Here is a 60948-nt window from a genome sequence, read left to right as displayed (position 1 = left end):
TAACTTAAGCCTTTACCACTGAGCTATATTCTCAGTCCTTTTTATTTTTATTTTTTATTTTTTTGTTTTGAGATAGGGTCTTGCTAAGTTGCTTAGTAACTCGCTAAATTGCTGAGGCTGGCCTTGAACTTTCGATCCTCCTGCCTCAGCCTCCCAAGTTACTGGAATTACAGAGATGTGCCACCACATCTGGCTCAAATAAAAATTTAATTTGATTCATTGTGTCTTTTAATTAAGGGAGTTGATTGCTTTCTTTTTAATATTTCTATTTCTTTATTGAAATAGTCTTTCATCTCTTGTATTTGTTCCCTTAATCCATTCCTTAGAACTTTAGTTCATAGAACATTTTAAAAATCAGTTTTTTATAATCTTTCTCTGGAAATTTTTTGCCTTCCATATCTGTAGGATCCTTTGTTAGGGGATTGTAAATTTTGAGGGGAATTTATTCGCCTATTTCCTCATGTTTTTAGAGGACTTGCGCATCAATTGAGATGGATTCCCCTTTCTCTTTTATTTGCATGTCCTTTTGCATATAATAATTAATTTTTTGTTCTGAGATTTCTTTCTTATTTGTTTTTTATTTTTATTTTTTATTTTTGTATTGGGGTACTCAACTACTCAACCCGGCCTATTTTGTTTATTTATTTATTTATTTTAAATTTGAGACAAGATCTCAATAAATTGCTCAGGGCCTCACTAAGTTGCTGAGGCTTGCTTTGGACTTGTGATCCTCCTGCCTCAGCCTCCTGAGCTGCTGGGATTATAGGCATGCACCAGCTTCTGTTTTTGATATATGAGTAGATGTTAAGGAATGGGATCTGAGGTCCCTTTCTGGTTGTTCCTCCTTGGGGCCTAGTTGTTGGTTTGTGTTTTTTTGTCTCTCCAATTCTATGAGTTAAAGTAATATTAAGATTCAGTTAAAGTAATATTAAGGGATTAGATTATATGTGGGGTAAGATTTACTGCTGCTTTACTGAGTTGTGACTATTTCCTTTCTTTTAAATATTTTTTTTATAGTTGTAATTGGACACAATATCTTTATTTAATTTTATGTGGTGCTGAGGATTGAACCCAGTGCCTCACACGTGCAAGGCAGGCACTCTACCAATGAGCTACAGCCCCAGACACAGTTGTGACTATTTCTTACAGCAGGATTCTACTATCTGACCTTGAAGTGTCCCAATCACTTTCCAGCCCCTCTTAGAGGAAGGGGGAGCCAGGGATAACAATAATGTCAACAACATATGCATAACCTTAAGAGAAATGTCTGGTGCCCATTTTGACATTTAAAAATGCTAATTTCAACCTATAGAAATGGCAGGGGTAGCATTTAGCATCAGTACCAACAATAAAAAACTGAACTAGATCAGGCCTTCGACAGCAGGTATTTATTATGTCACACCCTACGTTAATAATAACAACATGAAGGGGATAGGAATTACATAAACTACATAGTTCTTTTATTTAGTGGGGTTACTGTTTTTTTAATCTGTATGGGATTACTGTTTTTTAAATAAGAGAAAATAGAGTATGAAGGCAAAAGAAAGTTTGAAATAATTAAAAAGTGATCAGAGAAGAGGCAGGAGATAGGTAGCAGATGTTGACTATAAGTAAGGAATAAAAAATTAACTGAGGGCTGGGGATATGGCTCAAGCGGTAGCGCGCTCGCCTGGCATGTGTGCGGTCCAGGTTCGGTCCTCAGCACCACATACAAACAAAGATGTTGTGTCCGCCAAAAACTAAAAAATAAATATTAAAAAATATTCTCTCTCTCTCTTTAAAAAAATTAACAGAAAGTAATGAATAAAAGAAAGAGGATGAAGGAAGAAAGAAAGAGGATGAAGGAAAACAGGAAAATTTGGCTGTTAGTGGGGGAAGGGAATGAAGAAGGGGAGATAGGAGGGATAGGAGCCAACATATGAAAAAACCTGCACATGTAAGATAAAAACAGCTCAAACTCTCATATCATTATACTCCACCTAAACCAAATCAAGACTAGATTATAACCTGGGAATGGTGGCACATGCCTGTAATCCCAGCAACTCGGGAGGCTGAGGCAGGAGGATTAAGAGTTTGAGACTAGCCTTAGCCTCAGAAAAGTAGTGAGGTCCTAAGCCACTTAGTGAAATACGGTCTCAAAATAAAAAATAAAAAGGACTTGGAATGTGGCTCAGTAGTTTAGATGCCCTTGGGTTCAGTCCCTTGTTTAAAAAAAAACAGAAGGAGAAGAGGGGGAGGAGAAGGAGGAGGGGGGAGGAGGAGGAGGAGGAGGGGAGGAGGAGTGGGGGAGGAGGAGTGGGGGAGGAGGAGGGGAGAAGGGAAGGGGGAGGGGGAGAGGAGGAGGGGGAGGGGAGGGGGAGGGAAGGAGGGGGAGGGGAGGGGGAGGAGGGGGAGGGGAGGGGGAGGAGGGGGAGGGGAGGGGGAGGAGGGGAGGGGTGGAGGGGGAGGGGGAGGAGGGGGAGGGGGAGGAGGGGAGGGGGGAGGAGGGGGATGAGGGGGGAGGGGGAGGAGGGGGGAGGGGGGAGGAGGAGAAGGAGGAGGGGGAGGGGGAGGAGGAGGAGGAGGAGGAGACATTTTTACAATGGGAATAAGGAGGAGAGAAAAAATAAGAACAAATTTTAAAAGAGGGAAAAAAACTTGATGAGAAATAAAGACTTGTTTCTACTGTGGTGGTCAAAACTTGGCAGGAACGGATTTTCATTCTTTATATTTATTTTTGGCTCTGTAATCCTTGGGTCAAGGGCTGAGGGTTGTTAAGTCTGATGTCTTTTTGTTCCTACCTAGCTGTCACCTAGGTGTAGTAGATCTCAATTTCCAGTCTTCCAGGACAGGATGGGATACACTGAGTTGTGTAATCTTGTAGTGGGGGTGATGCAGAGTTATAGATGTGAGGTTCCAGTATTTGGGGTTTAGTCTTGGGTGACTTTTGGAACTCTGATGGTGAGTATTTGTGATTTGACCCATTCCTCCTATTTCTGGGGAGCTGCTATCTCTGCTGGACATCTGGATCTCTGGGGCCTCCAGTAAAATTCACTTCTAAGGCATAGGGACTGAGTCTCCACAGGTTTTACCTTCTCTGCTATGAATGTGAATTATCACATTTATAATGCTGAAGCTCTTGGGTGGCTGTTGTAAGTGTCTTCTCAATAGCTCTTATGGGGCACCAGGAACAAAGGGATTTTTCTTCCCTTGGTATTAGGGTCTCTGAGTCAAGTATAATTTTCTTTTCTTTTTTTTTTTTTAAAGAGAGAGTGGGGGAGAGAGAGAGAGAGAGAGAGAGAGAGAGAGAGAGAGAGAGAATTTTTAAATATTTATTTATTAATTTTTTTAGTTCTCGGCGGACACAACATCTTTGTTGGTATGTGGTGCTGAGGATCGAACCGGGCCTCACGCATGCCAGGCTATTGCGCTACCGCTTGAGCCACATCCCCAGCCCTGTATTATTTCTTATATTCTTTCTGCACTTCTGTGTTTTTATAGTTTCTTTTACAGCCCAGGATTAAGTTTCAGCGAATTCCCTTTGTTATCCACTTTGCTGAGGAATTATTCCTGCTTTGTAAGTCTGGTGTTGAGGAACTGCTGTGAAAGTGTGTGTTCTTTCTCTATTCTACCACCTTCTCTCCTCCAAAGTCTATTTTAATATAACTTATAATGTTTTCTCAAAAGTAAGCAAAAACTGGGAGGTTATATAGGGAGGGTTCTTACACATGAGTGCCTGATAACTATCACAAAAGACTCTGCTAGAGTTAAAAGTTTGTTCTAAGTCAATTCAAGACCTACCTATACATCTTCCTAACCTCTTACATAAGTAAACTCAATCTCTTTTTCACTGGTATGATTATTTATCCCCAATATTTATCCCTCTAAAAGATGTAAGGTGACATGGAAGCCTTAACCAACTTGTCTTTAACACAGCTAAAGAGGATCCCCCTTCCAAGCAAGTAACACTAATAAAAAAGCTATAGCTCAAGAGGATACCTAAGACATTATAGAAAGTAAATATTATGTATATGTTTCTAATAACTCTGCTAATGTTTCCAAAGTCTTAAATGACCTTATAAATCAATAGCATGTTAGACTCCCACCTCACAAGGTCTAATGAGTCACTGTTTTCATGGACTGATAATACTGATTGCTTTTGTGCACTGTTTACAGAAAATAATGCTTTGTACTCTTGTTTAATGTTGTCTTAACACAATCCCTGCCTTTTACATGCCTCATTCAGTCACCTGCCAACTGCCACCATGACTTGACTGCCCTGATGTACAAGATGCCCCACTTCTACTGGGGCTCCTTAAAGAGGCCTCTGTGGAAGGATCTTGACTGCCATCCCTTTTCAATTCCCCTTTTCAGCCTTAAATAGCCTGAGCTGTCATTGCTCCTTTCCCCCAAGTGAAGTTAAGGACACTTTTTCAGAGCCGGGGTGGGGTGGGTGTGGGGGGCGGGGAGACAGGATAGGTAATGGGACTCCAATTAAAGTTTTTTGGTTTTTTGTCTTAATGTAAAGGCCATTCCATGAGGTTAATCTCCAGAAATATTCCAAACATTCCAGCCAAAACTTTGTTCTGGAACATTGGTAAAAACAGAAGTGAAGGTGAATCTGCATGAAGGCTACAAGTTCAAACTCAAGGGGTGAAGAGTACAGCTAATTGGAAGGTCATGGCCAAACCAATAGCATTCCCAATACCTGTTTAGTATAGATTTTCACCAATTGAGTGGGTACTTTTTCAAGAACTGATTAGCATATATTTTGACCAATAGCATTGGTACTTTCCTATCCCTGAGTAGCATAGATATTGGTCAGTGTCCCTACCCAGTAGCTATATAACCTCTGAGAGTAGTACACTTAAGTGGCAACCTGTGATCAGTTACCTTGTGAGAGTTCTCTTTTCATCTTTTAACATGATCCTACTCCTTTCTCTCTTGCCTTCTGTTGCCCATTGTTTCATTTTTCAAATTTCTGAGACAAAAACTCAAAAAGAAATTGGCAGAACACCAATGGCCAATCATTAAGAAATGCAACACGCTACTTGTTAGTAGTGGAGAAAAATCCAGCTTGGCTGGCTGCAATCCTTGGAACTGTCACTGGCAGGTATCCCCTGCTGTTTAGCTGCTAACACTACAATGGGCTTTCTTGGCTGCAGAGGATGCAGCTTACACAGACCCCACGTGTCAACAGGAGCAGACAACTGAGTTTCATCTTAAACTTTGGTTTTACTGTTATAACCTGATAAGATGATAGTCCCTAGGTTTCCACTCTGCACGCCTATATGGCCAACACTCCCTAGGGACCTCAGGAACCTAAGCTGGGGTGGGATTCTCTAGTTGGCAGACTTTGCATGTGTTTTCTTATATTAGTACTGAGGGAATTAAGCACATCTACCTGTAACTCCACTGGGTGGAGATACCTGGAAATTTATGCTTGATTTCCTCAGTACTTTGACTCATAGGCCTTTTTCCTATATTGATTTTTTTTTCTTGTGTTGGAGAAGGAACCCAGGCAAGTGCTCTCTACCACTGAGCTACATTCCCAGCCCACTGTTTTTGCAGTACTGGGGGTTGAACCCAGACATACTTCACCACTGAACGCTACCATTGAGTATCCCCAGCTTCAGGACTTCTTTCTTTTTAAATTTTTAGAAATTAATTTATTTATTTTGTATGGTTCTGGGGACTGAAGCCAGAGTCACTATACCACTGAGCTAGGGAAGGGCTTCTATTACCCAGGATTGTACAATAGCCCCATGTGAGTCAGCCATGGAGCCAATGGCCCCCTTGGGCCCTACAGAGGGGCTTCTCCTCTAACTCAAGCGAAATTTTGCAAGAAGAGATCCTGCAGGGCAGCTTCCACAGCCTGAATGCCTGGCCCACCCAGCACTTCACTACACCGAAGGCAAGCTTCTACCTACATCTATCCCCATGTACTATCTTCCTCAGACACATTGGGCATCTGCCTGGGTGCTCCTAATTTTCCACTGGGGACTAAATGCCTAGGCATGATGTTGACATGTCAGGACCTGGCTACAGTGATATGGGGCTGTGTAGAGAATGCTGTAGGGATGTTAGAATAAGTAGTTAGACATGAGCAGGGGGTTGAGGTGCTGTGCCCCTCCCCTGACTCAGACAATGGCAAGGCCCTACTGAGGTGGATGGACACCGAGGTGGATGGCGCAAGGCGTCCATCCTCTGGAGGAGCGCAGTATGTTTCTGGGAATGGGCTGGTTTGTTTTTGTATTCCTTTAATAAGTATAGTTGTGACTTCTCATATGACCATTAAGTATGAAGGAAAAAACATGACTTTCCCAATTAATGCAACTACTTCTAAAGAATAAATCTGTTTGCTCTAAATGCAATGATTCACCTGTGGAACGCAAATTGTTAATGTTTAATGAGAAACCTCTTGTAGGAAAAATAGTCAAGGAAGTTTTTGAGAAATTAAATTAAAATCTAGAGAAAAAAATTAATATTAAGAAGACAGACTAGTGCTTAGTACTGGGCAACTTGTTCTTGTTCCTGTGCACAGTGGTTTGTGCTCTTACTCTTGTTTGATTAAAATTAGTAGCCTCTCTTTTCAAGTTAACCACTTTCCAAAACCACAGCACCAGTTCTAGTCAGTCAGTCAAGAAAGAATAGTCAAGGTATAGGCCAATAGTCTGGGACATTTCTAACTATTATTAAAAGCTAACTAAGCAGAAACAGCTCAAAGCAAAACGCAAACTGAAAGTAAAAATGCTTGCTTATGCATAAGCCAAGATACATTCTTCTTATCTAATTGTAGCTATGTAATATTTTGTTTCTTTGAATAATCAATATTCCCGTTTTGTAACGACAAAGTACTATGAAAAGTATATATGATTAACTTCACAAGTAAAGATTGGGATTCAGTATCTTCACTTTTGTGTCTGTGTTGTTTCTCCACCTGCTTTCGAGACTCCTCACCATCCTGAGACCCCCTGCGGGAGCTGGACTCTGACATTGGGGGAAGGAAAATAGGGCTTATTCATTTTGAGTGACAAAAAAACTACTCCACCTAGGTGACAAAAAACCCTACCTATAAACCACCTCCTCAGATATTGTCTTCTTAAAACTAAAGAGAAATGGGTGAAACCAACCTAAGGGACTTTCCAACTTTGGAGCAGCACAGAGTACCGAGGCGTTAAGCTATGGGATAGAGAAACCAGGATAACCACCCCAAGTATACAACACATGGGGGAGGTTTCCAGACCAAATATAAAATAATAACCAGGTGGAAAACTCCACACCATTCTTCTCTTGGGATACCCCAGGAATGTTAGCATACTTTCATTTCCCTAAATAAACCCTTTATGCTTTTTCTATGTCTCCTGACTGAAATCTTTGTTTTGAAAAGAACTGAGAAATACATCACCTATTAAATGGACACTGAGCTGTCCCTAACAGATAACTCCACAGTACAGCTACTCACATAAATCCAGAAAATTTGCCTTTTTCCAAATCCCTACCATCCAAGGTTATTTTCCCTTCCTAAAACACAATAATGTTCACATGGAAGTAATAGTGTTTGTAATTCTTCTGTTTTATTATGATTAGTATGAATATAACAGGATACAGAGGAAATTCCTGATGGAAATTATGTCAGGAGCCAATCCAAGGACTCCAAGTTGACATGTCTTCTTATTGGCAGGAAAGATCTCCCTTGTGAATGACCTCCAGACCTATCAAGGAAAACAGGATGATGGCACATCCTTGAATGGCCCCATGTTTCTTCTTGGAAAGTGTATCCCTTCCTGGCTTATGAATCTGCTCGGGGGTGATGGGTAAGGTTTTTATATCTGGAGGAACAAATAATCTGGCTCTAGGAGCCCTGAAGAAGTGACAGTACCTTCCTTGTTAGGTAACTCAGGAAGTGGCTTCTGTGACCAAGAGCACCTCACCTTAATCACCATGTTTGCTCCCTAGGGGAAAATTCCTGCCGGGTGGAGGCTGCACCACACATAACAGTTTTGCCACATCCAGTGCATTTATTTGGTCCACATCACCCACCCCAGTGTCCTCTGCACCCAGAAGACTGCCGGGCACATAGTAGGTGCTCAGCAAATGTCTGTTGAATTGAATGGCAAAGGGCTTCTCATCATCATGCAGTCTCTGGTGTTCTAGGAGGTGTGAGCTCCAGTTAAACATTTCACCACATTCATTACATTTAAAGGATTTCTCTCCAGAATGAACCTTCTGATGTTTAATAAGACAATGGTTCTGGCTGAATGCTTTGCCACACTCATGACATTTATAGGGCTTCTCTCCAGTGTGGATCCTCTGGTGCACGATGAGGGATGAGTGGCAGCTGAAGGCTTTCCAGCACTTGCTGCAATCAAAGGGTTTCTCTCCAGTGTGTATCCTCTGGTGTACAATGAGGTAAGAGTGGGAGCTGAAGGCTTTCCCACACTCATTGCATTTGAAGGGCTTCTCCCCACTGTGGATCCTCTGGTGCACAATAAGGTATGAATGGCAGCTGAAGCCTTTCCCACAATCAGTGCACTTGAATGGCTTCTCTCCTGTGTGGATTCTTTGATGGAGAGTGAGGCGTGAACGGTTATTAAAGGCCTTCTCACATTCATTGCATTTGAACGGTTTATCCCCATTGTGGATTTTCTCATGCACAGTGAGGGACGAGTGGCAAGTGAAGGCTTTGCCACACACATTACATTTGTAGGGCTTCTCGCCAGTGTGGATGCGGTGGTGCCGGGTCAGGTGTGTCCGCTGGTTGAAGGCCTTGCCACACTCACCACACTTGTAGGGCTTCTCCCCAGTGTGCACTCTCAGGTGCATGTTGAGCAGTGAGCTGCAGCTAAAGGCCTTCTCACAGGTGCTGCACTTATAAGGCCTCTCTCCTGTGTGGATGCGGTGGTGTACATTGAGGGACGAGTGGCAGCTGAAGGCTTTCCCACACTCACTGCAGAAGAAGGGTTTCTCACCTGTGTGGATCCGCTGGTGCTCGATGAGGTTGGTGCTCCACGTGAAGGCCTTGCCACACTCATTGCATTTGTAAGCCTTCTCACGGCTGTGCCAGCGCTGGTGTAGCGTGAGAGATGTACTCTGTGGGAAGGTTTTCCCACACTCGTTGCACATGAAAAGACCAGCCCGAGCCCCCTCTGGTCTCTTTGCTGGTGGGTTTTTCCCACACTCACTTGACCTGAAAGACTTTTTCCCTGTGCATGTCCTCGGATGGTCTTTAGCTATACCTTCAGCAGAATGAATGTCCTTGGTGCACCTGGCAGGAGAGTGTTCTTCTGTAGGGGCATTTTGCTGGGTGAAGCGGGTGCACCCAAGGGGAAAACCCTCCTTGGATTCATTATGCCCCCAGTTGCTCTCCTCCGTGGAGATGTCCCCATGATTGGTAGGCACTCCCTTCCACAGGGCAGCCTCATTTCTACAAAGAGTATCTTCCTGGGCTACCCAGGCCCGTGCCCCACTTGGACAGATGCTGTGAAGGCTGGTCCTCTTCAACTGCTCCACGATGGGCTTCAGGGATGGGTTTTTTTGGAAAAAGTTCTGCTGTTGAGAAGATTCCTCCTTCATCTCTGGCATAGGCTCCCACTCTGTCAGAGATTGAAAATGGAATTTTCTGTGAGTAGACTGAAGAGCTGACCTGGAGATGCAGAAAAGCCCAGGAAAGGAAGTAGAAACCAAAAGAATCAAAGAGCTTGAGGGACAAAAGAGAGCCTCCAGAATGAATTACTTGAACAAGACACAAAAAAAGGGAAGAGGAGGAGGAAATGGGAAGAAGCTGCTAGAGAGCATGAAGAACCGGCCAAGTGAGAAGCCAAGGGAGTTCCAAAAAGGGTAGCTTCAAATGAGTACCGGGGGCTGAGAAAGAGGCAAAGCTCAGGGAGTCTAAGAATCAGGATATGATTCAATCATTGAAAAGTCCACTAATTGACTATTATGTGTCAGGTCAGGAGGTGGGTGTACTTAGGAGTCTGAAAATAATTAAAATTTCCCTGATGCCAAAAGGGAAAAAGGATTCCCTCTTCCCCACCTCTCTTTAGCATTTCCTTTAGAAACTTGGGAATATAAATACTTTGTCTAATTCTAAGATGCATGTATATCTTTTTAGAAGTACAGTAAGTCTCTTGCCAGCTCTATATCCTGGAATACATCTTTCTTGGAGTCACTGTGAAATCTGAACATGGAGGAAGAGGGTGGCATCCTGTCTCCCTGTCTCTGTGGGAGGTAATTTCCTGCTTGTCAACAAGATATAAAAAGTCAACAGTTTTCCTAAGACAAAGACAACTGATATGTGTGAGAGGCACTGCATTGGATTAAACACTCATTCAATAATGAAGTTTTTTCCCCCTTCTATATCTATAGAGAAGTGTTCTGGACTGGCACAAGATTTTATTTCTATCTTCCCCAATAGCTTCAAGTAGAACAGTGTAGCACAGTGGGTACAGCTGCATTGTAGTGCAGTGTGGGGCCCCAAAACTGTTCAGAGGAGCTGGGCAGGCAGAACTGGCTCAGCAAGGATGGACAGTAGGCAGCCAGGTAAAGGAAAAGGAGAAGAACCTATCATCAAGGTAACAGTGCATCTAAGAGGAAAAAGAATAAAACAGGAGGAGGAGGGAAGGCCAAGAGGTGGCTCTGGCAACAAGGACAGGTGCTAGATGATGAGACACCTGACACATAGGGTTCTGGGCAAGGAAGACTTTCTACACAGAGGACAATATGATCTACCCAGTGTATCTTCTTATTTTTGGTTCTGGGATTGAACCCAGGAATGCTTTACCACTGAGATACATTCAAGCCATTTTTATTTTTTATTTTGAGACAGGGTCCGTTATGGTTTGGAAATGAGGTGTCCTCCAAAAGCTTACATGTGAGATAATGCAAGAAGGTTCAGAGGAGAAATGATTGGGTTGTAAGAGTCCTAATCCAATCAGTGATTTAATCCCCTTATAGGGATTAACTGAGTGGTAACTGAAGTGGTAGGGGGGAATTGGGGCACAGCTCTGGATATATATTTGTAACTGGCGTGTGGAGTCTCTCTCTGCTTCCTGATCACCATGTAAGCTGCTTCCCTCTGCCTTGATGTTCTGCCTCACCTTAAGCCCAGAGGATTGGAGTTGGCTGTTCATGGACTTAGACTTCTGAAACCATGAACGCCCAAATACACGTTTTCCTCCTCTGCAGTTGTGCTGGTTGGGTCTTTTAGTTGCAGCAGTGATAAAGCTGACTAAAACAGAGTCTCACTAAATTACTGGGGCATCACTAATTTGCTGAGGCTAGCCTCAAACTTGGATCCTCCTGCCTCGGCCTCTTGAGTCACAAGGACTACAGGTGCATGCCACCATGCCTAGCATAAAGATGCATTGTGATGATGGACCTGGTGCTGTGTAAAGAGGTTGGAGCAGAAGTTGGTCAGCAGGAAATCATGTGATTAACAGAAGGAATAATGGCAATTTCAGACTAGCATTGTGGCTCTGAGGATGAACAGGAAGCAGAAATATATTTTAGAAGCTAAAATTAAGGTTCTCTTTGCTACTGATTGGAAGTAGAGGAGGGGACATGGAGGAAAGGGCAAAACCTCAGCAGACACCCATGCCTAGGTGACCAATGGAAGCCTTTACAAAGACAGAGCTAAGAGGAGTTTCCTGGCACACAGTCAGTGCCAATGCTTGTGGAAGAAAAAAATGGAGGGAGGAAGATGGTGGGAGGTTCTAGAAAAGGCATGGGGAAGGACCAACTCTCTTCTACCTTTGTTATCTGCTCACCTGAACAAGTCCTTCCAGTGACTTTGCTGTGCACTTGCCATGGCTCCTCACCTCGTTCCAGATGGGAAATGACATCTGGCTTGCAAACCGGAGGCCCTGCTTATAGAGAAGAAATTGTCAGGGCTAGATGTACTATGGCTCTCAAACTGAGCCAACCTCACAAAAACGATTCATGAATCAGGACAAGAGACTGCAAAGGGTATAACATCTCCAAGAAACATTAAGTTCTCTAGGCCCTAAAGTGGTGGGGGGCCTCAGGGGACCCAAGTGGCAGTGCATGACTCTGAAGACCCCACATTACATCCTCCATTCTCACCTGAGGAATGCTCCAGGGCTGATGGGCTAAAAGTCCTATCCTTTCTCCCCTAAGTAGTTCTTCATCTCCTCCATGCTCCTTGCCATTGGCTACCATACCACACTCTGGGGACTTCTGGAGTGGCTTAACCTGTGACCAGGTGACCTGAGACAGAGGCCAGTTTTCCAAGTCATGCCATGTCCAGTACCAGCACTGGTGCTAAAGAGATTCTTGGTAATATCTACCACATGGAAGAAGATCAAGAGCATATGCCCAGGGAGCCATCTTACCAAGGGCAAGAAGGTTCTGGTAGTTCTCCAGCATCACATCCCTGTATAGGGCCCTCTGAGGGGAGTCCAACTGACCCCATTCCTCCTGAGTAAAGTCCACAGCCACATCCTTGAAAGTCACTGATTCCTGAAATGACATATTTTCTCATTCATCCAGGAAGAAAGATTCTGTGTTCATGATTCCAAGAAAACCACAGATTGACTAATGACCTCATAATTATAATGTTAACCTCAGCTGACCTCCTGCTAATCATGGAAAGTTATGTTACAGATACTGACCATGGATACTGGGGTATGTGGGGAGCTCAGAATTGGCATGTACCTCCTACTCTGCATTCTGAACTAGGTTAGGTTGAATAGGCACTGTGGTGCTTTAATAACACAACATACCCTAAAATCTGCACATGGCTGCTCTACTATGTCCTGAGTGAGAGCTATGCTTTCCATGATTAAGAATCTCAAACTTTGGCCTTGAATTTGTGATCCTCCTGCTTCAACCTCCTGAGAAGCTGTTATTACAGGCATGTGCTACCATATCTGGATAGCAGTGGTTTTATTGTGTGTGTGCTTACAGTGCTAGGTATTGAGCCTAGGGCCTTAGGCTTGTGCTTTGATCCTTGAAAGAATCAAACTGATGCCTGGTGTTTTCACTGCCTCCCATGATGAATCATAGAAATATTTAAGAAATCTAAGAAAACCAATATTATAATAATACTAAAATAGTATTGGTTTACCTCCAAAGAAGGGGAAAAAATAGAGAAGCAAAACAGATACAATATATAAAAAGTAAATAGTATAATGACGCTTAGAAATCCAACCATACTAATTATTATATTAAATGTAAATGGTCTAAAAATTACTTACAGTAAGAGATGGAGATTGTCAAATTGGATAAAAAACATGACACCTGGCTTAGAGAGGTAGTTCAATGGTAAAGCATTTGCCTAGCATGTTCAATCCCTGGACTGAGGGAAGGGAAAGAGTAAGACTCAACTACATGCCAGCTAGAGAAACCCATTTTAAATACAAAGACAAAAATAGGTTGAAAATGAAAGGGTAGATAAAAACCTGCAAATGCTAATTCAAAGAAAACTAAGGAAGTTATATTAACATTAAAGTAGATTTCAGAGCAAAGATCATTTCTAAGATACAGTCCATTTTCAAATGTCCTTTTTTCAAACTTTTATCAATTTTTTAAAAAAATCTATGCCCAATCAAGGATCATGCACTGCACTTGACTGTCATGTCTCTTGAGTATCTCATAGAAGTAATAGCATTCTAACACTTCCCAGACTCTAGACTTGTCTCACAATATTTATTTATTTTGCAGTACTGGGGATTGAACCTAGGGGCCCTCTACAATTGGGCTACATCTCAGTCCTTTTATTTTTTAAAATTATTTATTTATTTTTTAGTTGCAGTTGGGCACAATATCTTTATTTTATTTATTTATTTTTATGTGGTGCTGAGGATCGAACCCAGGGCCTCACACATGCAGGCAAGTGCTCTAACACTAAGCCACAACCTCAGCCCCTCAGTCCTTTTTTGAGACAGGGTCTTCCTAAGTTGCCAAAGTTGGCCTCAAACTTGCAATCCTCTTGCTTTAGTCTCCTAAGTCGTTGGGGTTATAGGCATGTGCTACCACGCCTGGCCCAGCTTGTTTTATAGCTTTCTGTAAAATCAGTGTTCTATCTTTTTATCATCAGATCTTAACTCTTTTAAAGTGGAAGATTAACAGAATCACAAAATTCTAAAAAGATATCAAAGGACCATCAATCCTGCAGACTTTTCACTGTCCCATGCACCCCTTTAAATTCCATCACAGGGATAGGAGTGGTTTTGGTGGCAGAACAAAATGAGGTGAAAAGTCCAAAAGCTGTAAAAGGAAGGATCTGGGCCCTACTTGGCTAAAGAAGTAGCCTCAAGACCAATTCGTAATTGAGCCCATGGATTCTCTAAACCTCCAGATTTTTCCCTCAAAGCCTTATGCCAGGGGCCTGGTGCACAGAAAAGCACACAGGGATGAGCCTGCTATCACCACTCTTACCCCAGTGCTTCCACCTGTCCATGTCTGATTCCTTCACAGCAAACTCCCCAACCATTCCCCAGACTTGCAAAAAGCCCTAACTCATATGTGAAGAGATCAAAGTGATTTCATGTGGGCTGTCATCTATTTGTTCAGGGCTTCATTAAAACCACTACTCAGAGCTCCCAGAACAGTACCTGGGCATTCCCACTCATTGGACTGAATTAAGCTGGAAGGAACATTCATGTGACTTCATCTTGTGTACACCTGGGGAGTCATCTGGAGTTTCTTCAAATGGACCTGTTCTTACTATCTAGAGTTTCCTGAAGACTGGACAGTAGATCCCTTGTGGGGAGTAGGGGAGGTCCATGGCTGACTGAAGATGCAGGGAAAGAAAAATAATGGGCCAACCTTTTCATAAATAAGAAAGAAAAGACACTACTCACCTCAGATCTGGCTGCTAGGAGACTCCAATCTGATTTATCCTCTGGATTTTCTTTGGGGGAAAGAGCAGGGTCCTGAGTGGAAAGAGCTGGGGTTGAAGAAATGAGTCAAAGGGGGCTATTCTGTCCAGCCACCAGCCTCATGGCTGAGCTAAAGTTCACACAGCCCTGGCACAGGCAGGAATCAGAGAGAAGGCAGGAACCACCCAGCTAGGTCCTGTGGGGAGCAAGCCCCAATATCTGGCACAATTTAATTAATACAGCTTCTGGGTTAATTCTTCCTTTCAGCATCCCAGATACTTTAATTAAGGAGGAAAATACTGGCATTCTTTTCCTTCCATCAGCATGCTGGAGAGTGAGAACAAATGGTAGCCCACGATGAAGAAGCAGGGGGACTGATTTGCTGGGATTTGTTGGAAAATAGCCTGACCTCTCTGAGTGTCAGTTTCCTCAAGTGAAAAATCCATAAACCCACAATCTAAAAGAGCAAAGCTGTACCTGTCTCCTGTGGTTTCAGGGCCAGAGTCTCCATTGCGACCCTCCGCAGCATTCCCCGGGGGAGTGGTGGGCAGTTCTGTAGCCTCCCGGATCCCAGGTTAGGTCCAGAGTGGAGGGTCCCAGGGCTCAGGGACAGCGGCCCTGCAGGGAAGCCTCGCTGGGGCGCAAACGTGCTCACAGCGGCAACATTCCGTACCTGGGCTGAACAAGCTCAGCAAACACACTGCACCCCACGCTGGGCTCGCGCTCCAGCACACCAGCCCACAGACACACCCACATCTAAGCTGGGCTCACACTCAGGCTCCATCACACGCACGCCCTGTCACCCCGTCACTCACTCCTCCGGGAGAATTCGCGTTCGGGACTCGCTCGGGGACCAGACCCAGGCCTTGGGCTCGGCCGCCAAGAGCCAGGGTCACGGAACACGGTCGACAGATGGACCTGGAGACGGACGGAGAGACCGATGAACTGTCGCATGGACGGGCGAAAGAGCAGACCGGCCTCCTACAAAAGGACAGAGACAGCCACAAAGAGAAGCCCAGCGACCACCGCAGGAAATTGCGCCTGCGCAGAACGGATGCGAACTACATCTCCCAAGAGCCTTTGCGGCTCACAGGCGGTGACTCCATTTCCCAGAGGGCTCCGGGTATCCGAACTGCCTAGGAGACCCAGCCCGGACGGGCGTTGTAGCACAGCTTTATGGGAAATGAATTTATGGGGCGACCCCCGAGCGTTCCGTACTTGTGGAGCGCTGGCAGTGGAAGGCGCTGTACAGCTCTAACGGGGGCCGTAGAGCGCGGATGCGTAAATATCTAATTGCGGGAGTAGATAGTGGTTAGTGCCCGAGAAGACTGGAATTGTGATTTCTTCCACGTCTCCAGGTGGAACAGATTGGACTACTGCCCACATCCATCTGTAAGAAAGGCCCAGGTCTCTGACCCTACGGATACTGAAGGTGGTGGGTCAGCTCTCGATTTCTCAGGGCCCTGTCCCCGGTGTTCCTCTTGCAACCAGACCCCTGAGGCCTGCCCTCAGATTTGGGAGAATCTCAGACCCTGATATTAGGCCAGATGGCTCTAAGCACAGTCTACCCTCTGGTGCAGTTGAAGGAGAATCTGGGTGGGGACCCAAGGATAAAGTTAATAATAGTAACAGCCATAAGGAAGACAATTTCTGAAGCAGACCAACCCCCACTCCCACCCCGGCCTTTGAAATTAAATTCAAAGCTCCAAATTGTTTTAACTTCCAAATGGAGGCTGAGAGGCTGCCCCCTGGACAGGATGGGCACTGGGAAACTTGAGACTGGAACATGTTTCTGATTAACACAGCCAAGCTAAATCTACATATGTATATTTCCTGCCTTTTGTCCCACTGTGCCTCTCCTACACAAAAGCTTTTTGTCTCCTAAGTTTCTAAAGAAAGAGATCTGAGGAAAAATGTCTCCTTTCTCTTCTTCAGAGCCAGCATTGAATTAAACTTACTTTTCTTCCTCAGCCTGACTTCTGAGTTGTTGGGGTTTTTGTTATTCTTTGATTTTTCTTTTTGGTAACGGGGATTGAACCCAGGGGCACTTAATTGCTGAGCCACATCCCCAGCCCTTTTTAATTTTTTTAAGACAAGGTCTCACTAAATTGCTTAGGGCCTGGCTAATTTGCTGAGGCTGGCTTTGAACTTGCAATCCTCTTGCCTCAGCCTCTGGAGTTGCTGGGATTAGAGGCATGCACCATGGACCCTGGTTCTCTCCTGAGTTTTTTTTTTTTTAGTTGTTGATAGACATTTATTTTATTGATTTATTTTTATGTGGTGCTGATGATCGAACCCAGTGCCTCACACATACTAGGCAAGTGCTCTACCACTGAGCCACAATCCCAGCCCTCTCTCCTGAGTTTTAATGGTGCTCCACAAGCAGTAGAGTCTTTCCTTCCTGTTACACTTCCAAGAACTGGCAGAATTCTCAATAAGTTTGTTAGCTGTTATTACCCACTTTAAGAGAGAAGAAACTGTTGAAGAGGTAGGTGGGGTAACTTGTCCTGAGCCACACAGCCAGGGAGAGGCTGAATAACTCCAGATTATTACCAGATTTCTAGTGAGAATCCATCTGGGTTGGGGTTGAGGAGGTACAGACTCAAAACCCATCAAACTCCCACCTTGACCCCAACTTAAGCACTCTGTCCACTGCCCATTTTGGCATAACTATATCCAGACCTCTCCTGTTGAGTGCATAACAGTGTCCAATAGCACTGTGTTCAACCCCAGGACAGGAGAGTAAAACTGCGCATTTGTTCATCACAAGTCTGATTGTGACTCTGTGTGTTGGCTGGTACTGTAGGGTTTTTGATATATGTGAACCTACATGTGTATGGGATTGAGTCTCACAAGTCTGATTTGTGTGTGTGTTGGCATGACTGTTGGCCATATAATGTGAAATTGTATGTTTGTGTCTCTGGATCTTACAGGTCAATGTGTTTATATATTTATGTATAACCATTAAGTTCATTTATGACTCTATATGGCTTTTAACTCACATTTTTTTTACTGTCTCACCATCTAAGTGTGCTTCTGAGAAATAGTATACACATGTGCTTATGCATAGGTGAGTCTGTGAGGCTGCCTGTGGCTTGTTTCACAACTCTGGCATGTGTGTGGCATCCTCTGCACATGGGAGGGTAATGTGTGCACCTGTGTGCTTGCTTATGAGTCTAATATGTTGATTTAATGGTTTAGCCAGAGTCTTCACACATATGTGTTTCCCGAGACTAGCACAGACAATCTAGTAGGTTCCAGCAAGAGGCAAAAGAGGATAAGAAAAATGAAGATTCAAAGATGCAGATTTTGAAGATAACAGCTGAGGTCAGATGGAGTGCTGCTCTCTGATGGAGAAGCAGGTCTAAAGAATTACACCAGCAATCTTTATATATGTCTCATTATCAGATTAAAGACTATGTAAACATTATTCTTTGTATTCATGAAAGTTAGAGTTAGCAACATTATGCAGCTTATTCCGCAGTTATATTCCACAGTTGCAATGTGCAGTATTAGGATATTTGTGTAGCTCTCAAAAAAGACCATTGATTAAAGTTACTGTTAGGTTGGAAGTTTCAGGAGTAATGGAACTGGTGAAACATTGTGGTTGTCTAGCAAGAAAGTTCCTCTATTCCCAGGAGCTGTGTGCCTGAGATTAAGGTTGAGGCTGATAAGACTTTAGCACAGAGCCTCCTCATGGAGGGCATTATCACATCATGTGCCTTTGCACAGAAACTTTCCCAGGCATTGAACATGCCACAGCCATGAGGTAATCAGAGACCCCAATTTCAGACACTGCTCTCCCGTTTTCTGTCACTGCAAATGCCTCTCCATATGTTCATCTATATGTGATTGTGAATGGCTCATAGTGTCTTCTATGACTGATTGCCTGCGTTTATTCTGTGTGACAACATTTATGTCCAATATAGGTGAGGATGTACAGTGCTGGGCAAGGCACTTAAATCAATATTTGATATTTAAGTTCAGCCTAAAATTCTCAGAGAGATAAAGAGAAATCCCAAGTCACATTCTGACTCAAGAGTTCCCCATCCATGTAAAAGTTAGAGGGCTGACTAGCAGAGCTATGTGAAGCTCCACAGAAATATGGGCCTTATGCCATTCTAAACTTAAAACATTTTTCTAGATTTAAGATTTTATTTATTTATGTACTTATTTTATTTTATTTTTTGGTGCTAGGGATTGAACCCACAAGTGCTCTACCACTGAACTATAGCCTGGTTCCTTTCTACTTTTTATTTTGAGACAGGGTCTCACTAAGTCTGGCCTCAAACTTGTGCTGGGATTACAGGCATATGCCTGATCTGTAAATGGAAGATTTTAAAGACCAAAATATAATAATGATTTTAGCCCATGACCAGCACAAACTTTATATGTGGGATATCCTAAGGGAGTTAAATTAAAGAGACAGACTCTAATTACCTTTAAACCAGTTCCAGGACGGCTTCTGGCTTCTCATACCTCCAGCCTCTAGCTACCCATTAAAGTATCGAGGTTTACTGAAGAGGAGAGAGAGAGAGAGAGAGAGAGAGAGAGAGAGAGAGAGAGAGAGAGAGAGAGAGAGAAAATGCCAGGGAGTGGACTTTTATTGGGGAACAAAAAAAAATTCTGGGGAAAATCCCATTCAATAAAGATTAAGGAGGCAGTGTCCTAAGGTCAGGTGAGATGATTGGGTCTTCAGGGGCTGTGGTCAGGCACGCCTCCATATAGACAAGCCCTTGACCCGAGAAGGGTGGGGGAAGCTCTTAACACAAAGATCATCTTTCGTCCAGCCTGGGAGGTAATTCAATCACGTGCAAGCATGTCCTCCCAAAATGATGTCTTATTACATTAAATATATGGATTCTCAACCTATAAAAATCTTCTCAATACTTCTTTCAATAATTGCAAATTAACTTGTGTCAGCAAGTAAATTAATTTTTGCCAGTAAGAATTCCAGGCTTGAGCTGGTCATGGTTTGAGGGCAGTCTTAGCAACTTATGTAGACCAACTTATGTAGGCTTAGAGAGACCCTGTCTCAAAACAATAAAAAGGACTGGGTGTAGCTCAGTAATAAAGCCCCCCACTTGGGTTCAATCCTCAGTGAAAAAGAAGGAGGAAGGGGTTGGAAAGGAAGAAGGGGAGGGGGCAGAGGATGAGAAAGAATTATTACAAATTTGCACAAGGAATAGATCTCAAGCAAAAAGCAATAATCTGAATAGGTTGAAGATACAGAGAACAGTTTAGAGCTTCCAGAGTTGTTCTAAATTGAGAGGGAAAATCCAGAAGCTACTAAAATCCTGTGTGGCTCCTAATTGTACAAGACTCCAAGGAACCCAAGGGAAAGCATTGATTGGACCTTAAAAAAAGAAGAGTAGAGATTTAAATAGAACTTGACATTCAAATCTCACCAATGGACTTGTTAAATACACTTTCCATTGGAACCACCAATGTTCATTCCTAAGGGGTAAAGATTATAGCCCAAGACAGAGGGCCATACCTCAGGACTAAAGGAAAAACTAAAATAGACTTATTTTTAAAAGCCTATAATGATGCTTCCACAGGATTAAGGTGAGCAATTTAACCGTCTACGTGAATATTGCTCAAGACTCTTTAGAGGAAGATAACAGAGTTCAGAATCTTTTCAAAGCATCATCATTTACAGTGACCAATAGAACATGCAAAAGGCAGAGAAATATGACTCATACAAGATTAAAAAACTGAGCAAATTCACAGATTAGTCAAATGATGAAATTAACAAAGTGTTTGACACTACTATTATGAATAAGAAAAGATAAACAGGAGAGTGCAAGGGGAATCTCAGAAGAGAAATTGATACATATAAAGAACCAACTTGAAAAAAAATTGTTGATATAAATGGGTCAGTAGAAGTGAGAATAAAAATGAAAGATTTAAAAATTGCAGATTAGTGGGACAATATCACATAGTTTAACACAGCAGGTAAGAACAGGGTTGGTTTCTTTCAAGGGTGATGAGGAAGAATCTGTTCCATGACCCTCTCATAGATGTGGCGATTAGGCAATCTTTCCTGGTTCTTGGCTTTAGAAGCATCATTGTCAATTTCTGCCTACATTTTCACACCACTTTCTAAATGTGCGTGTGTGTCTTTCTCCAAATTTTTCCTTTTTATAAGGATATCAGTCATATTGAATTAGAGTCTACCCTAATAACATTATTTTGACCTACTAAGACCTCTAGCGTCTTTTGTAAAGATTCTATCACCAAGTAAGATTACACACTAACAGGCTGATGTTAGGAATTCAACATATTATATTTGAGGGGGGAGCCTACAACCCGTAACATGGAGATATATTATTTATATATATATATATATCACCTTGACACAAAATCCTTAGTGAGAAATGCTATTTTTCAAGTTTTCAAAATCTCTTTAATGTAATAGAGGATAGTTGGATTCTCATATTGGTCTTATCATTCACTCTTTACTAACTACATATATTATGTAGATATTGGAAAACTCCATCAGACACTTACAAGAGTATTCTTATAAAAAAATCCTATAGATATTCTAAAGGTGTCTTTAAAAATCCTGAAGTTCCCAAAAGAATATTTTGAGCATCACTGGTCTACCATATATGTCATTGAAGTTCTAGAAACAAAAGAATGGAACAGGAGGATCATTTGAAGAGAGATTGGCCACATCTTGTTTTCGAAATTGAAGAAACACATCAACTCTGAGATCCAAGAAACTCAGTGGACTCCAGAAAGGATTAAAAAAAAAAAAAAAAAAGAAGGTCATTCTTATTTGAAAACAAAATATAAAAAGCATCAACAACCAAAACACATTTCATTCATGGTAACAATAGAAAAAATCTTGGCTAACCTCTCATCAGAAACAATGGCAACAAGAAGATAACAGAATATAATCTAAAAGTGTGAAGAAAAAAATGTCAACTGAGAATTTTATATCCAATGAAATTATTTATACATAAAAGGCAAGCACACACACATTTTCAGAAAATAAAAAACAATTTATTTGAAGGAGTATGGGGAGTTCTTTAGGCTAAAGTAAATGATCTCAATTAACAATATAGATGATGATTGATAAATAAATTTGTGTGCACATAAAATACTACTTTTATAAACTTCTTTTAAAGATTTATAAACTGCTTAGGGCAAAAATATATTCTTGGGGTTGGGGTTGTAGCTTAGTGGTTGAGCACTTGCCTTGCATTCGTGAGGCACTGGATTTGATCCTCAGCACCATATAAAAATAAAGGCATTGTGTTGTGTCCATCTACACCTAATATATATATATATATTTTTTTCTTTTTTTCTGTACTGGGCACTGAACCCAGAGTTTTGTACATGCTTAGCAAGTAGTTCTATCACTGAGCCACACCCCTAGCCCCTAGGGCAAAAATATAGAGTTCATTATAGGTGAAATTAAAATAAATGGAATTATACTGTAATGTAACTTCTCTTTATGTAAAATAATGTATTACTAATTTAAGTTTTACTGTGATAAATTAAAAATGCATATTATAGTGCAATCAAATCAAAATCTCAATGGCATTCCTTATAGAAATAGAAAAAGCAATCATGAAATTCATCTGGAAAAATAAGAGACTCAAAATAGTCAAAGCAATCTTTAGCAAAAAGAGTGAAGCTGGTGGTATGGCTATTCCAGATCTAAAACTATACTACAGAGCAATAGTAACAAAAACAGCATGGTATCGGCAGCAAAATAGAATGTAGACAAATGGTACAGAATAGGGGACCTAGAATCTAACCCATATAAGTTCAGTTATCTTATATTAGGGCACCAAAAATGTACATTGGAGAAAAGATAGCCTCTTCAAATGGTACTGGGAAAACTGGAAATCCACATGTAACAAAATGAAATTAAATCTATCTCTCACCATGCACAAAACTCAACTCAAAGTGGATCAAGAACCTAGGAATTAAACCAGAGACCTTGCACCTAATGGAAGAAAAAGTAAGCCCAATCATGTTGGATTAGGCCCCAACTTTCTTAATAAAATTCCTGTAGTGAAGAATCAATAAGTGGGATAGTTTCAAACTAAAAAGCTTCTTCTCAGTGAAGTGAATAGAGAGCCTACAGAATGGGAGCAAATCTTTACCACAATCACATCAGATAGAGCACTAATCTCTAGGATATATAAAGCATTCAAAAATCTTAACACCAAAAAAAAAAAAAATCTAATCAATAAATGGGCCAAGGAACTGAACAGACACTTGGGATATAATCAACAAACATATGAAAAAATGTTTAGCTTCTCTAGCAATTAGAGAAATGCAAATTAAAACTAAGATTTCATCTCACTACAGTCAGAATGGCAGCTATCAAGAATACAAACAACAATAAGTGTTGGCAAGGATGTAGGGAAAAAGGCACACTCATACATTGCCGGTGGGACTGCAAATTGGTGCAGCCATTCTGGAAATCAGTTCAAATATTCCTTGGAAAACTTGGAATGGAACCATTATTTGACCTAGCTCTCCCACTCCTTGGTTTATATCCAAAAGACATAAAAACAGCATACTACAGGGACACAGCCTATGTGCTTTGGACATATCAATGTTTGTAGCAGCACAATTCACAATAGGCAAATTATGGAGCCAAATTAGATGCCCTTCAGTAGATGAATGGACAGGGAAACTTTGATATATATACACACAATGGAAAATAACTGAGCATTAAAAGGGAATAAAATCATGGCATTTGCAGATAAATGGATGAAGTCGGAGAATTTAATGGTAAGTGAAGTAAGCCAATCCCCCCAAAACAAAAGCTGAATGTTTTCTTTGATATGAGGAACTTGACTCATAATGGCGATTGGCTGGGGAGCGTGGGAGGAATGGAGAAACTTTAGATAGGGCAAAAGGGAGGGAGGGGAAAGGAGAGGAAAAATGGACAGGAATGATGGTGGAATGAGTTTGACAAAATACTTTGTGTACAATCAGTGTCTTGAAAAATTATACTCTCTATATATAATATGAAATAAATTTCATTCTGCCATCATGTATAACAAATTAGAATTAAAAAAACCAGCAAATGTGGGGAAAAAGTGAATACTAAAGACCACTGATTTATCCCAAATATAGAACAAAAGGTGAAGCAAAATGATAAAAGAAACAAACAAAAAGATATGGACAGAGAAAAAAGAGATAAAAGTAAAAATAATGTAGACTTGGAGCCAATAATTTCAATAATTACATTAAAGTGAATGGACTAGACAAACTATGTAAAAAACAGAGATTGTTTTATAAGTTAATTAAATTTAAAAATAAAAGATGAGGGAACACTGCCTAGCTCATTTCCTGAGGCTTGACTAACTCTGATGCCAATACAGCAAAGGACATTTCAAAGAAAGAAAATTATAGAACACATATCTAAGAACATAAATATTAGGTCGTTGGTGGCGACTTGGTGGTGACTTAGAACAAAGCAGCCCGAGCTGAAAGGAACATCAATCAGGTACTGGCAGAAATGCCTGTCAATTGTTGATTAATTGTATATCCTCCTCTGAGAAGTGTCTGTTCAGGTCCCTGGCCCATTAGTTAATTGGGTTATTTGTTTTTTTGTTGTTTAACTTTTTGAGTTCCTTGTATACTCTGGAGATTAGAGCTCTATCTGATGTGTGAGGGGTAAAAATTTGTTCCCAGGATGTAGGAACAAATTTTTACCTCACTTATTATTTCTCTTGCTGAGAAAAAACTTTTTAGTTTGAATACGTCCCATTTGTTGATTCTTGATTTTAACTCTTGTGCTATAGGTGTCCTATTAAGGAATTTGGAGCCCAGCCCCACAAGATGGAGATTAGGGACAACTTTTTCTTCTATTAGACACAGAGTCTCTGGTCTGATTCCTAGCTCCTTGATCCATTTTGAGTTAACTTTTGTGCATGGTGAGAGAAAGGGATTCAATTTCATTTTGTTGCATATGGATTTCCAGTTCTCCCAGCACAATTTGTTGAAGATGCTATCCTTTCTCCATTGCATGCTTTTACCACCTTTATCAAATATAAGATAGTTGTAATTTTGTGGATTGGTCTCTGTGTCCTCTATTCTGTACCATTGGTCCACCCGCCTGTTTTAGTACCAGTACCATGCCATTTTTGTTACTATTGCTCTGTAGTATAGTTTAAAATCTGGTATTATTGTACCACCTGTTTCACTCTTCCTGCTTAGAATTGCTTTAGCTGTTCTGGGTCTTTTATTTCTCCAGATGAATTTCATGATTGCTTTTTCTATTTCTATGAGGAATGCCATTAGGATTTTGATTGGCATTACATTAAACCTATAGAGTACTTTTGGTAACATGGTCATTTTAATGATATTAATTCCACCTATCCATGAACAAGATATAACTTTCCATCTTCTAAGGTCTTCTTCTATTTCTCTCTTTAGGGTTCTGTAGTTTTTGTTGTAAAGGTCTTTCACCTCTTTTGTTAGGTTGATTCCCAAGTATTTTATTTTATTTTTTTGAGGATATTGTGAATGAGGTAGTTGTCCTCATTTCCATTTCAGAGGGTTTGTCACTGATATACAGGAATGCCTTTGATTTATGTTGATTTTACATCCTGCCACTTTGCTGAATTCATTTACTAGTTCTAGAAGTTTCTTGGTAGAACATTTTGGTCTTCTAGGTATAGGATCATGTCATCTGAAAATAGTGCTAATTTAAGTTCTTGTTTTCCTATTTTTATGCCTTTAATTTCTATCATCTGCCTAATTGCTCTGGCCAGTGTTTTGAGAACTATGTTGAATAGAAGTGGTGAGAGAGGGCATCCCTGTCTTATTCCAGATTTTAGAGGGACTGCCTTTGATTTAAAAATGCTCACCATCTCTAGCAATCATAGAAATGCAAATTAAAACCACTCTAAGATACCATCTCACTCCAGTAAGAATGACAGCCATTATGAAGTCAAACAATAACAAGTGCTGGTGAGGATATGGGGGAAAAGGTACACTTGTACATTGCTCGTGGGACTGCAAATTGGTGCAGCCAATTTGAAGGGCACTATGGAGATTTCTTGGAAAGCTGGGAATGGAACTACCATTTGACCCAGCTATTCCCCTTCTTGGACTATACCCAAAAGACCTAAAAAGAGCATACTACAGGGACACAGCTTCATCAATGTTCATAGCAGCAAAATTCATAATAGCTAGACTGTGGAACCAACCTAGATGCCCTTCAATAGATGAATGGATTAAAAAATGTGGCATTTATACACAATGAAATATTATGCAGCACTAAAAAAATAACAAGATCATGGCATTTGCAGGGAAATGGATGGCATTAGAGCAGATTATGCTAAGCAAAGTTAGCCAATCCCTAAAAAACAAATGCTGAATATCTTCTCTGATTTAAGGGAGATGACTCAAAACAGAGTAGGGAGGAAGAGCATGAGAAGAAGATTACCACTAAACAAGGAAGAGAGATGGGAGGGAATGGGAGGGAGAAGGGGAATTGCACGGAAGATGGAAGGAGACCCTTATTGTTACATAAAATACATATTCGATGATGTGAGAGGATAGGGAAACAAGAGAGAGAGAAAAGTGTTACAGTAGATTGGGTAGAGAGAGGTGATGGGAGGGGAGGGGAGGGGGGATAGGGAGAGCAGCAGTATTGACACTAGTATTGCTGTATGTATACACATGGATGTATAACCAATGTGATCCTGCAATCTGTACATGTGGAAAAATGAGAATTCATACCCTATTTGAATCAAATGTATGATATGTCAAGATCAAAAAAAGAAAAGAAAGAAACTGATGTGATAAAGTAGATAAAAATTTCTCCATGAGTGGGGAGAGGACTGGTAGGACAGGATAGTTATATTTTCAAAACAATTGTAGGATATTTATAGAATTAAAAAATTAACAAGTATGAATAACTGTAAGTTTTCATTAATATTCTTTTAAAGTCGCTATATTTTTTATGCTGCTTAGTTTGCGTGGCTTTTCACATTAAGTCCCTTATAAGAAAAAGTTATAGGACAATATCTCTCTCTGCTGGTTCTTCTCTTCCTTTCTGATGAGAGGAAGTATCCAAAAAACATTTTTAAGTATTTTATCAAAAATGTTTTTTCATTGTCTTTCTTGGCTTGCTATTATGTGTTCATTGACGGCAGATCATTATTTTCCCTCATACACAGTATTCAAGTTAAAGTATTTATTGACTAAATTAAGAAACTTACATGGGTGTATTAAGATCTTTATTTAAAATTACAAATTCATAAAAGTTATCTTTGGAAGCAAATGTGATTTAAAGCTCACATAATTTCCCCACAATTATCTTTTAGACACAATTTAGCTCTAGTAGTGTACATTAATTTAATAAAAAGGATAAGAACTTTGAAGTTGCAAAATATGTATGCCCCTGGTATTTAAATTTAATGTTTTTAATTCTAACGTATCTATGTGGTTAGTGTAAATAAATATACTATTTAAATTAAAAAAAAAAAAAAGAAAGAAATGCCTGTCAATCAGCGAGATCTCCTGAACCATGCCTCTCAATCAGCAGGACCCCCTGGCCAATCCTGGAGTTCAGCCAACTCCCCTGACCAACTCCAAGGGGACAAGGGACCCTCAAAACACCTTTTCCTGTCCCAAGCCCTTCCCTTCCTGCTGTAAGCCCCATAAAAGTTCAGTCCAGTTGAGCTTCCACGCAGTTTCTCTTCAGACCCTTCCCCTGTCCACTCTGTGGGTCTGATCAAGTTTCTCCTGGGAGTGATATCTCAATAAAACCTCATTTGGTGGCCCTTTTAAATCTGCCTTCTTTGGTGGCTGCTCACCCTGCCTGATCTGACATCTTGGTGCCGAAACCTACTGTGCCATTGCCCCCTGATCTAGTTGATCCCCAGGTCTGGGACATCTCTACGCCAGTCATATCCTTCCACCACAAGCCAGTTCGTATCCAGCTGAAACACTAAACTAAATTTCCTTCACATCCTCAAGACTCCCCCCACAACACTCCCATATTGCTGGTACGCAAACCCTCAGGAGCCTATCATTTAGTCTAGGACCTCTGCCTAATTTATGAGGCAGTTATTCCCATCTACCCGGTGGTTCCCAACCCTCACACTCTTGTTTCTCATATTCCCCCTTTGACCACTCACTTTACTGTCCTGGATCTTAAAGCTGCCTTCTTTACAGTGCCTCTGCATCTTGGCTCTTATTACCTCTTTGCCTTCACATGGGAAGACCCTACCTCCTTTAGGTCTCAACAGCTGACATGGAGAGTCCTACCCCAAGGCTTCAGGCGCAGTCCCTACCTCTTTGGTCAGGCCTTGATACAGGATTTAACTTCTTGTGACTTGGGGATAGCACTCTCTTACAGTTGGATAGAAGCCTTCCCTACCTCCAGGGAAACTGCTGACACTGTCGCCTCCATCTTCATTGAGCAGATCATTCCCAAGTTCGGACTTCCTGCCTTTATCCAGTCAGACAACGGTCCAGCCTGCATTTCTCAGGTTATTCAGCTAGTCTCCAAAGGCCTCAACATCACCTGGAGGCTCCACAACCCCCACCAACCCCAATCCTCGGGTAGGATTGACAGGACTAATGGCATTCTCAAGAACCATCTCACCAAACTTGCTATTGAACTCAGACTGTCCTGGCCCAATCTTTTGCCATTGGCCCTCACCTGAATTCAGGCAACCCCTAGAGCCCCCCCCCCTTTGAGCTACTCCATGGGTGCCCTTTCTTAATCAACCAAAGCTTTCCAATCACTCCTCCTCCCCTTGTGTCCTACCTGCCTAATCTCACACTTCTATACAAACTCCTAAGGGAACATGCAGACCAGTGTCTTCCTAAGCCATCTGTTATCTCTGTCCCAACACAACCAGGAACTAAATTGGACTCTCTTCAACCGAGTGACACAGTCTTACTTTGACAGCTGCATCCTCAGTCGTTGGAACCTCGCTGGACAGGGACCCCAGACAGTCATACTTCCACCATGCTGGGGCCCACCAAACTCAAAGTTTCTCGCCAACCCTCTCCTGTTACTAATCATTAATCTCTCTCAAGCTTCTATCCCAACCCACAGATGGCGCTTCTACATCCAAGCGACATGGCAACAAGATGGCACTACCCGCTCTCAGTTTATGGGTCAAGGTGATTGCCCTTTCACTGGCTGTAATCGGGCGGTCACCCTTGTTACTGGATTCAACTGAGCTACCTCATCCCACTTATGTTTAGCAATGCTACATTTCATATCAGACCAAACTGAGGAATCTTGTAAGCGCTGGCCTGACACCTATGGCAGGTGCCCTTATAATTCATGCAAAAAATGCTTTCTAGATAAGCTTTGCTATGAGAATCGAGCATACACCAAATTAACTATTTGGGACCCATGAAACCCGAAATGGGCTTCTAGTGTTGATGGTAAATTTTATTCATGGGGTTTTGCCAGGCATCGCTCAGCCTCTATCAGAATATGAAGAACTTTTGTATAAAAGGGTTCCCTCAAAATCACATAACCATCCAGGAGCAAGGGAAGAAACTCCAACACCAGCTGGATGCAGTTGCCCATCCTAAAGTTGACCCTTTCTCATGGATGGCCTTCAGCTTCTCAATTTGTCCAAAGTGAATAACATTTCAGATTGTTTTTCTGCGCAGGTTTGGATCGTACTCCATTAACTGTGATTCCCATTGATTTTCTGCTCAATACCTCGTCTAGACCCCAAGGACCTCCCTCTCCAGCCTTTGAGGAAGTACCTCTTTTTCGTAACTCATCAGGGAATTTCACTTGCTGCTACACTTCCTCAGGTTCAGCACCCTGTGACCAGATTGTTCGAATTTCTTCCTTAACCTTTGCTCCACCTGGGTTCTTTTTCTGGTGCAATCGTACCCTAACAAAATATCTAAGCCTCAACATGCCGTTTGCTTTTTGTGTTTCTTCCATCTTGGTCCCCCAATTAACTTGTACAGTGAGGCTGAATGAACATGGCTTGTTACTACCTCCCTTTCCAGGACAAGAAGGGCCATCTTTCTACCAGTAGTAGTTGGACTCTTCCTGGCCTCCTCCCTTGCTGCCTCTGAACTTGGGGCAGGAGGACTTGATTATGCAGTAACCACTACTCAGAAGCTTGAACAACAACTTCGGGAAGTAGTAGAAGCATCAGCCGCTTCTCTCGCTTCCCTACAAAGACAAATAACATCTCTTGCCCAAGTCTCATTGCAGAACTGTCGAGCTCTAGATCTTCTGATGACAAAGGAGGAACCTGTCTGTTCCTGAAAGAAGAATGCTGCTACTATATCAATGAAACTGGATTGGTCGAAGAGAATGTTGACACCCTCAGTCGTTTGGGTGAAAGGCTTAAACAGCAACCATCGAAAAACCCTTGGCCAGGCTGGCTAAATTCAACCCTCATTGCATGACTGACTCCCATTCTCACTCCTATATTAGTAATAGGACTTCTTTTAATGATTGCTCCCTGCCTCCTCAGGTTCGCTTGAAAGCACGTGAGTGAAATTGCCAGAGTGACCTACAACCAGATGCTCCTACACCTCTACAGTCGCCTCCCCACGGAACCTACACCCAAGCCACTCCCTCCCCGTGACACCCCTAAACAAGCAGGAAGTAGCTAGACGAAATTTGCTGCCCTGTATCACCAAAAAGGCTGGAATGTTAGGTTGGTGGTGGCAACTTAATGGCAACTTAGAAAAGCAGCCCACGAGGGAAAGGAACATCAATCAGGTGCTGACAGAAATGCCTGTCAATCAGCGAGATCTTCTGAACCATGCCTCTCAATCAGCAGGACCCCCTGGCCAATCCTGGAGTTCAGCCAACTCCCCTGACCAACTCCAAGGGGACAAGGGACCCTCAAAACACCTTTTCCTGTCCCAAGCCCTTCCCTTCCTGTTGTAAGCCCCATAAAAGTCCAGTCAGTTGAGCTTCCACGAGGTTTCTCCTCAGACCCTTCCCCTGTCCACTCTGTGGATCTGATCAAGTTCTGCTCAGGAGTGATATCTCAATAAAGTCTCGTTTGGCGGCCCTTTTAAATCTGCCTCCTTTGGTGGCTGCCTGCCTCACCTGATCTGACAATAAATGCAGGGCTGGGCTGTAGCTCAGTGGTAAATGCTTGCCTCACATGTGTGAGGCACTGGGTTCAATCCTCAGCACCACATAAAAACAAAGATACTGTTGTGTTCATCTACAACTAAAATATATACATATAATGTATATAAAAAGAACATAAATGCATTTATTAGCAAGTAAAATTCATTACTAAAAAGTGAATTTAACATCCTATGGCTTGAGTGTGTCCCCCAAGTTTTCATGTGTTGGAGGCTTAGTCTTTAGAGTGGTGATGCTGGAAAGGGCCCAGTAGCTAATGGGATAATATATCACAACCAAATGAAGTTCATTCAAGCAACACAAAGTTAGTTTAATATTTGCAAATCAAAGTAACTAGTCTAATTAGTAGAACAAATGAGATAAACATTCTAAATAGATGTAGGAAATGATTTGATAAAATAATAATTTATGGATAAAAATTGAAGTTCATTCTTAAGTTTTATAGCAAAACAAAGGACCAAAAATAGTTGGGAAAATGTGGAGGAAGAATAAAGTGGAAAGAGTTATACTATCTAATTTAAGACTTACTATAAAGCTACCATAATTAAAGCAGTATGGTATTGGCATAAAATAGACCAATAGAACAAAATGGAGTCTAGAAAAAGACCCACAGATATGTAATAAGTTAATATATCACAAAGGTGCCAATGGATATCCATGATAAAAAGAGTGTATGGTCAACAAGAAAAATAAAAAGAACTTTTATTCCTTTATTTCACAACATACCCCCCAAATTAATTTGGATTATAAACATTAATATAAACATGGATGGATTATAAACATTAATATAAACACTAGAACCATAAGGCTTCTCAAAGAAAACAGTATTTTCACAGCCTGAGAGAAAGCACATTCTCAAAAGGCACTATTTTTTAAAAAAAACTGATAAGGGCTGGGGTTGTGGCTGAGTGGTAGAGCATTTGCCTACCATGTGTGAGACACAATTCAATCCTCAGCACCACATAAAAATAAATAAAATAAAGTTATTGTGTCCATCTACAACTAACAAAATATTTTTTTAAAAAATGATAATTTGGGCTTCATCATAAGTAAAATTTATGTTTATTAAAATATTGTATTAAAATTAAAGAGGGCGGAAAAAATTTAAATCATTGCAAGGCACAGTGATGCACGCCTGTAATTCCGGCAATTCTGAAGGCTGAGGAGTATTGCATGGGTGCGGCCAGCCTGAGCAAGTTATAAAATAAAAAGGGTTGGAAGTCTAGCTCAGTGGTGGAGCACTTGCCTTCCATATGTGAGACCCTGGGTTCTATCCCCAGTACCCACCCCCACAAACACACAAATTAAAATAGTAAGTGTTGACAAGGATGGATCATTATCCCTTATTTCTGGTTGGTTTTGGTGGCCAAGGCAGACCCTCTCTGCTGGAACTTGAGCCATTAAGGATATAGAACAGCTGTACCTGGATTTGATTCTTAAATAATGAGAATAGTAGGGTTATAAATTTCCACAATTTTCTTCTTGTAAGGTTAGCCTTTATGTTGCTGTAACCAAAATGCCCGACAAGAACAATGTAGGGAGGAAAAGTTTATTTGGGGCTCATGGTTTCAGAGGTTTCACTCCATAGACAGCTGACTCCATTTCTCAGGGTCCAAGATGAGGCAGCAACTTGTCAGGGGAAAGGACCCAGCAGAGAAAAACTGCTTACCTATGGTGGGATCAGGAAACACAGAGAAAGGCTACATTAAGAATAACCTCTTCCAGGACATGCCCCGAGTGACCTACCTCCTCCAGCCACATCCTATTTGCTTACAGTTACCAACAAACAGCTTGTCCATCAAAGTGGGATGGACTGGATTAGGTTACAGCTCTCATAATCTAATAATTTTACTTCTAAATAGTCCTTGACGTTTTACTTACTGAGTTCATGGCAGAATGTCTACTGCCTGGAAGCCTAAGCCCATGCTATTAAGCCCACAGGTGTACACTTGGGCCCTCTGAGCTAAACAGTGCAGAGTGCTCTGTCCAGTTAAGCTGGGTTTGGCTTCTGTCAGGCCATGTGCACTCAGCTGGAGTTGGATTCACAAGAGACACCCACCATGCTAACACCCAAGATGCATTCGGCACTGGACTTTCTGAGCCTGTTCAGCTTCCTAACCTGTAGACAAAGCACAGAAAATGATGCAGAAGCCATCTCAGTGTTTTATGCATTCTCAGAGCCTAGTAGCTGACTGGGAATGCCATTAAAAAAAACTGAAAGGAAAAGAAATTCTGTTAACAAAGTTCATAAATTGTAAGCACTAGGTGAGAGGAAAATGATAGCTACTTCCTAGATAAACAAGCCCAGTTAGTCAACACATAGCGCTCCATTAGGTTACTCCAAATCAAAACCAATTGGCGCACACAGAATTTTTTTTTCTTTCTTTTTTTTTTTTTTTGGTGGTGGTGCTGGGGATTGAACCCGGGGCCTTGCCCATGGGAGGCAAAGCACTTTACCAACTGAGCTATATCCACATCCCAGCACATAGAATTTTCTTTACATCAAACTGTTCCATTGTTGTCTATACACAAAATTCAGTAAGATGGCCACTATTTGATCAAGGGTGTTAAGGGTTTTAATATTTAGTTTATAAGTGACTATGTGTAAAGGCAGGTATAATGAGGATTTGCTACCTGCAAGGTAAGTTTGCAAACAGTATAAGGTAAGTTAGCTATAGTCTGCACTTCATTAATGCTATTTTGATTAGCACTAACAGAGAATCTTTCCTTGCCAGATCTAGTTCCTTATGCCTGTTACGCATATTGTAAGAACTAAAATTGTAAGGCTGATTTTACATTTTTGAGCCTCTGAGCTTCAAAGGCCCTTAAACGCTTATTTGGGAATTCCCCTGTCCCTGGGCCCCACTACACCACTGGGCATTGGGCTTTCCTTACTGAATGGACCAAATGTATCTATCTGGTCCTCAACCTAAAGGGCTTCACCTGCCTTTTGTATGAAAAAGCCAATCACATCCTCTCAGTGGAACTGGAAGAATTCTTATGCTATTGCTATTACAAAGCCTGCCTCCCTCACACTGTGCCTCTGTCCTCTGAGTAAAACACACACATAACTTTGGGCTGTGCACCACTAATAAACTTCTGTTGATTGTCTGGCCAGTGTCAGATGCCGTGTGTTCAGTTATCTTGTACTATTCCTCCCTCAAGGACAGCATAAATAGCAGGTGATCAAAATACTGTTTGCTACAAAATAATTACTCATTAGAGAAGCCATAGAATTATCTTCAAATGATGTTGTGGCTTTCCATTTCCAGGGGAAAAAAGTTTCCATTCATCAGTTTTTGCAAAATAATTCATCCATTACACAACAGATAATTTCTCTGTATGTCAATACACTCTGACTATGTGGTAGTAATTTCACAGTTTTATATCTTTTAGAAATCAGTATACCATGTAGAATGTTGATATATTATAGTTGATTATATATATCCACAGGGTTCAAAAAACTTCTGTAAAGGTTTTATATTATTGTAGGCTTGACAAATCTGTTGTGACTGATTTCTTTTTTCTCCAAACTCAAATGATGAAGTTCTAACTCCGGTGGCATTACAAATTGAAAATAGGGCCTACCTTGTAAGGTAGTTAAGGTTAAATAAGGACAGAGAAAGATGTGGACCTACTCTGATTGAACTGGCTACCATTATAAAAAGAGGAAGAGATACAAGGGGTGTGTTCACTCAAAGGAAAGGCCACAGGAGGACATAGAGAGAAGACAGCTATCTTCAAGCCAAGGAGAGAGGCCTCAGGAAAACAATTCTGTCAGCACTTTGATCTTGAATTTACAGCCTCTAGAACTGTGAAAAACTAAACTTAGTGGTTTAAACTACCCAGACTATTGTGCTGAGAGCCACGGCCGAGTCTGTATGGCCCTTGGCATTTTGCCAACAGTATTGGTTGACAGGTGAGGCATTATTATCCCCTCGGCTACTACTTTGGAGTTCTTGTGGGGATTCCCGAGGATTCCCCAAGAGTTCCCATTGGTTGGGGAAGTGCAGGAGGAGGGATTTCCGGGAGAAATATTTCCAGCTTCGGGTTCCTGGACGAGCTGCATGGTGTTCGAGAGAATTCTCCGGGAGCGTGTGTGAAGTGTTTTCTTGCAGTTCAAAAATAAAGTTTGTTCCTGCTTCAGTGACTCGTGATTTGTGCCCAGCCAGACAGAGGCATTTGGTGGCCAGTTTGGGGAGCCCCCAGACACTCCGGGGTAAGTTGACGAGAAAAAGCTGCCCGTCTCTAGATAGGACGGGAGCAAATCTGCTCGTCCCTAGGCAGATAGGGCAAGAGGAAAAATGGCCATTTTCAGAAAATGGAGAAGATTGATGCAATATGTTTGTGTCTTGTTTTGTCTAAGTGTATTGTATTGTGTTTGTGATGAAAATATGGAAGGGGTGAGAAGTAAATTACTAAGGGAAAGAGGCACCCCAGTGGAACCAAGAATAGTTAGGACATGTGTTGATAGAAGCCCAGGAACTCTAGTCAGAAAGAAGAAAAAAGTTCAGAGGAAGAAGGATTATCAAGAAAGGAATTGCAAAAGGCTACTACTAAATACTTTTCATTATCGGAGGGTGCGTGAAGCTGCATGGAGGCTGCCACATATAGAAGCTGGTCACAGTGCAGCAAGGACTTTCCAAGCAACGGCAGCCAGCTCTTCCCCGGTCCCCGCCCTGGGAACGGGATGCCACTGCCAGAGCCCAAATCCAGACCTGACCCAGTGGCACGGTCCAACAGGCTCTTGCTCCCTATGCTCAATGGCAGTTTGAGTCCCAGACACTCCCCGTCTGGGGCTGCCCCAGGTTGCTGCAGCCAGGCGGAGGACCCACATGGCGTCCCTGAAGTTTGATAATTTCCAAGGCCAGTAACTACAATGGTTCTCCCACACCTGGAAGCTAATGAGTAATAAGCACTATTAAGGCTTATTTCAAATGTAAAAACTCTTGAGATAATGTACTAAATTGTTCAGAAGGTTGTTTTCTTAGTGCCTGCTGGAATACTACAGGATTTTCTTTAGTCAGCATCCGGAGTTCCTGCCTTCGTCCCAGTGCTGGTGAAAACAAAAGTGGAAGAATTTCCAGTGTTGCTGAGAACCGGATGAGACTTCAGATCAAGCTAGCTGCCTGCAGAACTTACCTGGACTGTGATCTAAGCTAGCTGCCTGCAGAACTTACCTGGACTGTGATTTACCTGGACTTTGAGTTAATCTATTGAGACACTGCTTTACCTGGACTGAGACAACAAACTGTAATCTACAACAAATTGTAACTCGGTATCTTTGCAAAGAGTGTCATTGCTGGTATAATTTTTCCAAGGGCTTCTTGCATGGAGCTATCAATTGGCTTGGTATTGTGGCATTTTGTATCCTCCCCTTCTGCTTGTAGCAGATTATTTATGGTGTTTGTGTAAAAACCACTATGGTCGTTATTTAAATTAAACACAAGGGGGAAATGTTAGAGTCTGTAAACAAGTCAGGATGGTGCCTGACAAATGTTAGTCTGTAAACAAGTCTGGATGGCGCCTGGCATTTTGCCAGAGGGAGTGGTTTTTGAAGTAACGCCAGCAAGCCATTAAGTGTGGAGATTCCTTATTGGTTGACTGCTGAATCTAGTTTATGTTAATTAGATAAGCTGTGTGGAATGTATAAATACCCCTCCTGTCCTACAATAAACGGGTCCTACTCCTGCTGTATCAATCTACACAAGTTGTTTGTCACCCCTGGTTATTTTGGGGCAGCCGGAATGCGGCACTATTGTATTTTGTTATGAAGTCCTAGCCATAGTTTGTTGACTGCTGAGCTATGGTACTTAAAGCTACGTCTTTATAAAATGGGGGGCCAGATTTGAAATGTGATTCTCTCTCTTTATCTGTAAATAATTTACATTATTATTTTTTTGGTTACTTTCTGCATTTATTTATTTTATTGGTTGTTCACAACATTACAAAGCTCTTGACATATCATATTTAATACATTAGATTCAAGTGGGTTATGAACTCCCAATTTTCACCCCAAATGCAGATTGCAGAATCACGTCGGTTACACATCCACAATTTTACATCTCGGTTACACATCCACAATTTTACATAATGCCCTATTAGTAACTGTTGTATTCTGCTACCTTTCCTATCCTCTACTATCCCCCCTCCCCTCCCCTCCCATCTTCTCTCTCTACCCCATCTACTGTAATTCATTTCTCTCCTTGTTTATTTTCCCATTCCCCTCACAACCTCTTATATGTAATTTTGTATAGCAATGAGGGTCTCCCTTCATTTCCATGCAATTTCCCTTTTCTCTTCCTTTCCCTCCCATTTCATGTCTCTGTTTAATGTTAATCTTTTCTTCCTGCTCTTCCTCCCTGCTCTGTTCTTAGTTGCTCTAATTATATCAAAGAAGACATTTGGTATTTGTTTTTTAGGGATTGGCTAACTTCACTAAGCATAATCTGCTCTAGTGCCATCCATTTCCCTGCAAATTCCATGATTTTGTCATTTTTAGTGCTGCATAATACTCCATGGTGTATAAATGCCACATTTTTTTATCCATTCATCTATTGAAGGGCACCTGGGTTGGTTCCACAGTCTAGCTATTGTGAATTGTGCTGCTATGAACATTGATGTGGCAGTATCCCTGTAGTATGCTCTTTTAAGGTCTTCAGGGAATAGTCCGAGAAGGGCAATAGCTGGGTCAAATGGTGGTTCCATTCCCAGATTTCCCAGGAATCTCCATACTGCTTTCCAAATTGGCGGCACCAATTTGCAGTCCCACCAGCAATGTACAAGAGTACCCTTTTCCCCACATCCTCGCCAGCACTTGTTGTTTGACTTCATAATGGCTGCCAATCTTACTGGAGTGAGATGGTATCTTAGGGTGGTTTTGATTTGCATTTCTTTGACTGCTAGAGATGGTGAGCATTTTTTCATGTACTTGTTGATTGATTGTATGTCCTCCTCTGAGAAGTGTCTGTTCAGGCCCTTGGCCCATTTGTTGATGGGGTTATTTGCTATTGTCTAATTTTTTGAGTTTTTTGTATATTTTGGATATTAGGGCTCTATCTGAAGTGTGAGGAGTAAAAATTTGTTCCCATGATGTAGGCTCCCTATTTACCTCTCTTATTGTTTCTCTTGCTGAGAAAAAACTTTTTAGTTTAAGTAAGTCCCATTTGTTGATTCTTGTTATTAACTCTTGAGCTATGGGTGTCCTATTAAGGAATTTGGAGCCCGACCCCACAATATGTAGATCGGAGCCAACTTTTTCTTCTATCAGGCGCAGAGTCTCTGATTTGATATCAAGCTCCTTGATCCATTTTGAGTTAACTTTTGTGCATGGTGAGAGAAGGGGATTCAGTTTCATTTTGTTGCATATGGATTTCCAGTTTTCCCAACACCATTTGTTGAAGATGCTATCCTTCCTCCATTGCATGCTTTTAGCCCCTTTATCAAATATAAGATAGTTGTAACTTTGTGGATTAGTCTCTGTGTCCTCTATTCTGTACCATTGGTCCACCTTCCTGTTTTGGTACCAGTACCATGCTGTTTTTGTTACTATTGCTCTGTAATGTAGTTTGAAATCTGGTATCGCTATACCACCTGATTCACACTTCCTGCTTAGAATTGCTTTTGCTATTCTAGGTCTTTTATTTTTCCATATGAATTTCATGATTGCTTTTTCTATTTCTACAAGAAATTCCATTGGGATTTTGATTGGCATTGCATTAAACCTATAGAGAACTTTTGGTAATATCGCCATTTTGATGATGTTAGTTCTGCCTATCCATGAACAGTCGATATTTTTTCATCTTCTAAGATCTTCTTCTACTTCTCTCTTTAGGGTTCTGTAGTTTTCATTGTGTAAATCTTTCACATCTTTTATTAGGTTGATTCCCAAGTATTTTTTTTTTTGAGGATATTGTGAATGGAGTGGTTGTCCTCATTTCAGTTTCAGAAGTTTTGTCGCTGATATACAGAAATGCCTTTGATTTATGCGTGTTGATTTTATATCCTGCCACTTTGCTGAATTCATTTATTAGTTCTAGTAATTTCTTTGTAGACCCTTTTGGGTCTTCTAGGTATAGAATCATGTCATCCACAAATAGTGATAATTTAAGTTCTTCTTTTCCTATTTTTTTGCCTTTAATTTCTTTCGTCTGTCTAATTGCTCTGGCCAGTGTTTCGAGAACTATATTGAATAGAAGTGGTGATAGAGCGCATCCCTGTCTTTTCCAGATTTTAGAGGGAATGCCTTCAATTTTTCTCCATTCAGAATGATGCTAGCCTGAGGCTTAGCATAGATAGCTTTTACAATGTCGAGGTAAGTTCCTGTTATCCCTAGTTTTTCTAATGTTTTGAACATAAAGGGATGCTGTACTTTGTCGAATGCTTTTTCTGTGTCTATCAAGATGATCATATGGTTCTTATCTTTAAGTCTATTGATGTGGTGAATAACATTTATTGATTTCCGTATATTGAACCATTCTTGCATCCCAGGGATGAATCCCACTTAATCATGGTGCACAATTTTTTTGATGTGCCTTTGTATCCGATTCGCCAGAATTTTATTGAGGATTTTTGCATCTAGGTTTATCAGAGATATTGGTCTGTAGTTTTCTTTCTTTGAGGTGTCTTTATCTGGTTTTGGAATCAGGGTGATGTTGGCCTCATAGAATGAATCTGGAAGAGCTCCCTCTTTTTCTATTTCCTGAAATAACTTGAAAAGTATTGGTATTAATTCTTCTTTAAAGGTTTTGTAAAACTCTGCTATATACCCATCCGGTCCTGGGCTTTTCTTGGTTGGTAGTGTTTTGATTGCTTCTTCTATTTCATCCATTGATATTGGTCTGTTCAAATTGTGTGTATCCTCCTGACTCAGTCTGGGCAAATCATATGACTTAAGAAATTTATCGATGTCTTCACTATCTTCTATTTTATTGGAATATAGGTTTTCAAAATAATTTCTAATTGTCTTCTGTATTTCTGTAGAATCTGTTGTGATATTGCCTTTTTCATCCTGTATGTTAGTAATTTAAGTTCTCTCTCTTCTTCTCTTCGTTAGCATGGCTAAGGGTCTGTCAATCTTATTTATTTTTTCAAAGAACCAACTTTTAGTTTTGTTAATTTTTCAATAGTTTCTTTTGTTTCAATTTCATTGATTTCCACTCTGATTTTAATTATTTCTTGCCTTCTGCCACATTTGCTGTTGTTTTGCTCTTCCTTTTCTAGGGCTTTGAGATGAAGTGTGAGCTCATTTATTTGTTGGTTTTTCCTTTTTTTGAGGAATGACCTCCAGGCAATGAATTTCCCTCTTAAAACTGCTTTCATTGTGTCCCATAGATTCCGATATGTTATGTTGTGTCTGCATTTTCATTTATCTCTAAGAATTTTTTGATTTCCTCCTTTATGTCTTCTGTAACCCATTGATCATTCAGTAACATATTGTTCATTTTCCATGTGATGTAGGATTTTTCCTTTCTTCTTTTATCATTGATTTCCAGTTTCATTCCATTATGATCAGATAAAATGCATGGTATTATCTCCACCCCTTTATATTTACTGAGGGTTGCCCTATGGCATAATATATGGTCTATTTTTGAGAAGGATCCATGTGCTGCTGAGAAAAAAGTATACCACTTGATGATGGTTGATATATTCTATATATGTCAGTTAAGTCTAGGTTATTGATTGTGATATTGAGTTCTATAGTTTCTTTATTCAACTTTTGTTTGGAGGATCTGTCCAATGGTGAGAGAAGTGTGTTGAAGTCACCCATAATTATTGTGTTGTGGTCTATTTGATTCTTGAACTTGAGGAGAATTTGTTTTATGAACGTCACAGCACCATTATTTGGTGCATAAATATTGATAATTGTTATGTCTTGTTGGTGAATGGTTCCTTTTAACAGTATATAATGTCCTTCCTTATCCCTTTTGATTAACTTAGTCTTGAAGTTGATTTTATTCGATGAATAAAATTCATGGCCACACCCCTGCTTGCTTACGAGGACCGTGTGCGTGGTATATTATTTCCCAACCTTTCACCTTCAGCCTATGTATGTCTTTTCCAATCAGATATGTCTCCTGGAGGCAGCATATTGTTGGATTTGTTTTTTTAATCCATGTTACGAGCCTATGTCGCTTTATTGGAGAGTTTAAGCCATTAACGTTTAGAGTTACTATTGATATATGGTTTGTACTTCCTGCCACGTTTGATTATTTATCTTTTTTTTCTAATTTAGTTTGTGTCTCCATGATTAGCTTTCCCCCGCCCTCTGTCTTTACCGAGGCACTTCCCACTGATGGTTTTGGTTATTGTTTTTCATTTCTTCCTCGTGTAGTGTTTTGCTCAAGACGCTTTGCAATGCTGGTTTTCTGGCTACAAATTCTTTTAGCTTTTGTTTATCATGAAAAATTTTTATTTCGTAGTCATACCTGAAGCTTAATTTTGCTGGATACAGAATTCTTGGTTGGCATCCATTGTCTTTCAGTGTTTGAAATACGTTGTTCCAGGATCTTCTGGCTTTCAGCGTCTGTGATGAAAAATCCATTGTTAACCTTATTGGTTTACCTCTGAATATAATCTGCCTCCTTTCTCTTGTAGCTTTTAATATTTTCTCTTTGTTTTGTATATTGGATATCTTCATAACAATGTGTCTTGGCGTTGGTCTACTGTGATTTTTTGTGCTTGGTGTCCTGTATGCATCTACAATTCATATATTCATTTCCTTTTTTATTTCTGGAAAGTTTTCTATAATTATTTCATTCAGCAGGTTACTCATTCCCTTGGTTTGAATCTCTGTGCCTTCCTCTATCCCGATGACTCTTAAATTTGTTTTTTTATGTTATCCCATATCTCTTGGATGTTTTTCTCGTGATTTTTAACCAGCCTTTCTGAGTTGGCTAGACTCTTTTCAAGATGATATATTTTGTCTTCATTATCTGACGTTCTGGCTTCTACTTGCTCCACTCTGTTAGTGATACTCTCATTTGAGTTTTTAATTTGGTTTATAGTTTCTTTCATTTCTAGAATTATTGTTTGATTTTTTTATAATCTCTATCTCCTGATAAAGATGCTTAATTTCTTCTTTTATCTGTTTATGTAATTCATTTTCAATGTATTCTTTCACTGTTTGAATTTGCTGTCTCGTATCCTCTTTAAGGTTCCATTCCATCTGTCTCAGGTATTCCTTGAGTTCCTTATATGACCATTTTCTGATGGCTCTAGGTCCTCCTGAATATTTAGGCTGTCCTGCATTGTTTGTACTCCTTTTCTTCCTTGCTTTTTCATGCTGCTCATGTTACTTCTTGTTCTGTTTGACTGCTGAGTTACTGTTTACTCCTATAAATTTATTTGATGCTTGGGAGAAAAGGTATTAGAAAGGAAGGGAAGAAGTCACTAAAAAAATGAGAGTAAGCAGATAGAATTCAAGGAAGGGGGAATAAGAGAATTGAAAAGAAATGAAAAGACAAATATAAATAATAATTAAAAAAATGAAAATTTAAATATAAAAAAATAAATAAAATAATAAAAAAATTAAAAAATTAAAAATATATATTTTTAAAAAACAACAATAAAAAAATGAAAATAAAAAAAACCCAAATTAAAAACAAATTTAATAAATGCAGTCTTAGAGTTTGATTAACTTCTCTTCCAGTAGGTGGAGCTGTGCCCACTGGGCCAAGCTTCTCCTCTCAATAGGCGGGAACCAATCACTGTGCAGCAGCTCTTCCTCCCAGACTGGGCGGGTCTCCAATCCTGGGTGCCTAGGGCCTTCTCTTGTGTCTAGACACTTCCCCTCTTTTCCTCAAGCCAGGCCCCGCTCACTGGTGATGCTCACCACAATACTGGCTACACGCCAGGTCTGCTGCTCCTGGGAGCCCTGTTTTCATGAACGCCTGGGCACACTCTCCCTGTTTGCCATTCCCTCAGACCCTAAGTTTGTAGAGCTTGGGGCTGAAAACCCCCAGCAAATTTGCTTGCCCTCTGGTAGCCACGACCCCAATAGCTGGTGCAAGGGACCTCAGTTGTCAGCACTGGGGTGAGCGGTAGCTGGGAGTTCCGCGCTGAGAGTCCTGCGCCACTCCTGATTCCCTTGGTCTGGCTATCTCGCTAACGGGAGAGCTGGGAGGGGGGAGGGGCTTTTAAGGTTTCCCCGAAGTGTGGAGAGGGAAGGCTAGGAGATTACACACCTTTTGCCGCTAGTTTCAATGAATTTATCTCCTCCGCCGTGTTTTGACAGTTCTCTGTCATGGTGGTATCCCTTGCAAATGGTGAGAGTTCGTTCCCTTTGCTGGGTGACCAATGCAATGGGTGGATCCTGTGTGTCTCTCCCAAGCCCCGTTTCAATCCTGTGGCCACTGCCTATGCAGGCTCGGTTGGCATTTACTTCCATAGGACCAGAAGGGCCAACCAGTTGTGCTGAGTCATAGCGGTTTGGCTGCGAGAAGCAGGCGAATGAGAGCTTGAATGCAGCCGATCCCAGCTCAGTGTGTGTTCTGAGAGGCCCGGCCTGTTCACCCCAGATCCACGTCAGCTCTGCATTGCCTAGTGATCCTGAGAAAATGGCATTTAGACAATTTACGACTCCCTATGCCTGTGCAGCTGAAGAGGTCAGAGATTTGATCTCTCTGTGCCCACCACCATGTTGGATCTCTCCTAATTTACATTATTTAACACATTATTTATATAATATTTCTAGAAACTCAAATTGAAATATAAAAGAATTAATTTTTATTTAAAATTTATGTTTTAAAAATATATTACTTATAAGTTTCCCCCCTCAGTGTTTTTTTTTAACTTTTGGCAAGCGATAATATTATATTATTTCTTTTAAGAAACATAGATAATATTATCCATTATAAAACATGACCTATTGCTTTCATAGTTTCCTTCATGAGCATACTGAAAATTAAATATTTCCCACAATTTTATTTATAGGATTTCTCTTTTTTATTAATTTATTGATGTTGAAGAACACCTGTGTTTCTGTTGACATATTTTCATATTTTCCATATACTTGTTCAATAACTCTCCAATCTGAATTGCTTTGTGCTTGGCTTGTTATTAAATCTTCTTTTTCTTTTGAATCCTTTGGGGTTGAGCAAGGTATACATTTATAGTAAAGGCCTTTCCCCATTCCCTACATTGAAAGGTTTTTTTTTTTCAGTGTGCATCCTGTGGTGTTGAATCAGATATGCACTCTGACCAAAGGCTTTCCCACACTGATTACACTTGTAGGGTTTTTCTTCAGTATGAATTATCTGATATTGATTGAAGCATGTTCTTCCACTGAATGATTTGTTACATATTTTGCATTTATAGGGCTTTTTTCCCATATAAATTCCCTGATATTGAGTCAGGTGTGTATTCCATCAAAAAGCTTTCCCACATTCATTACATTGAAATGGCTTTTCTCCAGTATGCATTCTTGAATGTTGAATAAGGGATGATTGATGACTATAGGTTTGCCATTCTCAGTACCTTCATATGGCTTCTCTCTAGTATGTGTTCTCAGATATAAAGAAACCTGAATCTTCTGTGTAAGAGCTTTCTCACATTCTTTACATCAAAACATTTTTCTCCAGTGTGAATCCTCTTATGTTGCATTAGGGATGAAAGTACCACATTCGGTACTTTCATAAAGTTTCTTTCCAAAATGTGTTCTTAGATGTAGAGTTGAATGCTTTGAACAAATGCTTTGCCACATTGATTACACTCATATGGTTTTTCCCCTGTATGAATTTTCTGATGTAGAGAAAGATGTGAACTTTGGCTGAAGGCTTTCCCATAAAGATGAAGTTCATAGGGTTTCTCTCCCATCTGAATCCTCTGATGCTGTGTGAGGCATGTACTTTGGCTGAAGACTTTCCCATATTCACTACACTCAGCATTTTTCTCTGTATATGGTGTGTTCCTTTGCTGAAAGATTTCACATGATTTTCACAGTTGAAGAGCTTTCCCCTAGTATCAAATTTCTGATGTCTAATAAGGTCTGAATTATCTTCAGTATGCACACTCTGGTGTTCAGTGAGATCTGAAGTCAAGCTACAGTATTCCCATACTTGTCACATGGATAAGCCTTTTCATTTGTGTAGATCCTCTGGAAATTGCTTAGATTTAGGTTATGTGAAAGCTATTATCACTGCAGTTATTTTTATGAACTGTTTTCACTGAAGAAAATTTGTTCTGAGCAGCAATATTTGATTGCAATCTAAACTCCTTGAATCCATCACATTCATGAATATTTTCCTAAGTCAGGGTTTTCTTCTGGGTAAATGCTATTTGCTATTTACATGGCTCTCTAAAAGGCCAACCGATTCTACAAATTCTGTTGCAGGGTATCAGAATTGTGAAAAAATAAACAAATAAGATCATTCTGGTCAAAAAAGGAGATTGAGCGTACTTTGACTTGCATAAAGACACACAAACGGGTTGGGGATGTGGCTCAACTGGTAGCGCACTCGCCTGGCATGCGTGCGGCCCTGGTTCGATCCTCAGCACCACATACCAACAAAGATGTTGTGTCCGCCGAGAACTAAAAAATAAATATTAAAAAAAAGACACACAAAGAAAAATACCCCAGAAAGCAATAACAGAACATTGAGGTGAAGAAGTAGAAGAAAAACATGGGAAGAGAGTTGATGGTGCCCATGTCCATCCATGCATTATGATGAGAGCCAGTGATTGAAACCACCAAGAGCTCAGCTCAGTGCCTGACACCTGGCAAATGCTTAATCTCTTCTGACTCATATTATTACTATGGTAGAAATGGAATTCACATACCAGTTGGAACCAAAATAACAGACCAATGGAAAATTAAAGGCATGACAAAAAAATTACTTAAAAAAAACTATAAGACTTTAAGAAATATATATAGAGAGAGACAATTCTAAAATGTGGTACTTTACAAGTTTGAAGAAGATTTTTGCACAATTGGAAACCTCCACCTGCACAAACTGGATGATCTTGACTGCCTTGTAAATGGTTTGCTGTATATAGATTCTGTCAGTTTCAATGGACAGAGTGCTATTATTTTGCTAATACCTCAGAACCTAAGCAATGCCAAAAGATGCCTTTTAACCTGGATGATCCCTATTCACTGCTTGTGGTCAGCATTGGTTCAGGAGTCAGTATTTAGAAGTTCACTTCAAAGGTAACTATAAACTAGTGACATGTTAATGAGAAAATAAACAGAGTTGTCTTTGTCAGAAATTTTTTATGTGTCATTACTCTGTAAATGAAACTTTTGGTCTATGCACTGAATTATTGGTCCAAAGGTCAACTGAAAGTTCCAAAGATACTTTGGAGCAACTGGTGCACTTCTTGGGCTGCCAAACTTCAGCTGAAGCATCAGAGATTTCTCTGCTAATGAATGTCATCAAAGAGGAACTAAAACCAGAGGCATTGAAACTGCATTGTTTGGTTTGTCCTTGGGAACCAAAAGATAAAAGAATTTCACTATTCCTGTTAAATATATATATTTTTTTAAAGAGAGAGAGAGAGAGAATTTTTAATGTTTATTTTTTAGTTTTCAGCGGACACAACATCTTTGTTTGTATGTGGTGCTGAGGATCTAACCGAGGCCCCACGCATGCCAGGCAAGCACGATACCGCTTGAGCCACATCCCCAGCCCCTATATATAGTTGTTGATAGACCTTTCTTTTCTTTTCTTTTTTATTTATATGCAATGCTGAGAATAGAACACAGTGCCTAACATGTGCCCAGCCTTAGTCCCAGCCCTCTATTCCTGTTAATTTTAAATGTCAGAATGGAATGCTCATGAATACCATATCAAAAGAGAGAACTAGGGCTGGGGCTGTAGCTCAGTGGCAAAGCACTTGCCTTGCACATATGAGGCATTGGGTTCAATCCTCAGCACCAAATAATAAACAAATAAAATAAAGGCATGCTGTCCATCTACAACTTTCAAAAAAATTTAAAAAGAAAAAGAGAGTGAGCTCTGTAACATGAAGTGTTGTTGAATATTTTCCCTTCTATATATAGCCAGTGTTCAATATTTAAATGTAATACAGCCTGATTATTGAGCTTCCTCTCAGAAAGATTTTCTATTTATTTTATGTAGCCAGCATTGTAAGCTCAAGACAAAAATCTTAAAATCTCAGAAATGTTTCACTTATGAAAAATAATTGATTTGGAATCTTTGTTTTGAGTCCATTTTATGCATTTTGATTACTAGTGAGCAGACAGTAATATATTAGTATGAAAATTTATTGTAATGGCAATCAGAGATGATGATTTTATGTGATTTTAGAAATGTTAAGGCGATATTAGTTATTGTAGTTTTTCTAATACATCCTCCTCAAAAAAGCATGTTCTAGAGCTGGGATTGTGGCTCAGTGGCAGAGTGCTTGCCTTGCCCATGTGAGGCACTGGGTTCTATCTCAGCACCACATAAAAATAAACAGAATAAAGATATTGTATCCATGTATAACTAAAAAAAAATTTAAAAAGCATGTTCTATGTGATCTTTTCCCAGAAGTATAACTTTAATCAAACACCATAACTTAACTAAAATATTATTATTATATATATGTTACCCTGAATTTCAGAATGAATCCTGGAAAATGCACCTGTGTGGTGACATCACACTTTCTGCACTTTTAATTTAATTACTACATTGAAATGTTTGTATTTTTTTAAAAAAATTTTTAATTGTCAATAGACTGTATTTATTTATATCTATGCTAAGAATTGAACCCAGTGCCTCACATATGCTAGCAAGCACTCTATCACTGATCACATGCCCAGCCCATGAAATATTTGTATTTTTAAAAAAATATTTTTAGTTATACATGGACACAATATCATTATTTTGTTCAATTTTAAACTATAATTGCTTTTATTACTAAACATAGGAAACACTGATTCTTTTATAATTCTGCAATACTGCCTCAGACTCCCAACAGTTAGAATAAATATGATTCTATTGTTGTTCATAATAGAATAAAACCCTTGGCTTTCATGGTTCATATTGAATGAGAAGCGTGTTAAGTTTGGGCATGATAAACTAGTGGTAAAAAAAGCACAGAACTATTGATTCACTCAAATCATATTTCATATAAATAGTCTAAGAACTTCATCAGATAGATTCCAAAATAAGTAAGTAAACATTCAATTTAAAAATTCAAACATTTCAGGGCTGGGGTTGTAACTCAGTGGTAGAGCACTTGCCTCACAGGTGTGAGGCACTGGCTTCAATCCTCAGCACTACATAAAAATAAATTTGCTACAGAAAGAGTGAAAGTTCAAGGCCAGCTTTAGCAACTTAGTGAGATCCTGTCTCAAATTAAATATATATATATATATATATATATATATATATATATATAAAAGGATGAGTATGTAGCTCAGGGGTAGGGCACCCCTGAGTTCAATACCTAGTACCACAAAAAGTAAATATAAATAAAGCTGCTATAAGCATCCATACACAGGTTTAAATTTTTTTGTTACAACTTGAGATATAATACATATGCCATACAATTCATTTCTTTAAAATGAACAGTTACTTTTAGTCCATTCATAGAATTGTGCAACCATTATTGCATTGATTTTAGAACATTTTCATAATCTCAACCAGAAACCTGCTATGGTTTCACTCTTTTTGATTTGAATGGCCCCCAAGGGTCCACTATAATTAAAGCCTTGATCCACCGGATGGTGCTATCCTGAGGCAATGGGAACTGGGAGATGGTGCCTAGTGAGAGGACCTTAGATTATTGGGGCACGTCTTTCAAAGGAAATCCAAGACCCCTGCTTGTTTTTTCTCTGCTCCCTGGCTCAAGATATGACCACTCACTCTGACATGCATTCCCTCCATTACCATCTGTGCCATGAGGTAATGCAATCAAGTAGCCACCCTGACCAAATTTGTATTATGCTGTTTGGACTTTGAATCTCCACTTCTGTGAGCTAAATAAACTTTTCTTTTTACAAGTATTTTATTGTAACTCAAAGCTATCTAATACAAATACCCTACCTATTAGCAGTCACTCATTTCCCTGAAACATTTCAGTCCTACAAAGTCACTAAACTACTTTCTTTATCTATGAATTGACTTTTTCTGAACTTTTCATACAACTTGCTTATCTATTCAAAGTTTCATGTAGATAGCATATAGTTGAGCTACATTTTTCATCCACTCTGCAATCTCTGTCTTTTAATTAGTGAGTCTAGATGATTTATATTTGATATGATTGTTAGAGCCCAACTCTGCCGTTTTTGTTTCCTCTTTGTTGTCTGTGTCTATCATCTCTCTGTGCCTTTTTACTGCCTTCATGAGGGTAACTTGAACAAGTTTTACAATTCCATTGTGATTTTATGTATAGTATTTTTGAGTATATCTCATTGTACTGCTTTTCTGATGGTTTCTCTAATATACACAAGTAATTATATATGTACATATACTTTATGTAATCATAATTATATAATATGTATGCATTATATAATTATATGTATAGTTTTTTGAGATGGGGTTCCAGTCTTGGCTTCTAATTCTGACTCTGAATTGTTGGAATAGGGTGAGTGGGAAAAAAGAGGCAGACACTGAATAATATAAGGCCAACAGCATCATTCAGCACAGGCAGACATGCCTTCTTTCACAAAAGTGGAGACAGTAGAGATCCCCCCAGACAGAAGCGACCAAGGTGGTAGAACTCTCTTTACCATAGGTAAGAACCCATGGGCAGTGGTGCCCATCTCATCTCACTACAGGTAGAAATGCCAGAACCTAGACCAGGGTTGTAGCTCAGTGGTAGAATTCTTGCCTAGCCCTACCTCAGAAAAGAAAGAGGAGGAAGAGAAGGAGGAGGAGGAGAAGTTGACATAGCAGAGACCATGAGCTTAGGTATCCTTTTCACCAGAGATGGAGACCTTCTAAGTAACAGTGCCCATCTCACCACAAATGGTGTCTTCTCACCAAAGAAGATCAACAAACACTACACAGGGCAAAGGGCAGCAGAAGCCATGGGGATGGGCCTAGTATCATGGCTATGAGTTTCATTATCACAAGGCATCCTCACCAAAGTGCTCTTTTTCAAGGACTACCACTTTGATAGAGAAAGCCTGAGATCAACCAAGCTCAGTGGTGGACACCCATAATCCCAGCGACTCAGGAGCCTGAGCCAGGAGGATTATAGATTTAAGGCCAGCTTGGACAATTTAGTAAGCTCTTGTCTTAAAATGAAAAATATAAGGGGCTGGGGATGTAGCTCAGTGGCAGAGTACTCCTTGACTCAATCCCCAGCATCACCAAACAAACAAACTCGAGAAAGCCTGAGATCAGACCAGGGTAGCAGTTACCTCCATGTTGCAGTAGCTCTTGCAGATGTCCAGACAATCCAAACCACAATAGAGCAGCCATCTCACTAGCTAGGAATATAACCTCCCCCAGGTTAAGTAGAGAAGGTGTGAACAAATGCCATACCTATCTCTCATCCTATGTAGTTAAACCCACAAGTATAAACTAAAATGTAATTCCAGCAACAAGAGATGAACCTACCTAAATACCTAAGGTTTTAGAATTGTTCCATAGATAATCACTTGAAACTTTTAAGGATGTCATTATTTTATTTGTAATAATATTTTACAACCTGGTGTTGTTTTTTGTGGTTTTGGTAACAGGAATTGAACCCGGGGGTTCTTAACCACTGAGCTACATCTCTAGCCCTGTTTTAAATATTTTATGTAGGATTTCACTGAGTTTCTAAGTGCCTTACTAAGTTGCTGAGGTTGACTTTGAATTTGAGATCCTCCTGCCTCAGCCTCCTGGGTTGCTGGGATCACAGGTGTGCATCACCATGCTGGGTTACAACCTGATATATTTTTTTAAATTTACTTTTTTAGTTGTAATTGTGCATAATACATTTATTTATTTATTTATTTATTTATTTATTTATTTATTTATTTATTTATTTATATGTGGTGCTGAGGATCGAACCTAGGGCCTTGCACATGCTAGGTGAGCGCTCTACCACTAAGCCACAACCCCAGCCCACAACCTGACATTTTGATAGTAGAAAAACCTGCAAATACCTACTAGCAAAGTTTTACAATTAATGAGAATAATTCAGGACAGGATAAGTATACAAGATAAAAATATATGGAAAAGAAATCACCTGAAAAATTCCTACCTATATGGATAATCCGATTTGAATATTAATAAATTAATTTAAAGAGTTAAATGGAAGGTGATGGGGCTATAGCTCAGTGGTAGAGTGCTTGACTAGCACATGTGAGCGTGGGGTTTGATTCTCAGCACCTCATATAAATTAATTAATTAATTAATTAATTAATTAAAGGTCCACTGACAACTAAAAAAATAAAAAAAATTTTAAAAAAGAGTTAAATGGAAACAATCCAAGACAACTTTCTTTTGTTCTATTTATTTTATTTTATTTTTTTGAGAACCAGGCGGACACAACATCTTCGTTTGTATGTGGTGCTGAGGATCGAACCCAGGCCGCACGCACGCTAGGCGAGCGTGCTACCGCTTGAGCCACATCCCCAGCCCAAGGCACCTTTTTTAAATAAAGAAGACTATGGGGCTGGGGGATGTAGCTCAGTGGTGCTCAGCACTTGCCTAGAATGTGGGAGGCACTGGGTTTGGTGCTCAGCACCATATAAAAACAAAATAAATAAAGGTGTTCACCTACAACTGAAAAACTATTTAAAAAATGAAGAAGACTTAAGTAGACACTGTTTCACAACTGACTTATTAAAACACTAAGTTCTAACATTTACCTGGGAGAAAAAAATTTTAGGCAAAAGGAATTTTAAAATAAGTTGCAATTTCTTTCTTTTTTCCTTTTTTTGGGGGGGAGGAGGGAAGGTCTGCTGGTGATCAAAAATCATTAATCATTAATCAGAAATATCCCCCCAAAAAAACAAAAGCCATAGGTTGGGAGTGTAGCACAGTGGTAGAGCTCTCACCTAAAAATGCATGAAACCCGCGGTTCGATACCAGTACCACAAAAAGAAAAACTGGAAAGAAGAAAGGCAGGAAGAAAAAGGAAAAGAAAAGAAAAGCCCATGACCAGATGGCTTCAATGGTGAATTCTACAAAACACTTAAAGAAGAATTGCCACCAATATTTCTCAAACTTTTCAAAAAAATATTAAGAGGGAACACTTTTTAACATATTCTCTAACGCTAGCATTACTCTGAATATTAAAATCAGACATACTATAAGAAAACTATAGACCAATATCCTTTATAAATATAGACACACAAAAAATCAACAAACTACTAGCAAACCAAATTCAGTGGTACATTTAAAGGATTAGGCACATGACCAAGTAGGAAATCAGGGATGGTTCCACATACAAAAGGAAAGGAATACCCTATATTAAGGCGATGAAGGAAGAAAACCACACAATCATTACAACTAATGCAGTAAAAGCATTTTATTTATTTATTTTATTTTATTTGTTCTACTTAGTTATACATGACAGCAGAATGCATTTCAAATCATTGTACACAAGTAGAGTGCGACATTTCAATTCTCTGATATGCACTACGTAGAGTCGCACCATTCATGCAACCATATATGTACCTAGGGTAATGTTGTTCATCTCATTCCACCATCTTTCCTACCACATACCTGCACCCCTCCCCACCCTCCCCTTTGTCCAATCCAAAGTTCCTCCATTCTTTCCATGTCCCCGACCCCCCATCATGGATCAGCATTCACTAATCAAAGAAAACATTTGGCCTTTGGTTTTTTGGGATTGGCTTACTTCTCTTAGCATGATATTCTCCAACTTTATTCATTTACCTGCAAATGCCATATTTTATTCTCTTTTAATGCTGAGCAATGAAACCCTGTGTATACAATCTTCCATTGTGTATATATACCACAGTTTCTTTATCCATTCATTATTGATGGGCATCAAGGTTGTTTCCACAATCTAACTATTGTGAATTGAGCTGCTATAAACATTGATATGGCTGTGTCACTATAGTATGCTAATTTGGGGTATAAACTGAGGAATGGGATTGCTGGGTCAAATGGTTGTTCCATTCTAATTTTTGTAAGCAGTCTCCATACTGTTTTGCAAAGTGGTTGCACCACTTTGCAGTCCCAACTTTACCCCCCCACATCCTCGCCCACACATATTATTGCTTGCATTCTTTCTAAATATATTTTTTAGTTGTTGATATACCTCTATCTTATTTATTTACATGCAGTGCTGAGAATCTAACCTCACATCCCAGGCAAGTGTGCTACCGCTGAGCCCCAACCCCAGCCCCTCTTGCTTGTATTATATTTTTTTAGTTTTCGGTAGACACAACATCTTTGTTTGTATGTGGTGCTGAGGATCAAACCCGAGCCGCACACATGCCAGGCAAGTGTGCCACCGCTTGAGCCACATCCCCAGCTCTGCTTGTAATCTTGATAACTGCCATTCTGACTGGAGTGAGATGAAATCTTAGTTTGATTTGCATTTCTCTAATTGCTAGCGATGTTGAACATTTTTTCATATATTTGTTGATTGCTTGTATATCTTCTGAGAAGAGTCTTTTCAGTTCCTTAGTCCATTTATTGATTGGGCTGACTTTTTTTTTTTTTGGTGTTAAGTTTTTGAGTTCTTTATATATCCTAGAGATTACTGCTCTATCTGATGTGCATGTGGTAAAGGTCTCCTCCCACTCTGTCTTCTCTTTTCACATTATTAATTGTTTCTTTTGCTGAGAAGAAAATTTTAGTTTAAATCCATCCCACTTATTGATTCTTAATTTTACTTCTTGTGCTTTAGGAATCTTGTTAAGGAAGTCGGGGTATAATCATACATGATGAAGATTTGGGCTTACTTTTTTTTCTGTTAGGTGCAGGGTCTCTGGTCTAATTCCTAGGTCCTTGATCCATTTTGAGTTGAGTTTTGTGCATGGTGAGAGGTAAGGGTTTAATTTCATTTTGCTGCATATGGATTTCCAGTTTTCCTAGCACCATTTCTTGAAGAAGCTATCTTTCTCCAATGTATGTTTTTGGCACCTTTGTCTCATATGAGATAACTGTATGTGTGTAGGTTTGTCTTTGTGTCTTCTAATTTTTTGGGGGGGGAAGGGTACCAGGGATTGAACTCAGAGGAACTTGACCACTTAGCCACATCCCCAGCCCTATTTTTTATTTTATTTAGAGACAAGGTCTCACTGAGTTGCTTAGTGTCTCACTTTTGCTGAGGCTGGCATTGAACTTGTGATCCTCTACCTCAGCCTCCTGAGCTGCTGGGTGTGTCTTCTATCTTGTACCATTGATCTACATGCCTATTTTGGTGTCAATATCATGCTGTTTTTGTTACTATTGCTCTGTACCATAGTTTAAGGTTCGATGCTGTGATGTTTCCTGCTTCACTTTTCTTGCTAAGGATTACTTTGGCTATTCTGGGTCTCGTATTTTTTCAAATGAATTTCACGACTTGTTTTTCTAATTCTATGAAGAATGTCATTGGAATTTTAATAGGAATTGCATTAAATCCATATAACAGTTTTGGTAGAAGTATGGCCATTTTGACAACATTAATTCTGCCAATCCAAGAGCATGGTAGATCTTTCCATTTTCTAAGATCTTCAATTTCTTTCTTTAGTGTTCTGTAGTTTTCATTGTAGAGGTCTTTCACCTCTTTTGTTAGGTTGATTCCCAAGTATTTTATCTTTTTTGAGGCTATTTTGATTGGGGTAGTTTTCCTCATTTCTCTTTCAATAGATTCATTGTGTATGTGTGTGTGTGTGTGTGTGTGTGTGTGTGTGTGTGTGTATAAATGCATTTGATTTATGGGTGTTATTTTATATCCTGCTATTTTGCTGAATTCATTTATTAATTGTAGAAGTTTTCTGGTGAATTTTTTGGATCTTCTAAATATACAATCGTCATTAGCAAATAGGAATAATTTGATGCCTGGAGCTGCTACATAGGAGCTGAGCGCCCCCTGGCTTTGAGTGATGGAAACGTGGAGACTGGCTTCTGCTGCATGTGGAAGCAGGTGGATCCCCATTTCCACTCAGCAGGGGAGTGAAGCAATGGGAGTGAGTTTTACCCAATGGGAGTGAGCTACTTTCTTGTTCTTTTGTAATACTACCCCTTGCCTTTTTTGGATGGAATGTTCTATCGAACAGCTCCCCTCAATAGGATGGTTTCAGGTGTGCTCTCTCTCGCTTTTTCTCTGCCTCTCTTGCTTCCCTGGGGACAAGGAACCATCACTGAACCCCAAGAAAAAGTATTTTCTCTGACTCTGTGTGATTATTTGGCACCAACCCAATTTACTGGAGTGATCCTGACTGATTTAGTCACTTGTCGCAGAAGTTTGAATTCTTCTTTTCTATACATAATCTCTTTAATTTCTCTCATCTTCTGATTGCTCTGACTAGAGTTTCAAGGTCTGTGTTGAATAGAAATGGTGACAGAGGGCATCCTTGTCTTGTTCCAGCTTTTAGAGGGAATGCTTTCAATTTTTCTCTGTTTAGAATGATGTTGGCCTTGGGCTTAGAATAGATAGCTTTTACAATCTTGAGATATGATTCTACTATTCCTAGTTTTCAAGTGTTTTGAACATGAAGAGATGCTGTATTTTTTTCAAATGCTTTTTCGGCATCTATTGAGATAATCATATGATTCTTGTCTTTAAGTCTATTGATGTGATATATCACATTTTTTGATTTTCATATATTGAACCAACCTTGCATCCTTGAGAGTAAAAGCATTTAACAAAATGTAACTTATACAAACAATGGAATATTGTCATCAAAAGGAATGGAGATATCATATAGGTTGCAACAAAAAAAAGATCCTTGAAATGCTACATGAAATAAGTCAGGCACAAAAGAACAAATATTATAAGACTATATCTACATGAACTATCAAGAATAGACAAATTCAAGCTAGGAGTGGTGATGCATGCTTTTAATCCCAGAAACTTGGGAAGCTGAGGCAAGAGAATCACAAATTCCAGGGCATCCTGGTCAATTTAATGAGAACCTGTATCAAAATAAAAAATTTTAAAGGGTTGGGGGTGTATCTCAGTGATAAAGCTCTTGCCTAGCATGTGTGAAGCTCTGGGTTTAACCCTCATCACCACACCCACACACACACACCAAAAAAAAAAAAAAAAAAAAAAAAAACTTCTGTCTTGACTGGTAGTGATAATAGTTACAGAGATATATTTTCTAAAATATATCCAACTATGCACTCAAAATGTGAATTTTATTGTATCTATTCATCAATAAAGTTGTTAAAAAAATCAAACAAAAACCCTAGCTCCTCCTATCTTCTACAACCCTGAGATGCTGACAATTTCCAAGCTCTCTCTGGTACCCTCCAAGCCAAAGGTGCCCTGGCTTTCTCCCTCTGATGTTACCTACACCAACATCTGACTATATATTTTCCCCTTTTAGTCACTCTGTGTCCCCATCTCTACCATGGCACCTCCATCTGTCACACTGCCAAGCCAAAAAATTGGAGATTCCAAGGTCATGCTTGTTGTTTCAACTCCATGCCCTGATACCGAGGGCTACAGATTTATCACCCGATCCCTCTTATTCGTCCCCTCCCTACTGCCAGAATTCAAGTTCAAATCTTTTTTTGTCTGAACCACCACTTTGACTTCCTTCTAAGCTCACCTGCCACTAACCCAGGCTTTCTGTCCCCAACCAATCTCTACAATGATGTCAGACTGATTTTCTGAGACTCATTTAACAAACATATTGAGCTCCTACTCTGTGCCTGGCACTGTTTTAGGAGCTGGAAATGCAGCAGTAAATAAACCAAAGGAGATCTCTCCTTCATAGAGCTTACAAAGAATCATTCTAGTCAAGGAGGCAGACAATGCACAAGTTAAGTAAAAGAGTAGGTTAGAACTGGGCACTAGTTAGAATGCCTGTAACCCCAGACACAAAGGAAGCAAAGGCAGGAGACTTATAAATTCCAGTTAGTTTGGGCAACGTTGTGAGACTGTCTCAAAATAAAATTTTAAAGATGCTGGGAGTATAGCTTAGTTTTGTGGTAAGTTAGAAATTTGCCTAGCATGTGCAAATCCTGGGTTCAGTCCCTAGTAACACACACACACACACACACGCACACACACTCACGGATTAGACAGTGTGTTAGCCAATCCCAATGATTCTGGCTTTCTGTTATTTGTGCCCCTGTTGTCTCCTCCTCAGTGAAAGGGCTAACGGATGTAACCAGCTGCAGGAATAGTGGTGACTGAGGTCAGATCATAGAAACTGTTGTGGCTTTCACCTTGCTTTTTTCTTGAATCACTCACACTAGGGAAGCCAGCCACCATGTTGTAAGGAAACTCAAGCAGATCTGTAGAGGTGAGGAATTGAGACCTCCTGCCAATAGCCAATGAGGGATTGATCCTGAAAGCAGATCCTCTAGCTCCAGTCCCACCTTCAGATGTATGCAGACCTGGATGACAGTTTGAAAATGTCACTGCGACCTATAAGAGGCCCAATCCAAAAGCACATGACCAAGCTGCTCAGAAATTCCTAACTTACCACAATGATAAGAGATGATAAATGTTTGCTCTTTGAAGTCCCTAAATCTTGTAGTGATTTCATATGCAGGAATAGATAATTAATAAAGACAACGGAAGGATAAATGGGGGAGCAAGGGAAAATAGGGATGTGAGATTGATAGTATGGAGAGGAGGGCTCGTGTAGAGCACTTGTCTAGCATGTGTGAGGCACTGGATTTGATATTCGACACCACATAAAAACAAATAAATAAAATAAAAGTTAAATTCTTTAAAAAAAAAAAGAGCACACAAGAGAGACTAAAATTTTAGAGACCATTTCCAGAAATTGCTTCCTTGAAGGAGAGTGATTTTAAAAGTGGGGTGGGGTTGAGGAAGAAAACCACATGGATACTTAGCAGGACAGCATTCCTGGTATGTAGATGTGTGTCTGGTGAGTTCCAGATACAACTATGAGGCTATCATGACTGCAGCCTTGTGAGTGAGTAGAGTAGGGGTGAGGATGGAACTTGCAGGGAACCAGAGGTACAGAACCTCACTTCTATGGTGAGAGATGTCCATTCTGAATGGAATGGGAGCCCATAGTGGATTCACAGCAAAGGAAAGGATTTGGTCTTGTTGTAGGAACAGATGAGGCAAGGCACCAAAGATAGCAGGAAACAGTTTTATTTGGCTACAACCAGGTTCAGAGGGCACAGCTTTTGCTGTAATCAATCAATCCCCTGAACCCTGAGTTCAAGTAGTTTCAGAGTTTCATACCCAGCATTGTAAGGGGAAGGGCTCAGAAGTTCACAGTCTGCAGAAGTTCACATAAAAGCAGCTTTTTCTTTCACTGTTTTGGGCTAGTTAACCCTTCAAGGACAACACCTGAGGAGGGAAAGCTTCTTCTCCCCTCTTTCCTCCCCCTGCCAGCTGTTTCCATGAAGCCCAATTGGTAACATATCTTAAAAATGTAGACATCTCTGTGAAGCCCATCTCAAGGCCAGAGGCCTTGTTGCACATTTATACAAACTACTAACTGGATATGTTTGTGAAAAACTAGTAAGGGGGTGTCCAGCAGCTGGAGTGCTGGTATCTTCTAGGCCAAGTAAGACAGAGCGACATGAAAATAGGAAGTTTATCTACATTGAACTCTTTTGCAGAGACTCTTTTGCTGACAGTCCTAAAATCAACCATGGTGAAGATTTCTTTAGAATCCCAAGTCAGAGTTTTCTGTGGAGAAAGAGGGTGCCACTTCAGTCTCACTCTAATAGAATCATCCAGCTGCTATGTGCAAAACAAACTGAAGGTGGGCAAGGAGAACCAGAGGGACTAAGTAGGAGCTATGACAACAACCCATGCCAGTCAGAAAAGAGTTGTAAAGAAGGGACAGAAAGAGGATATACTGGTAAGGTGGAAACAACAGAATTTGTGAATGAATCAAATATGAGGAAAAAGTCAAGAATGACTCCAAGATTTTTAGATTGAGTAGCTATTAAAAAAAAAGGGAATTATAATTTGTTGAGATGAGAAAAGTCAGGAGGAGAAAATTTGGGGAGACACAGGAATTTACTGTACTTATGATAAGATCATGGACTCGGATATCCAAGTGGAGAGATGACATCTCTGTACTTGACAGTACAGCTAGATTCAGGAGCCTGGAGTTCAAAGCACAGATGTGGGCAGGAGAAAGAAAGTTGGGAGTCATTAGCTTGGCTGGCAGTGAAAGCACAAGAAACATTTTCCAAGGAGTGAACACTGATAGAGAAAAAGGGAAGCACTAGAAGACTGAGCCCTGGGTCCTCCAGCCTTCAGGTGTAGGAGAGATGATGGACCAGCAATGGAGATCCAGGAGCTCCTAGTGAGACAGGAGGAAAACCAGGAGGGTGCTGCCCTGAAGTCAGGAGAGAGCTTGTGAAGAAGGAAGAGTCATCGCCACCAGCAAAAGCTGCCAAAAAAGTTGAGCAACATGGAAGTTGATGTGAACTTGATAAGGACAACCTTGGCACCACTGTGGGACAAAGTCTACTTGGAGTATGCGAGGACATATATCAGGCAAGAAAATATGGAAAACTCATCAGAGGAGTTCTGGCTTAAAGGGGGGAAAAAAGGCATGGAGTGGGAGGTGGAAAGGAAAGTGCAACAAGATTTCAACTGTAGGGAGAGCAAGCACCCTGCTTATATGAGGGTGGAAAAGATGCTGGAGAAAGTGCAAAAGTGCTTTTGCAGGAAACTAGAGGAAAGCTGCTCTGATGCAAAGGATTGGGGTTACAGGACAGTGCTACCCAGAGTCTGGTCCATAGATCATCCAAATTCTGTTAGATCTGATCAGGATTTTATGATAGCTGAATTTTTTCTTTTTTAAAAAAAAATTATAAATGTCTCTGTGTTCCACTGGCCTGGGCGAGCATGTGGGGGAGCAGCCCAAGCACAGAGCTGCAGGGCTGGGCCATGGGGCCAGGAGGGGATTGGGGGGTGATGGCGGCACCAGGGCTCCACAGAGAAACTGGCATAACTACTCCAGGCCTCCAGGATGGCAATCCATTTCCATTCACTCTTTCCCTTGGCATTGCCTGGAATGTTGGCGCTCCTCGGTTGGTGATAGTTTTTCTCTCATAAAAAAGAGCAGGTCCCTTAGCCATGCTAACGAAGAGAAGAAGAGAGAGAACTCAGATTACTAACATACGGGATGAAAAAGGTAATATCACAACAGACACTTCAGAAATACAGAAGATAATCAGAAATTATTTTGAATCCTTATACTCCAATAAAATAGAAGATAGTGAAGGCATAGATAAATTCCTTAAGTCTTATGACCTGCCCAGATTGAGTCAGGAGGATATAGACAACCTAAACAGACCAATAACAATAGAGGAAATAGAAGAAACCATCAAAAGATTACCAACTAAGAAAAGCCCAGGACCGGATGGGTATACAGCAGAGTTTTACAAAACCTTTAAAGAGGAACTAACACCAATACTTTTCAAGCTATTTCAGGAAATAGAAAAAGAGGGAGAACTTCCAAATTCATTCTACGAGGCCAACATCACCCTGATTCCGAAACCAGACAAAGACACTTCAAAGAAAGAAAACTACAGACCAATATCTCTAATGAACCTTGACGCAAAAATCCTCAATAAAATTCTGGCGAATCGGATTCAAATACATATCAAAAAAATTATACATCATGATCAAGTAGGATTCATCCCTGGGATGCAAGGCTGGTTCAATATGCGGAAATCAATAAATGTTATTCACCACATCAATAGACTTAAAAATAAGAACCATATGATCATCTCGATAGATGCAGAAAAAGCATTCGACAAAGTACAGCATCCCTTTATGTTCAAAACTCTAGAAAAATTAGGGATAACTGGAACATACCTCAACATTGTAAAAGCAATCTACGATAAGCCACAGGCCAGCATCATTCTGAATGGAGAAAAATTGAAGGCATTCCCTCTAAGATCTGGTACAAGACAGGGATGCCCTCTCTCACCACTTCTGTTCAACATAGTCCTCGAAACACTGGCCAGAGCAATTAGACAGACGAAAGAAATTAAAGGCATA

The 60948-nt window shown here is 40.2% G+C and overlaps 1 protein-coding gene, 1 long non-coding RNA gene and 1 pseudogene across 5 annotated transcripts; 2 read left to right on the top strand and 1 right to left on the bottom strand.

The window, feature by feature from the left end:
* Positions 1-7534: 7534 nt before the first annotated feature.
* On the bottom strand, positions 7535-15890 carry Znf74 (zinc finger protein 74). 4 transcript variants are annotated; one of them, XM_021732682.3, is made up of 6 exons: positions 15638-15890; positions 15300-15495; positions 14805-14890; positions 12333-12459; positions 11748-11846; positions 7535-9575 (listed from the first exon to the last, which is right to left on the bottom strand). In XM_021732682.3, exons 2-6 carry the CDS (start codon positions 15349-15351, stop codon positions 7915-7917), a joined length of 2025 nt encoding a protein of 674 aa, XP_021588357.1. In that variant the 5' UTR covers positions 15352-15495; positions 15638-15890; the 3' UTR covers positions 7535-7914. The 4 variants fall into 4 exon arrangements, with proteins under 4 accessions (XP_021588357.1, XP_005334573.1, XP_040145154.1 ...); XM_005334516.5 differs by having other exon boundaries at positions 11748-11843; positions 15300-15889; XM_040289220.2 differs by having other exon boundaries at positions 14805-14876; positions 15300-15889.
* Positions 15857-30866, top strand: LOC120891228 (uncharacterized). The gene is made up of 2 exons (XR_005735606.2): positions 15857-16257; positions 30281-30866. It is a non-coding gene; the product is annotated as an uncharacterized LOC120891228 (long non-coding RNA).
* Positions 30867-59882: 29016 nt separating this feature from the next.
* The window catches only part of LOC101978711 (A-kinase anchor protein 1, mitochondrial-like), a 5917-nt pseudogene continuing 4851 nt past the window's right edge, over positions 59883-60948 (top strand).

This window comes from Ictidomys tridecemlineatus, chromosome 2 (genome assembly GCF_052094955.1).
Source record: "Ictidomys tridecemlineatus isolate mIctTri1 chromosome 2, mIctTri1.hap1, whole genome shotgun sequence".
In the NCBI taxonomy this organism is placed as follows: Eukaryota; Metazoa; Chordata; class Mammalia; order Rodentia; family Sciuridae; genus Ictidomys; species Ictidomys tridecemlineatus.
This window is presented reverse-complemented; position numbering and strand designations above follow the sequence as displayed.

Excerpts from the sequence above, each read along its gene's own strand:
- Znf74 (XM_021732682.3), bottom strand. The coding sequence starts at position 15,351 with ATGCTGCGGAGGGTCGCAATGGAGACTCTGGCCCTGAAACCACAGGAG. Across the intron at positions 14,891-15,299 it reads CCTGAAACCACAGGAGACAG|CTCTTTCCACTCAGGACCCT; the intron begins GTACAGCTTTGC and ends CTTCAACCCCAG. Across the intron at positions 9,576-11,747 it reads CACTGGAAGGACTTGTTCAG|AGTGGGAGCCTATGCCAGAG; the intron begins GTGAGCAGATAA and ends AATCTCTGACAG.